The sequence below is a fragment of the Dreissena polymorpha genome, chromosome 5, assembly GCF_020536995.1.
Source record: "Dreissena polymorpha isolate Duluth1 chromosome 5, UMN_Dpol_1.0, whole genome shotgun sequence".
Taxonomy (NCBI): Eukaryota; Metazoa; Mollusca; class Bivalvia; order Myida; family Dreissenidae; genus Dreissena; species Dreissena polymorpha.
In genome coordinates this window covers 80,490,284-80,562,372 of record NC_068359.1, presented here as the reverse complement: position 1 = coordinate 80,562,372, position 72,089 = coordinate 80,490,284, and the positions used below count along the sequence as shown (strand labels likewise).

Here is a 72,089-nt window from a genome sequence, read left to right as displayed (position 1 = left end):
GTACATTTCTACTAAGTTTAATTTAATGATAACCCATTTGCTTACTCGGATCGAATACAGAGTGCAACTGTTGCGCTAAGAACGGCGAAAAACTGTTCACCATCGAGGCCATTTCCGTTTTGTAGATCCTTCGGTTAATAATCGTGTGCCTAGGTTCGTACAAACTTAATTAAACACTTGATCTGGGAAATATTTAGTACGTAATAAAATGCGACACAATTTTGATTAGTTTAAGAAAAAAAAAATCATTATTTTGCTATCCACACTTCATCCGAAACAATTAAACATTTTTGTTTGTGACCAATCATTTTCCTTTATATTTTACTGTTGTTTATTGGAAAATATAATTGATTTAAAATGGGTACGTCACAGTGTCAATCACACAGTACATCGTTGTGAAAGTAAATTGACATTTTGTTAGTTGGTTATATAAGCAAATCAATAGACGTTATTAAAATATGTTTCGTTTTCTATTCTAACTGTAATTGGCAGATACTAGGTAATAACTTATTAACCACCTCGAACAACCTAGAATTTGGCTCGTCTCTGCTTTGCTTTTACACCTGAGAACTAAACTTCATTTACTACTTGCGTATTTGATACCACTTCTGTATTCCAGAAACACACATTCGGATGGTCGATACCTAAGCCAGCTATAAATAAAGAGTCTAAATGGTTACGGTCATTGATATGGACTTTGTCCCTTATTCATGTTAAGAAATAACTGATTAAGAGTTGTTTATTTAATCTCTGAAGTTGACGGAAGAACTAACGTGAAAAAAAGAGAATCATACTAAAAAGGTGAAAGCAAATAAAATGATTCCAAAACAGATTTGGTATATGTTTACTGTTAAAGTAAGCATACCCCGATCGGTTTGAATATGCATGTGATTAATTATTATAATGCCGCGAAAAAGTAAACTAAACAATACTGAATATTACTAGGTAGAAATATATAAGAAATATTTTCTATGCACATGTCTACATGTTTGTCATATTTATAATTCACAGTTGGAAGGCGAACAACCCCGTTGTAAGTTTGAAATTGTCGTTCCTTTTTCCATTGACTTATTTCACAACGGATGAAGAACACGCAATATTTAAGACTTAAATAATACACATGTACGTTAGAATAAATAATTTTGAAACAAATAACTTTAAACATTTTTTTTTCTTTAATGGTTCATCTTATTTCATTTCATATGATACGATGAAACATGTGTCTATAGAGAATTTCCGCGCCTCTCGGTTGTTTGGCCACAGGTTGCAGTAAATATTTCGGATTATGCAGCCATGATCTTTTTGTTAAGCACTACACATATAAAATCCGGGACTGATAAAAAAGTAAGCATTTATTGACTGGTCAAAACAGACCTATCACAGATTGAGCTGTGCTTCGTAAAATAACAACAACAACAACACTAAGAACGCTAGCCCATTTTATTCACCAATGGACTTAGTTTCTTCACATAATAAAGGTCGATATGGTATGTAATTTTGAAAGAATTATAAATCAGCCAGCTTTTGTACCAGTAGATTTGTGTGTTTTTGTTCCGCAAAAGCTAGCTTATTTCAGGATACGTAAATTGACAGGTGCAAGAAATAATAACAACGCAGACATATAGAAAATAAGTGTAATGTTGTTATATATATGCAACGCTAATAATATATATAAATATATTTATATATATACATGAGGCATACCTTCAAACATACCCGTATGTGTTTTTCAAAATTAAATATTAAACCCGACAGTGCTGTAAGGTTTGAAAATTTGATAAATACTATTACCTTACGCAGTTCAGCAATAACTTTAACCAAAAGCATACATTGTTAAGAAATTAAGCAACATCGGTAAAATGTCGAATCATACAGCTTTATAAAGATTGAACACTTAAAAATGGTTTGGAGATTTATACACTTCAAAGAAAAAAACACTATTCGGCAATCATATAAACCATATTTGATAATTACTATAGTGAAACCAATAACACACAACAGAAATTGTCAAAATCTAAAGCGAAAATTACAGCAACAAGAGCTCCATGATCGGAGACTTTTGCCCCCAACAGGGTCTTGACACAGGGTTTTCTGCAACAAAACTGACCATAAATGTTAATCTTATCATATTAGTTTGACTAAGCCACTTTAATAAAACCTTATGTCACAGTGACCTTGACCTTTAAACTAGTGACCCAATTTCAATCGAAGCCATCTACTGTCCAACGCCAATGCACAAGGGAAGTATCACGACAATTGGTCAATTCGTTGACGAGATATTGATCGGAAACAATTTTCAAACTTAGAATGACTGAACTTAACCTTTAACCTTATAACCCCAATATCAATCAGGGCCATCTACTGTCCAACGCCAATGCACAACGGAAGTATCAAGACAATCGGTCAATTTGTTGACGAGTTTTTGATCGGAAACAATTTTCAAACTTAGTGTGACTGACCTTGACCTTTGACCTTGTAACCTAATTATCAATATGGGTCATCTTCTGTCCAAGACTAAAGTACATGTGAAGTATCAAGCCAATGGGTCAAACCGTACACAAGTTATTGATCGCAAACAAACTGGTCTACCGACTGACATTTAGCAAAACAATATAACCCCTCTTCTTCAAAGGGGGGCATAATAAAACTAAACAAGAAATGTCGCAGTTGCCCTCGAAGTTTCCTTTTCTCGTTAGAGTAACTTGAATTTTTCTACAACACATTCATTACAATATATATATATATTTGTGTAAAATATACAGTTACATAAACTGGCAAGTGCTTTCATTTATAGAAAATAAAGGGTTGCTGTGTTTAATGTTAAATAGAAAACCACAAAGCCATTTTTGGCCATCATTCGTTAGTTTGTATAAAGATGGGCAAGTATAAAATGCAACTAATTGGCAGTACACACATTCAAACTCTTTGTTGTTTCTTTATGTACCACAAATATGGGGAATAAATGGTTAAATTTTGACTGAAATACCAAACATTTCTGAGTAGTTCCAAACTTGAAAGACTGAAAACTGTGCAGCCAAAGTGAACATCTGGCGAGAGTAGTGTAAATTATATTGAGAGGTTTGTGTAAGATAAGTACATTGTAATGACAGTTTAGACAGAAGTTTGTCATAACAGTTTAAACAGAAATTATGCATCATACATACTCAAAAAATCAAAACATTACCATATATACAACATTATAATTAAAGGCATTCAAACCATGACAACAATTTACAAACAAACAAATATACTTTATAAAGCATTTGTAAGTAATTACAAATAGGAAGATCATTACCAACATGGTGTAAGTTATCATATAAAATGGTAGTAAAGTTTTCGAAACATTTAATCACAAAAAGGCTAAAAGGCTCTTATCTGTGAACCAAATAAATAAAACATTGCTTAGCTGGAAATCTACAGAAGCTTTCACTATAGCCTTATTAACATAACTGAACTGCCCCTGGCTGCCATGTTTTTCATATTACCCAAACTGTTTTGGAACTCGACCAAGATATCATTAGAACAAATATTCCTAATTTAATGATGATCCGGCTAGATTGTGATTTCTATAGTTTTCACATGGTTTAACTATAGTCATATAAGCTAATTTTCCCCGCCTCCTGAATGCTATTTTATTAACAAACCGGCACCATTTGTTAAATTAGTCAAGATATTGCTAAAACAAAACAATTGTATAACATGAAGACACTTTAATTAGTAAAACAATAACAATCCTGTTAAAGTACGGGGAATACCTTTATAACTTGATATATGATGATATTATTTTAACAATTAACATCATTTTAAGTCATTTTATTGTGAAATTCACCTGTGACAAATGATAACATGTAGTTAAATATGATTACAGTATAAGAAAGTCAAAGTCGTGTTGACAACTCTTCACAATTTAACATCATGGCAATATGTGCTTGTTCCTTGAATCAAGCATTGAGTCCTACTTTGGCTTTTACTTTCGCAGACAATATGCAATTAATAAGAATATACTTAACACAGAAATATCGAGTCTGTATACAAAAAGGAGCATCTACAAGCAATCATGTCTTTTAATAACAAAACATGTGTACACAGTACAAACATTAAGTGTTACAGATCTGAAGCTGGAATGACTTATCATGATTATTTAAGCTCAAATGTACATGTTTAAATGTAGTATTAACAAGAGATGTGTTTGTCAGAAACACAATGCCCCCTATTTGAACTTTGACCTTGAAGGATGACCTTGACCTCGACCTTTCACCACTCAAAATGTGCAGCGCCATGAGATACACATGCATGCCAAATATCAAGTTGCTATGATCAATATTGCAAAAGTTGGTAGATATCGACTAAGGCTACCTGAATATACCAGATATCCTGAACTAGACATCAGTAATATTGTCATGTACATGTATATTGTATTATGGTAGAAAAATGGACACTTTGACCCCCCTTAGCCCACCCCCACACCAATATGTAGGTTAAAGTATTTTTTTCGCTTCGGCATACAAATAAAAATAATTTTGCTAAGTTTGAAGCAGCCATGGCCGAGTTTGGTAACTTTAAAAATTAAAAAAAACATACCTGCCTAAAAAAATCTCATTTTTGACGAGGGTTCCCTACTTTGACACACCCTATTTCGACCCCGGGGCACAACTAAACCCCAATGCGCACATCAATGTGTTCGTGGTACTTTGAACTAACGGAAAAGAAAGACATGCGACACCTATGGCTAGGGTGTTATAATATTTCAATACCAAACAGGCCAGCAAACAGTATAATGTTAGTGCAAATTCGGTATTTCGGACCCCTATCAAACATCTTTCTACTTTTCCCGATTATGTTTTCGATTTTACTTTAAATTCACCAACGTTTACTCAAATAATACTAAATAAAAATATATTTCGATAAAAAAAAGCACACAATTTTATCAAAATGTCCTATTAAGGCCCAAAAAACACCTTAAGAACGCACGTGGCGCGCTTAATTTCCCACCCTTTCCCCCGGGCCGACCCGTGAGCTTACTCCCGGGCCGACCCCTTCCAAAATATACCAAATATTATGGCTATAGACATCAGAAATATAGTACAGTATATTGTATAATGGTAGAACAAATGGTAGAGTAAGACAATTCCATTGCCTTATTATCGTCTTCATAAAACTTGTTACAGCGTGTATCGTGAAAAAGAATATACAATAGAAATGTGACTGAATACATCCACATAACATAATCAAGCTTAAATAATACACGTAACATCTAAAAAATAAAATATCCGAAAGTGATCGTCTGAAATACAGGCTTCTGAATCAGGAACTAACTTATTACTCAATTCCTTATTCAGAGGCTATAACTTCGGATATTTAAATTCGGATCATTCTCGCATTGCGCAGCTTTATATTCGTTATTATTAGCTATGTCTAATGTAAGTTTTTTATTTATATTTCTGATACAGTTTTTGAAGTTTTATCTGACCCTTACCTTTGGCCAAGACTAAACGATACCTCATAACTAAGCATGGTTTAGATATCTCACTCCGTTCTCATACGTGAACAGTTACGAAGGGATATGATTAAGGATGTAAAGAGATTTCAACATGTCAGCATAAACGCAAGACTGCATCGGACGCAGCGATGCAAGTGCCTCTAGTCGACTTGAAACTTTCATAGAGATGCCTCAACATTTTATTTTATTTAACATTCAAACACCTGCGCGAATACCAGCTGCAATAGTGTTTTTTTCCGTAGATTTGTTTAAGTACGAATACGCGTTTTCCCGCTCATGCAGACCAACGGTACATACGGCGACCTTCTACCTCGGCACACGATCATTGACCGTGGTACCTAAAAAACGGCGATGGTCTCAATAGTTAACAGTCCTTCGCCGTTTTAAGCGTAACGTAGCGTATTCGAACAGAGTGCCAATATTTCGAACAGCGTTGTCGTCAGTGCGACGTCACTGCCTTCAACATAAAAGCGAGACTGCACCGGAAGCAGCGACCCAGGTGCCTCTAGTAGTCTGGAAAGTTTCGATGAGATGCCTCCGTATTTTGTTTTTTCAATTTAAACACAAATGCGTACTCAAACTGTAATTGAGTGTTTCCATTTAAATAGATTTTCTATCACCGAAAACGCGATTTCTGATCTTGGGTGCCAACGGTATATCCGGCGACCTTAAACATTGGCGCACGATAAAAGGTCGAGGGCAACAAAGAAATGGCGCTGGTCTATTTGATAACCAGTTTTATTTTTCCGAAGTTAGTGCAACTGGCTTCTTTTTCCTTATTCAGAAAAAAAGGAACTGGGTTATCATTTTACAAAAACATAAGTAGGAATATACTGCAATACATATTTTGATACGCGACCTATATTTACAATGATTTTCATTGAATAATTGGTCTCTTTGGTTATTTTTCAATTATTTTTTTAGCAAGACAATGCCAGTTCCTTATTCGATTTGAATAAGGAATAAGGAACCAGTTCCTTATTCCCTATTCAAACCGAATAAGGAACAGAATATCATTATATAAAAATTAGAACAGGTGTACTGCAATTAAAGTTTTTGATATACAACCTACGTTTAAAATGCTTTTCATTGATTTATTGGTTTCTTTGGTTCATTTTGATTAAGGTTTTTAATCAGAAAATACCAGTTCCTTATTCGTTTTGTATACGGAACAAGGAACCAGTTCCTTATTCCTTATTCAAACCGAATAAGGAACTAGATTCTCATTAAATAAAATTTAGCAGCAATGTATTGCAATATTATTTTTTTTACATCTACCATCATTTCATTGATATTTAGTATTATTTGGTTAATTTTAATTTATGTTTGAGTAAGACAATTTCATTTCCTAATTATCTTCTTCATAATACTTGTTTTCAGCGTGTATCGTCAAATAGAATATACAATAGAAATGTGACAGAATACATTCATACAACATAATCAAGCTGAAGTAACACACACAACATCTGAAAAATAAAATATCCGAAAGTGATCGTCCGAAATACAGGCTTCTGAATAAGGAACTTACTTATTACCCAATTCCTTATTCAGAGACTATAACTTCGGATACTTAAATTCGGATCATTCTCGCAAAGCGCAACTTTATGTTCGTTACTATTGGCTCTGTTTAATGTAAGATTTTTTATTTATATCTCTGATACAGTTCTTTAAGTTTTATCTGACCCTTACCTTGGGCCAAGACTATACGATATCTCATTACTAAGCATGTTTTAGATATCTCATTCCGTTCTTAACGTAAACAGTTACGAAGAGATATGATTAAGATGCAAAGAGTTTTTAATACGTCACAAAACAGCAAGACTGCACCGGAAGCAGCGGTCCAGGTGCCTCAAGAAGACTGGACAGTTTCCATGAGATGCCTCAATATTTAATTTTATTTAAAATTCAAACACCTGCGCGCATACTAGCTGTAATAGTGTTTTTTTCTTCATAGATTTGTTTAAATGCGAATACGCGTTTTCTCGCTCATGCAGACCAACGGTAAATACGGCGACCTTCAACCTCGGCACACGATTATTGACCGTGGTATCTAAAGAACGGCGATAGTCTCAATGGTTGAGAGTCCTTCGCCGTTTTTAGCTTAACAGTTGAGCTCTGTATTCGAACAGAATGCCAAAACAGCGTTGTCGTCAGTGCGACGTCACTGACGTCACCATAAAAAATGTCTGCACCGGAAGGAGCGGCCTAGATGCCTCTAGTAGTCTGGAAAGTTTCGTAGAGATTCCCCCGTTTTTTGTGTTTTTTTTTTCAATTTAAAGACAAATGCGTTCTCAAGCTCTTATTGAGTGTTTCTAATTAAATAGGTTTTCTTTCACTGAAAACGCGTTTTTTCGATCTTGGCGCACGATAAAAGGTCGCGGGAACTAAAGAAATGGCGCTGGTCTTTTTGATTACCAGTCCTATTTTTCCGAAGTAAGTGCAACTGGCTGCTAATTTTTCCTTATTCAGAAGAAAAAAAGGAACTGGGTTATCATTTAACAAAAACCTAAGTAGGAATGTTCTGCAGTACATATTTTTATACGCGACCTATATTTACAATGATTTTCATTGATTAATTGGTCTCTTTGGTCCATTTTAATTTATTTGTTTAGCATGGAAATGCCAGTTCCTTATTCGATTTGAATAAGGAATAAGGAACCAGCTCCTTATTCCCGATTCAAACCGAATAAGGAACTGGACTATCGTTATATAAAACTAAGTACAGGTGTACTGCAATTAAAGTTTTTAATACCCAACCTACGTTTAAAATGCTTTCAATTGATTATTTTGTTTCTTTGGTTCATTTTAATTCAGTTTTTTAATAAGAAAATACCAGTTCCTTATTCGATTTGAATAAGGAATAAGGAACCAGTTCCTTATTCCTTTTTCAAACCGAATAAGGAACTGGGTTATCATTACATACAACTCAGCAGCAATGTATTGCAATATATTTTTTTTACATGTACCATTATTTCATTGACATTTAGTATTCTTTGGTTAATTTTTTATTCATATCTCTAATACAGTTCTTTAAGTTTTATCTGACCCTTACCTTTGGCCAATAATAAACGATATCTCATTACTAAGCATGTTTTAGATATCTCATTCCGTTTTCATACGTAAGCGGTTACGAAGGGATATGATTAAGGATGTAAAGAGATTTCAACACGTCACCATAAAATCAAGACTGCACCGGAAGCAGCGTTGAAGGTGCCTCTAGTCGACTGGAAACTTTCATCGAGATGCATCAACATTTTATTTTATTTAACATTCAAACACCTGCGCGAATACTAGCTGAAATAGTGTTTTTTTTTCGTAGATTTGTTTTAGTGCGAATACACGTTTTGTCTTCATGCAGACCAACGGTACATCCGGCGACCTTCAACCTCGTCACACGATTATTGGCTGTGGGATCTACAAAACGGCGATGGCCTCGATGGTAAACAGTCCCTCGCTGATCTTAGCGTAACAGTTGCGCTCTGTTTTCTTACCGAATGCCAATATTTCGGACAGCGTTGTCGTCAGTTCGACGTCACAGACGTCAATATAAAGGCGATAATGCACCGGAAGCAGCGGCCAGGTGCCTTTATTAGTCTGGAAAGTTTCATCGAGATGCCTACGTATTTTGTTTTTCCATTAAAAAACAAATGCGTATACAAGCTCTTATTGAGTGTTTATATATTAAAATTCATTTTCTATCTCCGAAAACGCGTCTTCCCGATCTTGGATGCCAGCGGTACATCCGGCGACCTTCAATAATGGCACACAATAAAAGATCGTGGGACGCGACAAAATGGCGCTGGTATCGGTGGTTACCAGTCCTATTTTTCCGAGTCAGTGCAGCTGGTTACTTTGTCATTGTTCACCCGCGAAAAAAGAACTGGTCATCATTACACATAAAAACTAGGTAGAAATGTTGTACAATACATATGTGCGATACCCAACCTATATTTACAATGATTTTAATTGATTTATTTGTCTCTTTTTTTTCCTTTTTATTCAGAAAATGGCAGTTCCTTATTCAATTTGAATAAGGAATAAGGAACTAGATCCTTATTCCTTATTGAAATCGAATAAGGAACTGGGTTATAATTAAATAAAACTAAGAAGAAATGTACAGCAGTTAAAGTTTTGGATACACAACGTGAAAAACAATGATTCCCATTGATATATTGGTCTCTTTGGTTCATTTTCATTTATTATTTTTTAGTAAGAAATCGCCAGTTCATTATTCGATTTAAATAAGGAATAAGGAGCCAGTTCCTTATTCATTATTCAAACCGAATAAGGAACTGGATTCTCATGAAATAAAACTTAGCAGCAATGTATTGCAATAATTTTTTTTTACGTGTACCATCATTTTATTGACATGTAGTATTGTTTGGTTAATTTTAATTTATGTTTGAGTAAGACAATGCCATTTCCTTATTATCGTCTTAATAATATTTGTTGTCAGCGTATTTCGTAAAATAAAATAAACAAAGAAATGTGACAGAATATATCTATATAACATAATCAAGCTTAAATAACACACACATCTAAAAAATAAAATATCCGAAAGTGATTGTCCGAAATACAGGCTCCGGAATAAGGAACTAACTTATTTCTAATTCCTTATTCAGAGGCCATAATTTCGGATACTTTAATCGCATCATTCTATCATCTGGACCTTACCTTTGGCCAAGACTATCCGATAGATGAGTATCAGACATGTTTTCATCATGTTGAAATCGAATAAGGAACTGGGTAATAATTAAATAAAACTTAGTAGAAATGTACTTCAATAACTATTTTGCTATACCCAACCTACATTAACAGTGGTTTTCATGATTTATTGATCTCAGTGATTCATTTTCACTTATTTTTTATTAAGAAATCGCCAGTTCCTTATTCGATTTGAATACGGAATAAGGAATCAGTTCCTTATTCCTTATTCAAACCGAATAAGGAACAAGGATAAAATTAAATAAAAATAGTAGACATGTACTACAATACATATTTTTGATGCCCAATCTACATTTATAATGATTTTCATTGATGTACTGGTCTCTTTGGTTCACTTTAATTTATCTTTTTGGCAAGAAAATGGCAGTTCCTTATTCGATTTGAATAAGGAATAAGGAACTGGTTCCCGTTTCCTTATTCGGCCGCGAAAAAGGAAATTGAGTTTAAATGAAAACAAAAATTAGGAAATGTACTAGATTGCATTTTTATATCACATATTTTTAAATAAGTATACAGGCTTAAGGTTTGGTTGATTTGAAGTTAGAATTCGAAGTAGATAATGCCGGCTCGGGTTATTCAAAAAATCCTATTAAAACGCTGAGAAGAAACATGAATATGTATCGTTATACACAAATTAAATGTATTCTTGTTATTTAGCTTTGATATAATTGAGAATTGTTTGCATTATTTTTCTTAAAAAGCTTAGTCAAATATGTTAAGCGTGAATAAGGAATAAGGAACCGTTATTTATTCCTTATTCGAATAAGGAATCGTGAATAAGGAATAAGGAACTGTTCCTTATTCCTTATTCGAATAAGGAATAAGGAACTAGGAAAAAGGAACCAACTTACTCTCCATGGTAACATATACCACCTATTAAATTTGGTGCGTTCGAATTTGATCATCCGCATATCGTGTACTTAAGAAAGAGAACAGAAATCTTCCTTTTGTTATTTAAGACTTAATCTAAGTATTTCATCTTTAGACAATACGCCGCTCTTTTGACATAAACAAAAGATACAAAATCTTTTTTTTTAAGGAAATCAAACATTGATCTAACTGTTTCGTTACTGCGTGCGTATTATGTTTTAAATGACTCGTTCACGTATGTTTTTTTTTATTAAGTACATTTGAAAAATGTAAATAAGCGTCTAAACATTAAAAACAAAAACAACAAAACAAAGTTTTTAACTAGTAATACACAAATACTAATAACTACTATGTTCAAGAACGCATGCAAATGAATACAACGCATTTAAAATATAAATACAATTTTAGTAATAACCAAATAAAAAATTTCTTCACTTGGGACACAGCCTTAAAGCACTCGATTGCTGAAAGTCTTTATTGGCGTCGCCCTGAAGTGCGGCGACTAGTATGTAATACCTTTTTTTCGCTTATGGGAGGAGAAGTTATTTAACGGATCAATGTATAGATTTTTGTTTATAGAATATCTTGCATAGTTGTGATTTTTTGTGTAAAGTAGTGTAAATAAGTACTGCATTTGTGCCAGTTACATTTACTACAACATTTATTGCCAATAATGCAAAGCTAATTCTTTTAATTAATAACTGATAACAGGGACTGGGCAATAATAAAAGATCACAGGGACTGGGCAAATACGCGAACCGGTGAAACTTTCTGGTTTTGTATAAAAACAAAACATAATCAAAATATATTTATTTTGTGGTTTTTCTAACAATAGCGCAGACTTTTGCTGTTCGAGTTTTGGTTAACGCGTATTCTCTTCAATTTTACAAGACGACAGCGATTACACGGTTTATTGCTTTATTGATAACCGTTACACTACAGTCACTTATTAAGGCAGTAGGTGCCTAATGAGATCGGGAATAGTCGATCGATATCGCCGTATTCGGAAAGCGTTTCGGCTATAAGCGAAATCTACGGTAAAGTCCGGAAATTATACTTAATACACGAAATATTTTTTTATATTTAAGAGTTAAATTTGCTTTAAGATTTAATAACTATACAATACAAATATAAGTTAAATTAATTCGTTTCATAAAATATTTGTGTTCATGACGTCACGGTTGTTGACATTTTCTTAGCAAAATGAAAGTGCGAAATAAAAGCGAGCGATTTGCAAAATCGAAAATAAAGCAAACACCGATCGACAAAGTTGTGTTCGATAACAATTATTCATTTACCGAGCTCTGCGATGGCGATTTGTGTGAAAATGACTCACGTAAAAGCTATTCGCATTTGCTAAATGGCGTGAAAAGAGTAAGCAGAAGTGGGTGGGGGGGGGGGGGGGGTTGGAAGAAGATTGATTGACTTGTTGAGATGGAGGTTTTGCTAAACAAATTACAGTATGGTCAGTTTTGTTATCTGTGTCCCATTCCTTTGACAATATATAACATTGTTGGCGAACTACAAAATGGCCTCAGTGGTTATTTGTACGTTGTTTGTGAAAACCCTGACAGTAGAGAAGTCAACCGTGTTGCTTATGGAAAACACCATCTCAAGATCAGGGGAATGCCATGCTTTGACGTAAATACCAAGCTTGGAACAGGTATGCATGTCTTCATTTTTCAACCTGCCATTTCTATCAATGTTTAATCATTGTACAATTGCCATTGATCTTTGGACTTTTTACACATTTTCAGACCCCTTAAAATTCCAAGTGTCATTCCCAGTGAATATTTGTTTATCGTGTAATATATAAGGAAACATTCCGGTGTCCATCATATTCAGTTTTCAAATTTAGTTTCGCATTTGTGTTGTTAAATCCAATTGATTGCTCATTCATGTGATTTAATAATCATGTAACAAGATAAGTATTGATGCAAAGCATCAAAGGGCGTCGGGAATTTCAGTGTAAAAGGCACTCAATGAAGTTACATGGAACGTTTTTTTTTCTACTGTAAATATTAATATATTGGCCGATTATTTTAAACAAAATAGAAAAAGATACTGGTTTAACCATTATCTATAATTTTGTATTATAAACCCCAAATAACCATTATTTATGATGTTGTGTTATAACTCCCAAATAACCATTATCTATGATTTTGTGTTGTAACCCCCAAATATTTCATAGTTCATTTTATTTACATTGGTTTCCTTTTTGTACTGGCATCCGTGTGCAGTTTTCATTAATGGAACAGAACTGTGTAGGTTTTAAAAAATCTGCTTCATCTTGTAAGCGTAATTTCATATTTTTCTCAACTTCAAGGGGAGATGATTCTGAACTTATTCTTACGTTGCTCATTAACGATAGGGATTGAGTACTCATTGATATGAAAATCTGTAAAAGTTAAAAAAAATTGAATGAAAACTGTAAATTGCATAAAGAAGCTGCATTTCACAATACTTTGAAATTCAGTAAAAGATCATAATAGATTTATTGCTCCGATATTCATCATTTTTAATAGGGTTCGAGTAATACTGATATAAAAACACTGTGTGAAATCTTTTAAACAAGTGAAAATTGTTTATTTTGTCAAATTTTATAGAAAAAAAGTGGACTTATTGTCCCAATGTTTCTCATTTTAAATGAGGTAAAAATGCTCACCTGTGCAAGTTTGGGAACAATCGGATAAAAATTTTGGACTTCAAACAACAATTTCAAAATTTCTCAAATTCTAACTATGGACGTAATGGTCGGATAATGTTAAAGGGCCTATACCACCTGGTTAGTAATACGTGTCGCGGTTTGCGCTCTATATGTGGTTCTTAAAAAAAACTCCGAGGAGTGCTTGACTCTAGGGAAACGGGTTGCTGGGACACAGCTCCTCCTTGATAAGCGGCTGATTCCTTTATCGCAACCCATTGTTACAATCAATAATACGTGTCGCGCTTCGCGCTCTATATGTGGTAGGGATAGTACTTAGGGCCTGTGATAGACAACCATAAAAATACATGGATAATAGATGTGTTGTTTGCATTTATTTGTTAATACAAAAAACACGTGTATTTTTTAAAAGATATTTAAGTGATGTTAAAAATTTTAATTAACGTTGTCATCACGCGGCATCCATTAATTTTAATAAAAATGTCCAATTGTAGTAAAATGGATTTTAAAATGTCTACATAAAATAAAGCTTTATTATATTTATTAACCTGACAGAAAAAAATTGTCAGCCGCCGAACTGTTCCGTTCGTGCCGAAAACCGGGATTGAACCGGGGGCCTTTAGAAGATTGTTGCGTAAACAACTTCAGTCTAACGCTCTCCCAACTGAGCTATTCCGGCTGACATCATTAATGTACTGCTATTTGGTGAAGTTGTGTATAGCGATCGTTATTATATGTCTATTAATAAACTAATACATTGTGCGTTTTCGTACCACTACGCCTTCCACTAAACTTGCTTGCGCGATAGGTCATCAAATATCGTACTACATTGATTCTCCACCAAATAAGCAATTTAGAAAAAACACAAAATTAATATATTTTGATCATGTTTTGTTTTTATACAAAACCAGAAAGTTTCGCGTATTTGCCCAATCCCTGTGATCTTTCCGCTGTGATCAGTTGTGGATCAGTTATTAATTAAAACAATTAGCTTTGCATTATTGGCAATAAATGTTGTAATAGATGTAATAGGCACAAATGTAGTACTTATTTACACTAATTAACACAAAAAATCACCACTATGCAAGATATTCTTAAAACAAAAATATATACATTGATCCGTAAAATAACTTCTCCTCCCATAAGCGAAACAAAAATGTATTACATACTAGTCGCCGCTCACCAGAGCGACGCCAATGATGATACGAATGGATTCTATGAAAATACATTGTGACGTCATTATTAAGTAACTACGGCCTTATTTCGTTTTCATGTTCTTATCATTTTCAATTCTCTTTTCAGCAATGAAAGTCAGTTTGGGCAGGCCGGTGAAGGTAAATAACGTTCTTACCACTCTAAACATAACGCTTATTGCAAATAGAAATCTTAAGAAGATGGAGGCTCGTGCTGGGGAGGCCATCAAGGTTACAATACACTAAATACTTTTGGTGTTCAATGCTATACCCTCTAAAAACAAAATCTTCATTTATTTGAAGACACAATTCTCTGTACGGGCACTTGCCATGACTTTATTTTTGAATATTTCTGTGTTCATGTGGTAGGTAAAACATTGTTGTATACTACAAATTCCCTGTATTGCTTTTAGGTTGGAGACTACATAAGACTTTGACAGTTGGCGGGAAACCATCATCAACTGGAGAGATGCCGGTAAAAAGATGGCCATAAAACAGTGACCGCTGATTCGCATTGAGTTCTTTCTTACATATTGGATGACCTATGTTTTTTATTGTTTAAATCATTGCGGCTTGGAATGCTCTTTAAGAAAAGGTATGGTTATGGGGGTGTCTACGCGCAAAAGTTTGACTTTATTTTTTGTTAAAGTTATTGCTTTTACATTGAATTTGTGCAGGAAATGTTTTGGTATGTTGTGACCTAAACAAACTTATGATAAAAATGAAATATCATCTGCAAGTGCAAAATATGACTGGGAAAGCAGATTTTTGGTCATTTCTTAGCAAAAGAGAAGAAAATAAGTGCATTAAATGCATGAATTCAGATTATTTGACCTGGAATAGTTGTTTTTCAAGTTGACCCCCCCACCCTTATATAGTGGAATAAGGGCTAAATTGCTTTCCGACTTAAATTCAACCGCATATTGGTTGACCGTGTCGCGTTAATGTGTTACATGAAGTTAGAATTCAACGCCAGGGACTCCGTGATCGATTAACGCAACTAAAGCTTTTGCGAAAAGCATGAACATTCAAACAGAGCCCCATTTCACCGACATGGAATGGCAGGCATTTTTACAGTATAGACAGTGCAGCAGATGCTTATCTGAGCCAGCCTTCATATTTAGTACAATCATGAATTTAGCAAGCTTTATCACTTCATATTATTCATAAAAGTACACTTAAAATACATAAATGCATGTTTTTGTTTCATTTTTTTTTCTTTTTCTTTGGGTATTTTGACTTTTTCAGGTAGAGGAATGTCTGCGACTAAGTCAAGGGCCACTGGATAAGGGTTGTTGATGGCAAAACAGGTAATAATATCATTTTGTTATCATGTACACAAGAAAATAAGCATATGTATGATGCCTTAGGTGTGAAAGACTGTCATAATCAGGTTTGTGGTCACTCACACCCTTGCCGTCATGTAATTCTCCTCGCAGTTTGTATTGATAGTTCCGCGTCCTGACATGTAAAGCTCGTGCTTTGTTGGCAGTTGAAGTTGGCACTTAACAGGTTTATCCTTGTTCCTGAGCATGTATGCAGTACAGCTGAGTTGATTTGCTACTTGTAACCCTACAATTAGCTTGTTTTGGTATTGTTTTCTCACAATATGCTTATATTCATGGTTCCGGCTTAAAAGGGTGTCGCGCTTTACTTAAACATAGGATTGTTATAGCAAGTGTCCCCTTCATCATTTACCTTAGAGGGATCTTTTTGACAAAATTTGGCACTTTCAGCAACTTGTTTTGTTTTTTATTTGGTACATGCTTCTCTCATTCAGTGATTTAATGACAGTATTGTCCTTATTTGTTTTTCTTTGCATAGAAAGGTGACATGAATCATTGATATTTGTTGTGTTGAGAATTCTGCAGGAAGCTGTGTCCCCAAAAGAAGTACTTGAAACCCCTTTCAGGACACTGCTTTGATCTGAACTGCCTTTCTACCCCTGTTACTACATGGAACATCATTGCTAAGCTTATAATGCTTGCCTACATATGTGTATTTTGTTCAATTTAACTTTTCCTTCCAGCTTAAACCCCCCACCCCCCACCCCCCCCCCCCCCCACACACACACAAATGAGCATTGTATTCTTTCGCTTGGTTACAAACACCCATTTGGACCAGATTGCCACCATAAAAATAGCCTAAAGTACTTATTTTGTGTCCAAAATATGAAAATTTGTATTGTCTTGAACCTCAAAATGAGAGCTCCATGGCAATGCATATTGACCATCTGCTGCAGTTAAAAGGCACCCATGACATTATATGCTAGAATATTTCATTGGCGGCTGGTAAATAAATGGGCACCGATCGACAAGGCGCTTTCAAGATTTTACACTTTTATTGGTGTGAAATAACAAGTTATTGGAAGCTTATTGATTTCTACACTTCAAAGTATCTTTGATCTCTCATTTTGACTAATTAGTTTATTGTCTTGAATGAAATTGGATTGTTTTTGCTTTGAAATTGGCATTTTTGGGATGATTAAAAAAACACACAAAAAAGACATTATCAAAATTGCTTAGAGTGAAAATATCTAACAAATTCATTCTTTCCCCACCACACATTAGCCCCACTTGCATGTCTATTTGGTTTGTTTTGGTATTTTATTGCAGATATTGAACACAACAGCTTTAAATCTTAAAGGGGCAGTTAAGCTTTAACAGGCCTAATATCGCCTTCTTCGGACTGAAAACACTCGCGTGTGAAAATATGATACAGAATGGCCAAATGGACAGCTAATCCAGCCAAACTTAATATATTGGTGCAATATGGATGGGAAGATAATAATATGAAAGAAAAACACATTTCAGTCAAAATAAATTTCTCTTATAAACAAACTTATGATAAAATTGAAATATCATCTGCAAGTGCAAAATATGACTGGGAAAGCAGATTTTTGGTCATTTCTTAGCAAAAGAGAAGAAAATAAGTGCATTAAATGCATGAATTCAGATTATTTGACCTGGAATAGTTGTTTTTCAAGTTGACCCCCCACCCTTATATAGTGGAATAAGGGCTAAATTGCTTTCCGACTTAAATTCAACCGCATATTGGTTGACCGTGTCGCGTTAATGTGTTACATGAAGTTAGAATTCAACGCCAGGGACTCCGTGATCGATTAACGCAACTAAAGCTTTTGCGAAAAGCATGAACATTCAAACAGAGCCCCATTTCACCGACATGGAATGGCAGGCATTTTTACAGTATAGACAGTGCAGCAGATGCTTATCTGAGCCAGCCTTCATATTTAGTACAATCATGAATTTAGCAAGCTTTATCACTTCATATTATTCATAAAAGTACACTTAAAATACATAAATGCATGTTTTTGTTTCATTTTTTTTCTTTTTCTTTTGGGTATTTTGACTTTTTCAGGTAGAGGAATGTCTGCGACTAAGTCAAGGGCCACTGGATAAGGGTTGTTGATGGCAAAACAGGTAATAATATCATTTTGTTATCATGTACACAAGAAAATAAGCATATGTATGATGCCTTAGGTGTGAAAGACTGTCATAATCAGGTTTGTGGTCACTCACACCCTTGCCGTCATGTAATTCTCCTCGCAGTTTGTATTGATAGTTCCGCGTCCTGACATGTAAAGCTCGTGCTTTGTTGGCAGTTGAAGTTGGCACTTAACAGGTTTATCCTTGTTCCTGAGCATGTATGCAGTACAGCTGAGTTGATTTGCTACTTGTAACCCTACAATTAGCTTGTTTTTGGTATTGTTTTCTCACAATATGCTTATATTCATGGTTCCGGCTTAAAAGGGTGTCGCGCTTTACTTAAACATAGGATTGTTATAGCAAGTGTCCCCTTCATCATTTACCTTAGAGGGATCTTTTTGACGAAATTTGGCACTTTCAGCAACTTGTTTTGTTTTTTATTTGGTACATGCTTCTCTCATTCAGTGATTTAATGACAGTATTGTCCTTATTCGTTTTTCTTTGCATAGAAAGGTGACATGAAACATTGCTATTTGTTGTGTTGAGAATTCTGCAGGAAGCTGTGTCCCCAAAAGAAGTACTAGAAACCCCTTTCAGGATCTGAACTGCCTTTCTACCCCTGTTACTACATGGAACATCATTGCTAAGCTTATAATGCTTGCCTACATATGTGTATTTTGTTCAATTTAACTTTTCCTTCCAGCTTAACCCCCCCCCCCACCCCCACCCACAAATGAGCATTGTATTCATTCGCTTGGTTACAAACTCCCATTTGGACCAGATTGCCACCATAAAAATAGCCTAAAGTACTTATTTTGTGTCCAAAATATGAAAATTTGTATTGTCTTGAACCTCTAAATGAGAGCTCATGGCAATGCATATTGACCATCTGCTGCAGTTAAAAGGCACCCATGACATTATATGCTAGAATATTTCATTGGCGGCTGGTAAATAAATGGGCACCGATCGACAAGGCGCTTTCAAGATTTTACACTTTTATTGGTGTGAAATAACAAGTTATTGGAAGCTTATTGATTTCTACACTTCAAAGTATCTTTGATCTCTCATTTTGACTAATTAGGTTATTGTCTTGAATGAAATTGGATTGTTTTTGCTTTGAAATTGGCATTTTTGGGATGATTAAAAAAAAACACACAAAAAAGACATTATCAAAATTGCATAGAGTGAAAATATCTAACAAATTCATTCTTTCCCCACCACACATTAGCCCCACTTGCATGTCTATTTGGTTTGTTTTGGTATTTTATTGCAGATATTGAACCCAACAGCTTTGAATCTTAAAGGGGCAGTTAAGCTTTAACAGGCCTAATATCGCCTTGTTCGGACTGAAAACACCCGCGTGTGAAAATATGATACCGAATGGCCAAATGGACAGCTAATCTAGCCAAACTTAATATATTGGTGCAATATGGATGGGAAGATAATAATATGAAAGAAAAACACATTTCAGTCAAAATAAATTTCTCTTATAAACTAACTTATGATAAAAATGAAATATCATCTGCAAGTGCAAAATATGACTGGGAAAGCAGATTTTTGGTCATTTCTTAGCAAAAGGGAAGAAAATAAGTGCATTAAATGCATGAATTCAGATTATTTGACCTGGAATAGTTGTTTTTCAAGTTGACCCCCCCACCTTTATATAGTGGAATAAGGGCTAAATTGCTTTCCGACTTAAATTCAACCGCATATTGGTTGACCGTGTCGCGTTAATGTGTTACATGAAGTTAGAATTCAACGCCAGGGACTCCGTGATCGAGTAACGCAACTAAAGCTTTTGCGAAAAGCATGAACATTCAAACAGAGCCCCATTTCACCGACATGGAATGGCAGGCATTTTTACAGTATGGACAGTGCAGCAGATGCTTAACTGAGCCAGCCTTCATATTTAGTACAATCATGAATTTAGCAAGCTTTATCACTTTATATTATTCATAAAAGTACACTTAAAATACATAAATGCATGTTTTTGTTTCATTTTTTTATCTTTTTCTATTGGGTATTTTGACTTTTTCAGGAAGAGGAATGTCTGCGACTAAGTCAAGGGCCACTGGATAAGGGTTGTTGATGGCAAAACAGGTAATAATATCATTTTGTTATCATGTACACAAGCAAATAAGCATATGCATGATGCTTTAGGTGTGAAAGACTGTCATAATCCGGTTTGTGGTCACTCACACCCTTGCCGTCATGTAATTCTCCTCGAGTTTGTATTGATAGTTCCGCGTCCTGACATGTAAAGCTCGTGCTTTGTTGGCAGCTGAAGTTGGCACTTCACAGGTTTATCCTTGTTCCTGAGCATGTATGCAGTACAGCTGAGTTGATTTGCTACTTGTAACCCTACAATTAGCTTGTTTTTGGTATTGTTTTCTCACAATATGCTTATATTCATGGTTCTGGCTTAAAAGGGTGTCGCGCCTTACTTAAACATAGGATTGTTATAGCAAGTGTCCCCTTCATCATTTACCTTAGAGGGATCTTTTTGACGAAATTTGGCACTTTCAGCAACTTGTTTTGTTTTTTATTTGGTACATGCTTCTCTCATTCAGTGATTTAATGACAGTATTGTCCTTATTCGTTTTTCTTTGCATAGAAAGGTGACATGAAACATTGCTATTTGTTGTGTTGAGAATTCTGCAGGAAGCTGTGTCCCCAAAAGAAGTACTAGAAACCCCTTTCAGGATCTGAACTGCCTTTCTACCCCTGTTACTACATGGAACATCATTGCTAAGCTTATAATGCTTGCCTACATATGTGTATTTTGTTCAATTTAACTTTTCCTTCCAGCTTAACCCCCCCCCCCCCACCCCCACCCACAAATGAGCATTGTATTCATTCGCTTGGTTACAAACTCCCATTTGGACCAGATTGCCACCATAAAAATAGCCTAAAGTACTTATTTTGTGTCCAAAATATGAAAATTTGTATTGTCTTGAACCTCTAAATGAGAGCTGGCAATGCTATTGACCATCTGCTGCAGTTAAAAGGCACCCATGACATTATATGCTAGAATATTTCATTGGCGGCTGGTAAATAAATGGGCACCGATCGACAAGGCGCTTTCAAGATTTTACACTTTTATTGGTGTGAAATAACAAGTTATTGGAAGCTTATTGATTTCTACACTTCAAAGTATCTTTGATCTCTCATTTTGACTAATTAGGTTATTGTCTTGAATGAAATTGGATTGTTTTTGCTTTGAAATTGGCATTTTTGGGATGATTAAAAAAAAAAACACAAAAAAGACATTATCAAAATTGCATAGAGTGAAAATATCTAACAAATTCATTCTTTCCCCACCACACATTAGCCCCACTTGCATGTCTATTTGGTTTGTTTTGGTATTTTATTGCAGATATTGAACCCAACAGCTTTGAATCTTAAAGGGGCAGTTAAGCTTTAACAGGCCTAATATCGCCTTGTTCGGACTGAAAACACCCGCGTGTGAAAATATGATACCGAATGGCCAAATGGACAGCTAATCTAGCCAAACTTAATATATTGGTGCAATATGGATGGGAAGATAATAATATGAAAGAAAAACACATTTCAGTCAAAATAAATTTCTCTTATAAACTAACTTATGATAAAAATGAAATATCATCTGCAAGTGCAAAATATGACTGGGAAAGCAGATTTTTGGTCATTTCTTAGCAAAAGGGAAGAAAATAAGTGCATTAAATGCATGAATTCAGATTATTTGACCTGGAATAGTTGTTTTTCAAGTTGACCCCCCACCTTTATATAGTGGAATAAGGGCTAAATTGCTTTCCGACTTAAATTCAACCGCATATTGGTTGACCGTGTCGCGTTAATGTGTTACATGAAGTTAGAATTCAACGCCAGGGACTCCGTGATCGAGTAACGCAACTAAAGCTTTTGCGAAAAGCATGAACATTCAAACAGAGCCCCATTTCACCGACATGGAATGGCAGGCATTTTTACAGTATGGACAGTGCAGCAGATGCTTAACTGAGCCAGCCTTCATATTTAGTACAATCATGAATTTAGCAAGCTTTATCACTTTATATTATTCATAAAAGTACACTTAAAATACATAAATGCATGTTTTTGTTTCATTTTTTTATCTTTTTCTATTGGGTATTTTGACTTTTTCAGGAAGAGGAATGTCTGCGACTAAGTCAAGGGCCACTGGATAAGGGTTGTTGATGGCAAAACAGGTAATAATATCATTTTGTTATCATGTACACAAGCAAATAAGCATATGCATGATGCTTTAGGTGTGAAAGACTGTCATAATCCGGTTTGTGGTCACTCACACCCTTGCCGTCATGTAATTCTCCTCGAGTTTGTATTGATAGTTCCGCGCCCTGACATGTAAAGCTCGTGCTTTGTTGGCAGCTGAAGTTGGCACTTCACAGGTTTATCCTTGTTCCTGAGCATGTATGCAGTACAGCTGAGTTGATTTGCTACTTGTAACCCTACAATTAGCTTGTTTTTGGTATTGTTTTCTCACAATATGCTTATATTCATGGTTCTGGCTTAAAAGGGTGTCGCGCCTTACTTAAACATAGGATTGTTATAGCAAGTGTCCCCTTCATCATTTACCTTAGAGGGATCTTTTTGACGAAATTTGGCACTTTCAGCAACTTGTTTTGTTTTTTATTTGGTACATGCTTCTCTCATTCAGTGATTTAATGACAGTATTGTCCTTATTCGTTTTTCTTTGCATAGAAAGGTGACATGAAACATTGCTATTTGTTGTGTTGAGAATTCTGCAGGAAGCTGTGTCCCCAAAAGAAGTACTAGAAACCCCTTTCAGGATCTGAACTGCCTTTCTACCCCTGTTACTACATGGAACATCATTGCTAAGCTTATAATGCTTGCCTACATATGTGTATTTTGTTCAATTTAACTTTTCCTTCCAGCTTAACCCCCCCCCCCCCCACCCCCACCCACAAATGAGCATTGTATTCATTCGCTTGGTTACAAACTCCCATTTGGACCAGATTGCCACCATAAAAATAGCCTAAAGTACTTATTTTGTGTCCAAAATATGAAAATTTGTATTGTCTTGAACCTCTAAATGAGAGCTGGCAATGCTATTGACCATCTGCTGCAGTTAAAAGGCACCCATGACATTATATGCTAGAATATTTCATTGGCGGCTGGTAAATAAATGGGCACCGATCGACAAGGCGCTTTCAAGATTTTACACTTTTATTGGTGTGAAATAACAAGTTATTGGAAGCTTATTGATTTCTACACTTCAAAGTATCTTTGATCTCTCATTTTGACTAATTAGGTTATTGTCTTGAATGAAATTGGATTGTTTTTGCTTTGAAATTGGCATTTTTGGGATGATTAAAAAAAAAAACACAAAAAAGACATTATCAAAATTGCATAGAGTGAAAATATCTAACAAATTCATTCTTTCCCCACCACACATTAGCCCCACTTGCATGTCTATTTGGTTTGTTTTGGTATTTTATTGCAGATATTGAACCCAACAGCTTTGAATCTTAAAGGGGCAGTTAAGCTTTAACAGGCCTAATATCGCCTTGTTCGGACTGAAAACACCCGCGTGTGAAAATATGATACCGAATGGCCAAATGGACAGCTAATCTAGCCAAACTTAATATATTGGTGCAATATGGATGGGAAGATAATAATATGAAAGAAAAACACATTTCAGTCAAAATAAATTTCTCTTATAAACTAACTTATGATAAAAATGAAATATCATCTGCAAGTGCAAAATATGACTGGGAAAGCAGATTTTTGGTCATTTCTTAGCAAAAGGGAAGAAAATAAGTGCATTAAATGCATGAATTCAGATTATTTGACCTGGAATAGTTGTTTTTCAAGTTGACCCCCCACCTTTATATAGTGGAATAAGGGCTAAATTGCTTTCCGACTTAAATTCAACCGCATATTGGTTGACCGTGTCGCGTTAATGTGTTACATGAAGTTAGAATTCAACGCCAGGGACTCCGTGATCGAGTAACGCAACTAAAGCTTTTGCGAAAAGCATGAACATTCAAACAGAGCCCCATTTCACCGACATGGAATGGCAGGCATTTTTACAGTATGGACAGTGCAGCAGATGCTTAACTGAGCCAGCCTTCATATTTAGTACAATCATGAATTTAGCAAGCTTTATCACTTTATATTATTCATAAAAGTACACTTAAAATACATAAATGCATGTTTTTGTTTCATTTTTTTATCTTTTTCTATTGGGTATTTTGACTTTTTCAGGAAGAGGAATGTCTGCGACTAAGTCAAGGGCCACTGGATAAGGGTTGTTGATGGCAAAACAGGTAATAATATCATTTTGTTATCATGTACACAAGCAAATAAGCATATGCATGATGCTTTAGGTGTGAAAGACTGTCATAATCCGGTTTGTGGTCACTCACACCCTTGCCGTCATGTAATTCTCCTCGAGTTTGTATTGATAGTTCCGCGTCCCTGACATGTAAAGCTCGTGCTTTGTTGGCAGCTGAAGTTGGCACTTCACAGGTTTATCCTTGTTCCTGAGCATGTATGCAGTACAGCTGAGTTGATTTGCTACTTGTAACCCTACAATTAGCTTGTTTTTGGTATTGTTTTCTCACAATATGCTTATATTCATGGTTCTGGCTTAAAAGGGTGTCGCGCCTTACTTAAACATAGGATTGTTATAGCAAGTGTCCCCTTCATCATTTACCTTAGAGGGATCTTTTTGACGAAATTTGGCACTTTCAGCAACTTGTTTTGTTTTTTATTTGGTACATGCTTCTCTCATTCAGTGATTTAATGACAGTATTGTCCTTATTCGTTTTTCTTTGCATAGAAAGGTGACATGAAACATTGCTATTTGTTGTGTTGAGAATTCTGCAGGAAGCTGTGTCCCCAAAAGAAGTACTAGAAACCCCTTTCAGGATCTGAACTGCCTTTCTACCCCTGTTACTACATGGAACATCATTGCTAAGCTTATAATGCTTGCCTACATATGTGTATTTTGTTCAATTTAACTTTTCCTTCCAGCTTAACCCCCCCCCCCCACCCCCACCCACAAATGAGCATTGTATTCATTCGCTTGGTTACAAACTCCCATTTGGACCAGATTGCCACCATAAAAATAGCCTAAAGTACTTATTTTGTGTCCAAAATATGAAAATTTGTATTGTCTTGAACCTCTAAATGAGAGCTGGCAATGCTATTGACCATCTGCTGCAGTTAAAAGGCACCCATGACATTATATGCTAGAATATTTCATTGGCGGCTGGTAAATAAATGGGCACCGATCGACAAGGCGCTTTCAAGATTTTACACTTTTATTGGTGTGAAATAACAAGTTATTGGAAGCTTATTGATTTCTACACTTCAAAGTATCTTTGATCTCTCATTTTGACTAATTAGGTTATTGTCTTGAATGAAATTGGATTGTTTTTGCTTTGAAATTGGCATTTTTGGGATGATTAAAAAAAAAACACAAAAAAGACATTATCAAAATTGCATAGAGTGAAAATATCTAACAAATTCATTCTTTCCCCACCACACATTAGCCCCACTTGCATGTCTATTTGGTTTGTTTTGGTATTTTATTGCAGATATTGAACCCAACAGCTTTGAATCTTAAAGGGGCAGTTAAGCTTTAACAGGCCTAATATCGCCTTGTTCGGACTGAAAACACCCGCGTGTGAAAATATGATACCGAATGGCCAAATGGACAGCTAATCTAGCCAAACTTAATATATTGGTGCAATATGGATGGGAAGATAATAATATGAAAGAAAAACACATTTCAGTCAAAATAAATTTCTCTTATAAACTAACTTATGATAAAAATGAAATATCATCTGCAAGTGCAAAATATGACTGGGAAAGCAGATTTTTGGTCATTTCTTAGCAAAAGGGAAGAAAATAAGTGCATTAAATGCATGAATTCAGATTATTTGACCTGGAATAGTTGTTTTTCAAGTTGACCCCCCCACCTTTATATAGTGGAATAAGGGCTAAATTGCTTTCCGACTTAAATTCAACCGCATATTGGTTGACCGTGTCGCGTTAATGTGTTACATGAAGTTAGAATTCAACGCCAGGGACTCCGTGATCGAGTAACGCAACTAAAGCTTTTGCGAAAAGCATGAACATTCAAACAGAGCCCCATTTCACCGACATGGAATGGCAGGCATTTTTACAGTATGGACAGTGCAGCAGATGCTTAACTGAGCCAGCCTTCATATTTAGTACAATCATGAATTTAGCAAGCTTTATCACTTTATATTATTCATAAAAGTACACTTAAAATACATAAATGCATGTTTTTGTTTCATTTTTTTATCTTTTTCTATTGGGTATTTTGACTTTTTCAGGAAGAGGAATGTCTGCGACTAAGTCAAGGGCCACTGGATAAGGGTTGTTGATGGCAAAACAGGTAATAATATCATTTTGTTATCATGTACACAAGCAAATAAGCATATGCATGATGCTTTAGGTGTGAAAGACTGTCATAATCCGGTTTGTGGTCACTCACACCCTTGCCGTCATGTAATTCTCCTCGAGTTTGTATTGATAGTTCCGCGTCCTGACATGTAAAGCTCGTGCTTTGTTGGCAGCTGAAGTTGGCACTTCACAGGTTTATCCTTGTTCCTGAGCATGTATGCAGTACAGCTGAGTTGATTTGCTACTTGTAACCCTACAATTAGCTTGTTTTTGGTATTGTTTTCTCACAATATGCTTATATTCATGGTTCTGGCTTAAAAGGGTGTCGCGCCTTACTTAAACATAGGATTGTTATAGCAAGTGTCCCCTTCATCATTTACCTTAGAGGGATCTTTTTGACGAAATTTGGCACTTTCAGCAACTTGTTTTGTTTTTTATTTGGTACATGCTTCTCTCATTCAGTGATTTAATGACAGTATTGTCCTTATTCGTTTTTCTTTGCATAGAAAGGTGACATGAAACATTGCTATTTGTTGTGTTGAGAATTCTGCAGGAAGCTGTGTCCCCAAAAGAAGTACTAGAAACCCCTTTCAGGATCTGAACTGCCTTTCTACCCCTGTTACTACATGGAACATCATTGCTAAGCTTATAATGCTTGCCTACATATGTGTATTTTTTTCAATTTAACTTTTCCTTCCAGCTTAACCCCCCCCCCCCCCACCCCCACCCACAAATGAGCATTGTATTCATTCGCTTGGTTACAAACTCCCATTTGGACCAGATTGCCACCATAAAAATAGCCTAAAGTACTTATTTTGTGTCCAAAATATGAAAATTTGTATTGTCTTGAACCTCTAAATGAGAGCTGGCAATGCTATTGACCATCTGCTGCAGTTAAAAGGCACCCATGACATTATATGCTAGAATATTTCATTGGCGGCTGGTAAATAAATGGGCACCGATCGACAAGGCGCTTTCAAGATTTTACACTTTTATTGGTGTGAAATAACAAGTTATTGGAAGCTTATTGATTTCTACACTTCAAAGTATCTTTGATCTCTCATTTTGACTAATTAGGTTATTGTCTTGAATGAAATTGGATTGTTTTTGCTTTGAAATTGGCATTTTTGGGATGATTAAAAAAAAAACACAAAAAAGACATTATCAAAATTGCATAGAGTGAAAATATCTAACAAATTCATTCTTTCCCCACCACACATTAGCCCCACTTGCATGTCTATTTGGTTTGTTTTGGTATTTTATTGCAGATATTGAACCCAACAGCTTTGAATCTTAAAGGGGCAGTTAAGCTTTAACAGGCCTAATATCGCCTTGTTCGGACTGAAAACACCCGCGTGTGAAAATATGATACCGAATGGCCAAATGGACAGCTAATCTAGCCAAACTTAATATATTGGTGCAATATGGATGGGAAGATAATAATATGAAAGAAAAACACATTTCAGTCAAAATAAATTTCTCTTATAAAAAAACTAACTTATGATAAAAATGAAATATCATCTGCAAGTGAAAAATATGACTGGGAAAGCAGATTTTTGGTCATTTCTTAGCAAAAGGGAAGAAAATAAGTGCATTAAATGCATGAATTCAGATTATTTGACCTGGAATAGTTGTTTTTCAAGTTGACCCCCCACCTTTATATAGTGGAATAAGGGCTAAATTGCTTTCCGACTTAAATTCAACCGCATATTGGTTGACCGTGTCGCGTTAATGTGTTACATGAAGTTAGAATTCAACGCCAGGGACTCCGTGATCGAGTAACGCAACTAAAGCTTTTGCGAAAAGCATGAACATTCAAACAGAGCCCCATTTCACCGACATGGAATGGCAGGCATTTTTACAGTATGGACAGTGCAGCAGATGCTTAACTGAGCCAGCCTTCATATTTAGTACAATCATGAATTTAGCAAGCTTTATCACTTTATATTATTCATAAAAGTACACTTAAAATACATAAATGCATGTTTTTGTTTCATTTTTTTATCTTTTTCTATTGGGTATTTTGACTTTTTCAGGAAGAGGAATGTCTGCGACTAAGTCAAGGGCCACTGGATAAGGGTTGTTGATGGCAAAACAGGTAATAATATCATTTTGTTATCATGTACACAAGCAAATAAGCATATGCATGATGCTTTAGGTGTGAAAGACTGTCATAATCCGGTTTGTGGTCACTCACACCCTTGCCGTCATGTAATTCTCCTCGAGTTTGTATTGATAGTTCCGCGTCCTGACATGTAAAGCTCGTGCTTTGTTGGCAGCTGAAGTTGGCACTTCACAGGTTTATCCTTGTTCCTGAGCATGTATGCAGTACAGCTGAGTTGATTTGCTACTTGTAACCCTACAATTAGCTTGTTTTTGGTATTGTTTTCTCACAATATGCTTATATTCATGGTTCTGGCTTAAAAGGGTGTCGCGCCTTACTTAAACATAGGATTGTTATAGCAAGTGTCCCCTTCATCATTTACCTTAGAGGGATCTTTTTGACGAAATTTGGCACTTTCAGCAACTTGTTTTGTTTTTTATTTGGTACATGCTTCTCTCATTCAGTGATTTAATGACAGTATTGTCCTTATTCGTTTTTCTTTGCATAGAAAGGTGACATGAAACATTGCTATTTGTTGTGTTGAGAATTCTGCAGGAAGCTGTGTCCCCAAAAGAAGTACTAGAAACCCCTTTCAGGACACTGCCTTGATCTGAACTGCCTTTCTACCCCTGTTACTACATGGAACATCATTGCTAAGCTTATAATGCTTGCCTACATATGTGTTTTTTGTTCAATTTAACTTTTCCTTCCAGCTTAACCCCCCCCCCCCCCCAACAAATGAGCATTGTATTCTTTCGCTTGGTTACAAACTCCCATTTGGACCAGATTGCCACCATAAAAATAGCCTAAAGTACTTATTTTGTGTCCAAAATATGAAAATTTGTATTGTCTTGAACCTCTAAATGAGAGCTGGCAATGCATTTTGACCATCTGCTGCAGTTAAAAGGCACCCATGACATTACATGCTAGAATATTTCATTGGCGGCTGGTAAATAAATGGGCACCGATCGACAAGGCGCTTTCAAGATTTTACACTTTTATTGGTGTGAAATAACAAGTTATTGGAAGCTTATTGATTTCTACACTTCAAAGTATCTTTGATCTCTCATTTTGACTAATTAGTTTATTGTCTTGGATGAAATTGGATTGTTTTTGCTTTGAAATTGGCATTTTTGGGATGATTAAAAAAAAACACACAAAAAAGACATTATCAAAATTGCTTAGAGTGAAAATATCTAACAAATTCATTCTTTCCCCACCACACATCAGCCCCACTTGCATGTCTTTTTGGTTTGTTTTGGTATTTTATTGCAGATATTGAACACAACAGCTTTAAATCTTAAAGGGGCAGTTAAGCTTTAACAGGCCTAATATCGCCTTCTTCGGACTGAAAACACCCGCGTGTGAAAATATGATACAGAATGGCCAAATGGACAGCTAATCCAGCCAAACTTAATATATTGGTGCAATATGGATGGGATGATAATAATATGAAAGAAAAACACATTTCAGTAAAAATAAATTTCTCTTATAGGTTACAATACACTAAATACTTTTGGTGTTCAATGCTATACCCTCTAAAAACAAAATCTTCATTTATTTGAAGACACAATTCTCTGTACGGGCACTTGCCATGACTTTATTTTTGAATATTTCTGTGTTCATGTGGTAGGGAAAACATTGTTGTATACTACAAATTCCCTGTTTTGCTTTTAGGTTGGAGACTACATAAGACTTTGACAGTTGGCGGGAAACCATCATCAACTGGAGAGATGCCGGTAAAAAGATGGCCATAAAACAGTGACCGCTGATTCGCATTGAGTTCTTTCTTACATATTGGATGACCTATGTTTTTTATTGTTTAAATCATTGCGGCTTGGAATGCTCTTTAAGAAAAGGTATGGTTATGGGGGTGTCTACGCGCAAAAGTTTGACTTTATTTTTTGTTAAAGTTATTGATTTTACATTGAATTTGTGCAGGAAATCTTTTGGTATGTTGTGACCTCAAAGCAGTTACTTCCCTTGGGCATTCGCCCGGTCATCTAGTATAAGGGAGACCACTGCGTAGGAGATTGCTCATTTTTATCAACTAAAAGGATCGAAGCAGTAAACCAAAAGTACAATAAAAAACAACAACTACAGCTGGTATTCTTCTTTTCTCATGTAAACATTTTCAGTGACATGAATGAATTGAGATAAAATAAACGACGTTCCAAGGGTCCCTACAACCGAAAGAGGGTGTTTACGTCACAATATAGTTACGTTTGCAAATCCTATTAAATTTATTGTTTAACCTTTAACTGAAGTAAAAAATAAAATAAGCATTTTGTATGTAGGGACCCCCATAATCATAATTTTATATAAATATTAAGTTTAATACATATAGAAACAAAAAGTATGTAAAATGACATATATTGAAGAGCTTGGCAAATATCAAAATACTGTTTTTCAATGTGTTGTTCGGCTACATTTTAGTTGATTGTAACCTGTTATCACCCAGTTTCCCTGTGTTTAAACATTCTGGGTTGATTTTGCTCATTAAAGTCCCTGGAAGATCTCTTAAAAGGCAAACTTTAATATCTTTTTTTTTTGTTTCAAACATAATTGTTTGGTTAGTAAAGGCATTCAATGCATTTTTTCAAAATACCAAAAACATGTGAAAAAATGGACAGCAAATCGCTATAAAATCTGTGTAATTATCCACAAAGACTTCCTAAATCATTTTTTTATAAATGCTATACATGAATCGACCTGCCATGTTCCTAACTTGCATATATATCACGAGCTTTGTCGAAAACATGTCATGCCCGCTTGGCATTTGTGCATAAAAACTGCTTTAACATATGCAAGGATACCTTACCGTATCAGCGCTTTGCGTTTTGCTTCTGCCGATTCCGTATTAGATTCTGTTGATGCAGCGTTGTTACGAGCGTTCGTCACCAGTAACACGTATTTAAATAAGTCAATGTTATCACCACGTATAATTGGATAAGATTTTTCAAAATCGAGAAAACTTTGACTGTTGCGATCGCGGAAAACAACTTTTAATGAAAAGGAGACCAGATATCCAAGCGAATTTACAAAAAATAACATTTTGCGTTTGTTTAGAGGTAGTCGTAGTGTTGGTCGTTTTCAAAGGATGATCGAATGACTGAATTAATTAATTCATTCATTCATGAATGAGTGAGTGAGTGAATGAGTACATGAGTGAATGAGTGAGTACAGGAGTGAATGAGCGAGTGAGTGAAGGATTGAGTTTACGAGTGAGTTTAGGATTGAGTGAAAGGGCGAGTGAAGGAACGAACGAATATATGATTTGGACGGAAAATGACAGTACCGATACACGGATATATCTTTTGTTTGGTCACAAATTTGGAAAATAAGGCTTGTTACATGATGCGACATATGCCCCAACTGCAAACAATAATGGTTGCGAGGGATGACAATACATAAATAACTTTAAGGCCATAACATAAATTGATATGCTCAGAACGATAGAATAGAGTTTAAATCGTCAAAATGATGTAAACCAAGATTTTTTGAAATACACAGACTTTATCATGTGAGTGAACTCACGCAATATCACTGTGCTGTAAATCTTAGTTATTACTATTGGTAAATAACAAACAGGAAATAGCAATGTGGTGAAGGTGATAAGACGTGAAACAATGGTATTTACGGTCTGTCTCACGACCGACATCTTTCGTAAGTTCGTTTAAGCTCTATTTTAATTAGGCGGTATGTTTAACCAGGCCCTTAACTTAACTTTGAAAAGTAAAGCCTTCCTGTGCTTAAACCAGTACATGTCATCCCCGGTTCAATCAAATAACAGCAAGTGGAATGGCCATACAAATCTTTTTATGACAAATTTTCACTTTAGAAATGTTACCGAATCTTGTGTTGTTTTTACGAGTACAGAGAACTGTTATATTTAAACGTCGTCATAACAAATTCGACCGTGCCTAAAGAAATTGATACAGAGCGTACAGTGATATAATGTAGGGCTCACATGTACGCCTTGGACATATATATGTATCTAATTAGGCAATTATTTTTGCAGGAATGCACTGTCCGTTTTCTTTGCCTCGAACTTCCCCCATCTGAAATGGGCTTTGAGACACGTTATAAAAAATACAATTATTTCTATTGGGTGTCATATAAATGAAGAGATATGTTTAACGCTACAAAGACTTTATTCAAACCTGAACACTGCGTGGCATGTAACCTATGAAAGAATTATTATCCAGTTCAACATCTAGAACGTGATAAAGTGTATTTGTTGCCTTTACACTATTTCTTTATAATTTTCGTAAGATTTCTATTGATAAGTTATTAATTTGAAGTGTGAAAACTATTTACTTTCTATTTCGGCTTCACATACACAAATATTTGCGTAACAAAACTAAACGTGTGAATGGATTTCGTCGGGTTAAGTGTGCGATTGACCGATGAAGACGTAGCTGTGGTTACCATGTGTAATGGTGACAATACGTTTACTCTGGATTACGTTCGAACTTGGAATCAAGCACTCGATTTCATTGACACGTGGGTAGTTGTGAGCTTAACTTTTAATCAAACGCCTGCAACTTTTGTGAACTTTCACTTTCGTTTTGACAATTATAAGGGAGCTAATTCTAGCTGTACTTTAAAACTACATGTTTATTTCCCTTTCGTTTTGCCAATTGTAAGACAGGTAATTCTGGCTGTACTTTCAAACTTAATCATCATTTCACTTTCGTTTTGTCAATTGTAAGGGAGGTAATTCTGGCTGTACTTTCAAACTAATTGTTCAGTGATGTTCCCTACTTTGCCGCTTTTATTCGCTTTGAGAACAAAAACATTTCCATTTGTATAATTGAACAATCTTTAAGTGTTTAATTGTTACAATGATGAAACCATAAAATATTAACAATTTCATTTCTCGACACACGTCTTGAGTGGTATTCTTTCTCGTCTCCTGCAAATATAGCACAGATAAACACAGCGGCTGACTTTCAGCGACATACATTGGAACGCACCCATCTAATCGCACTGAGTTGTCAAGTAAACAGTTTGTCTCGACGCATGACAGTTTGCCTAGCTGTTACTTAAACGAATTGGTAGATTGGTAGCTGGGTATTCCCATGTTTATACCACGCTGTCATGGGACCAGCAATAAGAAAGTGAAACACAAGTTTTGAAATTGTTGTTTTTATTTCTAAATTTGACTTAAATCATGAGTTCCTCTACCTGTTACTGACAAACTATTATCTGAATGCATGCAAATTGTTTGAGTGATGATTTATATCTGTATTTCAGTCATCCTAAAATAGTCGGCATTATTACAACAGGAGAAGGCCGCTCGTTCAGCACTGGCCTCGATGTGGATTGGCTGAAGGCTCAGACTGCGCAAGCTCTAGATGAATATCACGAAGCACTACACAAACTGTACAAACGGATTCTCGCCATTGGAATAACGACTGTAGCGGCAGTTAACGGTTAGCTCCCTTGCAATAATTGTAGAATTCCATAAAATTGTAATTGTATAATTCAATTTAAGAAATTATAAACACCATGGTGGCTGAGTGACCATTTATGACTGATGGGCATCAGACAGTTTTCTCTATAGAGCTTTCAGAATTTGTTAAATCCTCTATATTTGTTTTTTTGTTACTTTTTATTGACTTAACAAGAGGTGTGTTTGTAAAACACAATGCCTCCCCCCCCCCCACTGCGCCGCTTGAAGCCATATATTTGACATTTGACCTTGATGGATGACTTTGACTTTTCACCACTCAAAATGTGCAGCACCATGAGATACACGTGCATGTCAAATATCAAGTTCAATATTGCAAAAGTTATGACCAAGGTTAAAGTTTTGATACATAATACAGACACACACATACAATGACAGACAGACAGGCCAAAAACAATATACCCCCGATCATTCGATCCGGGGGCATAAAAAGGACGTCAATAGTTAATTAGTCTAGCGCTACTAGTTCAGAACCTCGGCAAGATATCTATTTACACTAGATGCAATTTACGAACTTATTGCACCGGTGTTTGAACAGTGTCATCACGGTATGGTCATCTGATAATAACTAACTTACTTCCAACCCTGCGCGAACTGTTTAACGAAAGCATGTGTAGAAGTTTTGTTTAAGGTTTATATGAGAGGAAGCGAGAATTCAATACTAGTTGACGTGTTTCAATGTATAAACTGCCGTTTTAAAATCTGCGCTTAAGAAACGAGATGCACGACCCCAATGCTATGGACTGATCATTCCAACGGATTATGCAATGAATCCGGTTCAGTTGAGCCTCGCTCTGGGAAAATGGGTCCACATGTATGTGCGTTAAATGTCGTCACAAATTAACCTGTGCAATCGGGGCAGGATAATAAGGGACAACATTTTCCGCTTTAATTGTATTTTTTTGTTTAAAGGAAGTCTCTCCTCTGCTCAGCGAACTGCACAAGCTTATCTGGAATGATACTGCATTTTCGTTTAAAAGAGACTTTTTTATCCGAGAAATAGCATTAAAGCGGACAGTGTCTTTACGCACATGCATCAAGCCTGGTTTTTACCATGATTTGTATTTGTTTCTCAGCAAACTGTGAATATAATTATAGTATTTTGTAATATTTGCACCTCCTTTTACCAGTAGCATAATGTTCGGAAATGATTTATACGAACAAGTTTTTAAAATGTTCATCCCGGGGAGTAAATAATGTGTTATATTATTTAAATGTGGATTAAATTTGAAAACATATTTTAGCGAATACTTATTTAAGATTTTACCAAAACCTGTTCAAAATATTTTTTGTAGGAGAAACCGGTTTTTTCAATTCCTAAAAACTGTAACTCTACCTATTATCTGTTAAATATTTGCCTCGCTCTGTGAAGTCGTCTAAGAATAGCCTGTACAGTCCGCACAGGCTTATCAAGGTCGTCACTTTCCGCCTCAGATGGATTTTCTTTACGAAGCTATTTCCTTTAAAAACAATCCATGAAAATATAATGTACAGCCTTATCTGGGACGACACTTTTCGCACATGCACGAAGCCACGTTTTTCTAGAACGAGACTTATATTTAATGACACATTACTTATTATTGCATAAAATCTATCTATAATGCCCTCTGGCGGGGTGCAGAAACTTGGCAAAAGGAGGGCTTGAACGGGAGAAATCGTGTATTAACAATGCGATTCATGTGCCGTTCAAGCCCTGTTATGTGTTTTTCATATCCATAATCTGGTCCACGCGCAGTTACTTCCCTTCTCCAGCTATCGACGACTTTCCAAGCATAAATGGGGAACTGAATAAGCACCAGTTTCCTCATGCATGCAGGGATAATGACTATTTCAATCCATTTTTCAAGTTATACCATCTGCACTCTCTTGACAACAGCTTTATTGTATTGGCAACGTCAATGAAGTTAAGGTTATTTACTCAACAGTCACCACTTTCAAAAGAATATGCTGTAAATGTAAGTGTTTATGTACCTTCAACGTTCCTGCTGTAAATTCCATAATAGTTCCTCATTTCTAACTTTTCGCGGCTGTATTTAAACTTTGCATTAATCCACTGTTTAAACACATTTTAAATCGAAAACTGCCTATCCAAAGGTAAAGCTCGTCATTTCGGATGATGACCGAGTGAGGCATATGTTAAACACAACCTTATACTGTATTGAAATAATCGAATTATTTTGTCGATGTCGAATGAACAAAACATATTGATTTCACTGCTTGTTAAAATTATTTTGGTATGTGTGATTTGTTTATGCAAAAATAGCGAAACTACACATTTTCTCGGATATGATCATCTGCGGGCGCTCTCAAAATCCGTTCCTGCCCGAGTGCCCGCAGATGATCATGCCCTCGAAAACGTGTAGTATCCCTATATTGTCACATCCACGTCACATTTCTTCACGTTTACTCAAGGTCACGCCATAGCGGAAGGGGCGTTCATAGCGCTCGTTCATGACTTCCGATTGATGCGCGAGGACCGCGGGTGGGTCCAATGGCCAGAAGTTCACATGAAACTTCCCTTCACGAAGACTATGGTTGATATTTTTAAGTATGTTACTCATTATGATCCTCTAACGCATTCCGGTCATATTTTTGTAACATTAATTCTATGTTTTGTTACAAAGTTCCACTGTTATGTTAAGCGCTATACTGAACATTTTGAACAATTGAAGTAAGGATACATCATAATAAATTCATATGTAATGACAACTAATTCCATAAAATGTAAGGGTTATTATATGTATATACCCGATTTCTTAAAAACACGGTTGTAATAAAGGACCCGTATGTTTTGTTTGGCGGCGGGGTCAATAGTTTGCAGCAGTGCGCTTTAATTAAGAGCGTGATTCTCGCGATCTACCGGTACTTTGTTTCTCCGATTCGACAAAACACCATTTCTTAACACGTATCAATTAATAGCCGGTTTTTGAATGTTTAAATTTGATTTTAAGAATATCAAATTCATTGAAAATGTATGTTTTTCTTACAAGCAGTTTGCTCTGATTGTTGTTTGTTTTCTTTTCTAGATAGTACGCTTTAATTTGTATACGCCTACAATGTTTTACTTATCAATGTTCGTAAGTAAACAATTGGTTTTGCAACTAGCTTCCATCTTTTAATATGTTATTCTGCCGAAAAATGCTGGTCGTTATAAATTGTTAGAACATTTTATTTTTTATCTTCTACGCTTGACTTCAGATTAAAGGTGCCTTGTGTGATCTCACACAGAGAAGCGCTTGTTTTCGGCAAGCGGCTTGATGCCAAAAGAGGCGTGGCTCTGGGAATCATTGACAGGGCGGTACCAGCCCCCTCCCTGATGTCAGAAGCCCTGGTTACTTTGCAGAAAGCCCGGGGGAACATGAAACTAGACCGGCACTTTTTCGGAGTGATGAAGGAAGACTTATATACTAATTATATTCGTAGAGAGAGTTCGGCTGCTAAGTTATAGGCATACACACAGCCCTCGTGCTTGTACACTTTTGTCACGATTAATGTACGTTTTAACGTTAAACGTTAAATATTTAAAGACGCCATTTCACCGCCGTAATGCGAATGAAATAGAGTGTGAAAATATTTCTTAAATACACGAAATGCAAATATCACCATGTCAATGATATTTTCTTCATCTAGATTTACACCTTACTGACGTAATAATATGACGTCAAATATTAAATAATTTGCATCTATAAATACTTCATTCTGATTTGTTACTTGTTCCATAGTTACGGTTAATCTGAAAATCTAAGTTTGATAAGAACAATACAACGAGATATTATTTCAAGCAGTTATTAACATTTAATGACAATCTGTCTTATCATCGTCCATGAAGTGCTGGGATTTCACTCCGAAGGATTCAAGCGTCTGGTAGAGCTTGTCGCGCACTGACTGGTCAATCGATGACTTCCGGGCAAGAATCCAAGCAAATTCAAGATGGCTGACACCCACAATGTCAACGCAGGAGAAGACCAGTGTGTATGTCTCGTAATCGGTGTCCACAACCCAATAGTCCGCGTATGGGGCCGCTGTATAGGAAATACGTGCGATTAAACTTTTTCAGCGTAGCTGTCTAACCCCGATTTTGACATTTATTGACAAATTATCTACAGCCAATAAAATACGAAAAAACGAAATATCCCGCTAGTGGATCCGAATGAATAAGCACGAGGAATAGATTCGCAAATCTGAGAGAATTTCTCAAAATCGTGGACTTTACGTATCTCTGATGATTCGAGTTCAATGAAAAAGCAGTAGTTTATCAGAACTATCTCTTAAATGGCTTGCATTTCTTTAATGTTTTAAGGTTCGAGCTTAACACGAGAAGGCTCTTTGTTCATTCGATAAATATATTTTCATACAATGAAGTTATTTTCCATTTTCCATTTCTATCTTTTCTGAAGCGAGGCATTTTTGTATTCGATTTGCAATTCTTCATGAGAATTTATTGGTTGTTACTGTTGATATTTTGTGATATAATACAAGTATGATATGGCTTAGCAAGCCTTAGGCAAAGGCGAGACGTGCCGAGCCGTTTTACACGCCAAACCGGATGAGTCTAATAGCACATGACCTCAAAAGTCAAACAGTCACCATTCATATATTATCTATAGAAACTGCCTATTGTATAAGAAAATGCATAGTTTTTATAAACATACCAAACAAGTTACCGGCCACATATTCTATTTTATCCCACTTTTACAGCGAATTCGGTTGAATAAAGCCCCGTTGATTAAATATCATTTATAATCAACGGCAGGAAATGACGTCAATATTTCGACGAAATGACGTCATAAATCCAGCGACATTATCCAGTCAAACAAATTTTGTTTAAACAAAAAGGTTTACATAATAAAAAGTGGGATAAATAGAATAATAGATTAGTGTTGATTATAGTTGAGTTTTATCATGCTCGGCACGAAAACGAAAAAGCACTCGCCAAGGCTCGTGCTTTTTGGTTTCTAAGCCTCGCATGATAAACCCGATCTATAATCAACACTAACCTATTATTCTCTATTATCATGGCACGTCTTTCAAAAATATTGTCTGAGAAATAGTATTTTAAAAAAACAACGCAACATGCAGATACTAATTCACTATTTGCAAATCACGTCTATATTGATCAATGTGTATTGAACAGTACACGTACGAAATAGTTATAGATCAATTCATAGATATTAAGATTGAAGCACATTTCATGTCGATAAACCATATAATGAAACGGAAAGTTTTACTTTTCGTGAAATTAAGCAAAATCAAACTTTAATGACATCATTTCGTTTGTTAAAACACGAACACAGGGTGCAGGATCACGTGACTATGTGGGGTTCCCAAGTAAACGTTAATGGATTTAAATACACCGGCAAGTGGTGCTTTTTTTCAAATAACTTTTTTAAACAACTATTCTTAAAATTTCAAATAGTGCATAAAATATAGATTTTTATGCTGCTTATGGCAATATGAAATACATCATAATTACATTATTTAATCAGCATGTGTTCTTGTTAAAAAAGTATATGTGCACTGCATTCATCTATACGGTTATATGCTTCACGCAACGTGAAATTTTGTCACCGATTTCTTGTTAAAAAATTATATGTGCACTGCATTCATCTATACGGTTATATGATTCACTCAACGTGTTATTTTGTCACCGATTTCATACGTATTCAAGGATTTATTCTTTTGCCTTAAGATATCGGCACAAACTGCAAGAAAATCTGTATTGTATGCACTAAACATTTTTGCAGATGAATTTCAATAGCTTGAGATATTTGCAAAAATAAAATTCTGAACGGTGTGATTACATCCTGTCCAGCCCGTGTGTAAACCCCTGAAAACCACGTTGATTCTGCGACCTGGTACAGCTAAGAAGATTTCAGTCTCCATGAGCAGTTGAGGAAAAATAGGTGATATGTAAACACTCATCCGAAAACTCAAAATATTCATTCATTCAATATAAAAATTATCACAATACTTTCTTAACAAGTGAGTCTTTCATCGACTTTTTACGCAATGAAACTATGAATGAAATATTGAAATGCTGACGAACAACTGTGGAGAAAGTTGGGATGATAAACTGGGTGGGAAAAGCAAACATTCAGGGCATGAATTTTCGGAGACAAACACGGATTTAAATTAGTCTTATTGCTTCACCTAAAACCAGAATCGCTGAATTGTGTAGCAAGGACACAAGATGGATGAGGTATTCTCATGCTAGGGCGTAGATTTCTTGCGAAAGTTGTGAGAAATTAATGGCAAGCACATGGTAAACACAATTGCGCATCGTTCTGGGATATCTTGGCTTATTGTACGACAAGTTCCACCCAGATTAGTCTGTTCAGTCCACAAAAGCTTAGCAGTGACTTAATTTTCCGACTTAACTGGATTTTAGTTAGGGAGATACTTTTATTTAACACAAATCCATAAAAGCGGAAAATATACTCCTTGAGCGGAAAGTGTAGTCCTTGAGCGGAAAGTGTAGTCCTTGAGCGGAAAGTGTAGTCCTTGAGCGGAAAGTGTAGTCCTTGAGCGGAAAGTGTAGTCCTTGAGCGGAAAGTGTAGTCCTTGAGCGGAAAGTGTAGTCCTTGATTAGCTTTTGCGGACTGAAGAGACTAAACTACGACGACGCTTTACACAAATTCATTAAAGCGAGATTATACGATTTTGTCAAATATAAATGAATTTATAGAAAATTTGTAAAAAAACTTATTATACATATATTTCCATATAAATTAAAATAAAAGTTAAGAAGAACATGTGTCGAAAAATGCAAAATAAGCCAGATATGTATTCCTTTAATCGAATATGTATGAACAGTCGAATTCGTCAGCATGTATATCATGCATGTAAGATGTGAATCTAAATTTGGTTTTACGGATCATTTTAATTTCCTGCAACGAAATCTATTCATACGACACACGAACACTAACCCCGATCCTAATAAAAAGACGAATGCTTCTGTTATTGTTGGAAAATATTTACGAAATATCTTCGTCACAATCGGCTCGGGGCGCTAATTTTCTTTGCTGCGTTTTATGAAATTCGTCTTCAATGTTTGATTTGTCTTGCCTATTTTGTGACATTGTTACAAATCTTTATCAATATATAACAATTTAACACATGTAAAAATCGTATAATCTCGCTTTAACAGGCTGCAGGATCACGTGACTTTGTAGGGATCCCTTGTTTAACTTTCTTAGCGGTAAACACGACGGTAAGTGGTGCTTAATTTTAAATAACTTTAACACAATTTTTCTTACGAATTTCAACTAGTGCATAAAGACAGATTTTTATGTTGCTTATGGCAATGTAAAGTACATCAGAATTTCTTTATTTAATAAGCTTGTGTTCTTGTTTAAAATTCGATTTGTGCTTCACGGTTATGCTTCACACAACGTGAAATTTTATCACCGATTTCAGACGTATTCAATGATTTATTCTTATACCTTAAGATTTATGCACAAACTGCAATAACAACTGTCTTTTATGCACTAAAGATTTTTTCAACTGTATATCAATAACGTAAGATATTTGCAAAAATAAAGTTCTTAACGGTTAAAATTAAGTTATCGAACCATGAATTAATATTACAGAAAGTGCGTGGAGTTACTTTGTGTTACCAGCTTTTGGCAAAATAGCAATATAATTATTGGGTCATCGCCTCCAATATTAGTGCACTGCACTTGGAGACTTTTCTAACGCAACACTTTTCAAACTTGAATACCAAAGAAATGAGTTAAGATTTTTATTAAAAATTTCACAGGTGATCATTTGACTATATTATGTAAGATTACGATAAAAACATTCATCGGTGACAATTAGGCGCTTTTGTACGCGGGGTAGGTATGGTTTCATCTTTGTGCACGTGATGAAAATAGTGATACGCGACATGAATCTAACTTTATTTCAATTTCTTTATTTGAGGTGGGTTGATTCACAAGGAAAATATAAATTAATTAAAAAAAGTCAATGTCTTTCCAAAACATTTCAGGAGTTCAATCGGCATGTTGCAGGCTACCTTCCCCACTTGCTGAAGAATCCGATCTTCACGGATGAATGATCTCATCGTTTGCTTGTAAATGCTGTAGTCAAATGATCACATGTACACTTTTAAATAAAAAGATTGACTCATAACTGAGATATTTAAGTTTGAAAAATTCTGCGTTCGAAAAGTCATCAAGTGTAGTACCGCGCGCTTTATAATTCCAATGTAAGTCAATGTCATCATTCTAGGTGCGATTTTACACCAGGAAAACATAATATGAATTAGAAAAACAATATGGCTCGTATGAGCGCAATGTTACAAGCCGGGCGGTCATTAAGACGTGTAACTTTTCACATTATTATTTTACGATGTACGATTTTGAGAATTAAACTTTTTCAATGATTTTTTTATTTGTTATGTTTGATATTTTAATGTTGATCAATTGCAATTAAGTGTACATGAAGTACTAGCTATTTGTTGAATTATTCTAAGTCCAAAGTTCAACAAAATCCGTTCGAAAATAGGGGGGTTATATTGATTTGAATACGTGTTGCGTTAGAAAAGTCTCCAAGTGTAGTAGCAATATAAAATTACTATTATTTAAAAGCCTATGTCAGAGATATGTTATGGTGTTCGATCAGTAATAGTTGTCTGATACAATTCTCCCAGAGACCATATTGAAAACTCTGGCTTAGGGCAAGTATAAAATCTATTTTCAAACTAACGAATGTTTACAAATGGGGGTTGCTAAACGCGAAACTATCGTCGACTCGACATATGCACATCTTTATCATATCATTGCGATTCAATCTACCAAATATGTCAAATATTTCGAGGATCTTTACTTTTATTTAGTAAATTTTACTATTGCTTGATATTTGTACATATTGTTTGAAGCATGTATATTTGAACTTAATTTGTATGATCATAACAATTATAATACACGCCAAATATCGATTTTAACTGTATTTCTTATTGATAAATGCTAGTCGATCAATAAACACAGATTGGAGTCGCCCTCTGTGGAAACTGCGCTAAGTGTAATATGAGCATAAAGTATCGTTCTACTTTAGCCTTTGTAGTCCGCACAGGCTTACCAGGAACGACGCGTTCCACATGTATACGCTTCTTTGTTTGAAGAAAGTCTTTTCTTAACGAAAATCACATCTAGGCGAAAACGGACCCAATGCATGTGCCTAAAGTGGCGCCCCATATAGGTCTTTAAACTGCACAGATAAATTAGGGAGCACACTTTATGCACATGCATTCTGCCCGTTTTTCCCATAAGGCGGCTAATTAAAAAAAAATTAAGCATTATAATTGAATCACGAATGTTTAAGCCCTATCGATTTAGTAACAACATTTGCACTAAATCTAAATGAGTCGTGTTCTGAGAAAACTGGGCATACTGCATGTGCGTAAAGTGTCGTCCTAGATTAGCCGTTGCAGTCCGCATAGGCTAACCAGGGCCGACACTTTCCGCTTTTATGGTATTTTTAGTTTCAAGGAAGTCAAACCTGACCGAAAATCAAGTTAAGGCGGAATTTGTCGTCCCTGATTAGCCTGTGCGGACTGCACATACTAATCTGGGACGACACTTTACGCACATGCATTATGCCCAGTTTTCTCAGGACAAGACACAAATGGATCGAACTAAACCTACCTTCGTTGAACTTAACCTTGATCTTAGCCTTCACCTTGGTGTCGGGAATGTAGGCGTCACCCGTCGCATTCTGCTCGTGGTCTCTTAATGGAACGTTGTTATGTTGAGTTGTTCAAGTGATGGAACGTTATTATGTTGAGTTGTTAAAGTGAAATCACCGCACCGCAAAGTAACATAAATGATTATAAGTTTGGTAGCTAAAGGTGCTGGTGTAAGCCTCTTGTTAAAATTACCTGGCCCTTCCTATTTGATCCACGTCATGCGAAAATGGGTATCGTGACATGAGTGACCAGCCTATCTCCAGACCCGCAAAGTTTCTATCCTGTCCGCATATGAGACCACGAAAGATGTGACTAAATGGCGGACTACGTAGCTGACGAGACCGAACGGATGCGCAGGCTGCTCGGTATTTACGCATGTCGCGAATGGCATGATACTCATTTCCGCATAAAGCGGCTCATTTGTAAAGTTTGCCCTTAACTAGTTAGTATTTCAGCAAGAGTTTGCTACACTCAAAGTAGTTTGAAGGTATATGTTTTTGAACATCTTGATAAAAATTGAAACAAAATATTCATAAATCGTAAAATAATAAAACGAAAAACTTTATTGACTGACCTACCTAGTGATTCTTTTGGAAATGATTACGCTAATACTTACTCCATATCAAGTGCCTGGTTGAACACCTGGAAGTGGCCCGACGGAAGTGACGTGTAGGTGGCGGAGTGGCACTTCTGGTTCGCTTCGAAACTCGTGTAGAACCGCGCTATCTCGTACCAGAAGCCGAAATACTTGGAAATATAACGCATACAAATAATTAAGTTTCGTTGTGCATGTGCGTTTAGTGTCATCTCAGATTAGCCGAAGCAGTCCGCACAGGCTAATCAGGGACACCGCTTTCCGCTTTTATTGAATTTTGGTTAGAATGAAGTCTCATCTAGAAAATTCAGTTTAAGCGGAAACTTTCGTCTGTGATAAGACTATGTGGACTGCACATGCTAATCAGGGGCGACACAGTACACAAATGTATTAAGTCCGGTTCTCCCAGAGCTTGGTTCCGTGATTGAAACCACTGAGTGATCGCCAAGAAAGACCTGCCTATAGATATCAGCTTGTGTTTTATTTGCGGCAAGTGGCCAATCTCAATAACCACGTGTGTCGAAATAATTGCCAATGTATGGGGAAATACGATTTCAATATCGCACCGTCTGACAAAGGACAAGACACGAATAGTTCGCGTGAACTTGTTTAAAACAATCAGCGAACATTTATTAAGTTTTATTTGCAGATCGGCGCCTTTTCACATCAAGCAGAATCGTAAAAACTGTGTATTAAATGTCGGAATTCTTGCCCCTTTTTATAAGTTTTCATATTGAATACCCCGCCCCAATAAAAAAAAGATAAGCGGTCTCGGAAAAAAACTGACTTAAAGCATATGCCTGAAGTTTCGTCCCAGATTATCCTGCCCAGTCCGCATAAGCTAATCAGGGACGACATTTTCCGCTGTTACGGATTTTTCGTGGAAAGAAAGTTTCTTCTTAAGTAAATTCCAGTGTGGACTGCACATGCAAGTCTTGGACGATACTGTACGCACGTGCATTAAGTCAGATTTGCCCAGAACTTGGCATAAAACTATTTTCTAGCATATGTTGAAAAACATATTGCCTCACACAATGGCAGTGCATTCAAATGTGGCCAAATGCAACTCAAAATGATCAAATAACTTTTTTTAAATGACAAAAAATAGAGAACTTCACGTATTGTTAAAAACATATAAAAATATGAGCATGGACATTCGCGAAAGGAAACAGTCAATACCTTGCTAGGTTCAAAGTCCATTTTCACGGTTACATTTGGACATTTCCCTAACACTGGCACCTGGCCGTATACTATGGACGCACAGAAAAACAACAGCAGAAACGGAAGCATGGTTGTTTATTGACACACTAGAACCTTGGTGAAGGACTGCTCTATTTCTATATGGAATCTAGGTTTGTATCGAGAACAGTAGATAAGGCAATCGTAATGTTACGAAACATGTTAATATATACAGTTTGCCGTAGTGACGTAAACCGTGAGGAATCTAGGCGTGACAATCGTGATTCGGGGCGAGACTCATCGTTATCGTCCGAACACCAATGCTCGTCGTGAGCACGATAGGCGTGATAACGGTGACAGACGTGATACGAAGTATGACTCTCGCCAGTCAGACTAGCACGGGGACTACCACGGGGTCTATCACGGGGATCGTGATGGTTCAATGGGCTGCTCTTATCGTGGATGGTCTGATGGGCACAACCGTGATCGCAGATAGATAAGAGCCGGGTTTTGGAATGTGAGAGGTTGGAGAACAGACTGTTTTTCTGATTACTATGTTTTAAGATCGTCATGTGTTTTTAATTGTAATATAGATATTTTAGGAATAGCCGAAAGGCTAACTGGAAGCGAGGTTTTACATCTTGAGGGTTTTACTTGGTTCGGGCATAACCGGAAAGAGAGATGCACAAAAACGCCAATGCCGGTCCGGGAGGAGTTGGTTTTTTCGTGTCGAACCTTTTAGTAGACGATTTTAATATAACAGTGTTGTGATAATTCCTGTGAAGGTATCTTATTGTTGAAATTAGAACACAAGTTTAACAATTATTCAATCATCCCATGCGTGTGTTACCTGCCACCTGTTTTATGATACTTTGGTGTCTTTGATTTACCAGTATAAAAATGAGGGTATTTTGTATCTATGTGGTGATTTTAAAGGGGCCTTTTCACAGATTTTGGCATTTTTTAACTTATTCATTAAATGCTTTATATTGATAAATGTAAACATTGGATCGTAAAAGCTCCAGTAAAAAATCAAGAATAAAATTAAAAAAAGGAAAAGAACATTGCCCGGACCAGGTTTCGAACCAGTGACCCCTGGAGTCCTGCCAGAGTTCTGAAGTAAAAACGCTATAGCCTACTGAGCTATTCCGCCGAGTACATATACTTAAAGTATTTTATACCTTATATAAGCAATCTTCGTAGTTTCAGAAAATTTAACGACAAAAACAGAACTCTCCAAATTATTCAATCGTTTCGCGTTGCAACGCTTTATAATTTTTAGGTTTTAAAATCGTCAAAAGATGCATATAATGGCTATATTAGACCATGGTAAATGTTCAGTATTACTGTTTCCTCACAAATATCATAACTAAAACGAAAATTTGCGAATCTGAAACAACTTTTTTCAATTTTGTCAATTTACCAAAGCGTGAAAAGATCCCTTTAATAGCAGATGTGGCGATAATGATGTCTTTATTAGAGGTATAGACGATGATATTGAACGTGAAGTGATTGATTTTAATATGAATAGATATGGAGATTTATTGATAGAGTTTCTAATAAATGGTAACATGTGCATGTTAAATGGTCGCAATAATACATGTAATGACTTTACATCCATATCATCAAAAGGTAAATCTGTTGTTGACTATTGTATTGTTAGCAATGATAAATTATCGTCATTTGAACAGTTCACTGGACTGTAAGAGAGTGTCTGACTTAATTAATAATGCTGAAATAATATCCAGTGAAGCGTCTAGTTCTTTCCCTGATCACTAATTACTGCTCTGGAATATTATTTTAGATAATTGTATTGAATCAGTTACTGTGAAGGCTCATCCTGTGTCAAGTTTTAAAAAGTTTGATGTAACTTATGTGCCAAATGATTTTATGCTAGATAATGAAACTTTGCAGAATATAAATATTACTATTAGTATATCTAAACTCGAGTGTAGTTTTAGAACACAGTCTGATGTTAATGATAACTATACTTATTGGTGTAATATCATCCAACAGAGTATGTCAAATAGATTACCTTGTAAAATCGTACAATATGGTTGTAAAAATAAAAAAAGGCGTCCAGGAAAAGGTCGGATAAATTGACTACTTTATGGAACAATGTTTGTTTAGCAGAAAAGGAAAGGCTTAAATGTGATATAACTACAGAGAATAAAAATGAAACTAGTCATCAAAATCTGCATGATATTAATTTTAATAGTCACATTAGTATAGTTGATGTTAAAAATTTATTGTTATCTGTTAATAAGGGCAAAGCTAATGGTATCGACAATATTCCAGTCGAAATACTTAACAATGATACTTGTGTTTCATTTCTTAATGTTCTGTTTAATATATGTTTTGATAACGGTATTATTCCCTCTTTATGGGGTAAATGTATTATCAAACCTATTCATAAATTCTCGTCATTAGATAAAAGAGACCCTTTGTCATATAAAGGAATCTCACTATCATCGTCAATGTATAAGGTTTATGGTAATGTTTTAAATAACATGCTTAGTAAATGGTCTGAGGATAATATAAAAATTTGTAATGAACAAAATGGATTTAGAAAAGACAGAAGCACGACAGACCATATTTTATCTTTAACAAACATTATTAAAAGTCTTAAGAAGAAACGAAAAGATACTTTTTGCGCTTTTATTGATTAAAAAAATCATATGATACTATTTATAGGGATGTAACATAACAACATATAATGTTACAAAAAATGTTATTAGTTCTTGATTAACAATTTGGCTCGTAGGTCAACATTACTTCAAACCAATACACAACAGACATAACAAGTCCCAATTCAGATATGATATAAAATGAAATTTAAATAATTGACTATATAAGTGTAATTCCAATTTCCCAAGGTACATAACGGATACAAGTTCGGATTGAATGTGTATCGGGGTTTGCATAATTGATTATAGAAGTGTTAGGTTTCATATTACCAATGTGGTTGGTCCATAGAGAACATCTGTTTATATGGTCGAGTATGCTTAATGAAATGAGGTCTCCTGTTCCCAAAGGTTATTATCTGCACATGTTCATCACGAACATATTGGTCAAACGTGATAACTGTGTATTGCACTTTTCTGCTGTGACGTGTGATAGATGCATGAGCATCCATCCAATCAACAAGAGTTATTCAAGGGTGGGGTTAAGTGGATCAAGGGAAAAGTACAGACAACCAATCAAGAATGAGATAGGAAATATCTAAATTTTATGTTTATGTACCTTGGAATAAAATGCTGTGCTTTGTTGTAAGAAAAAAAATTTAGAGTCCTTGTTTGACAATCGAGTAGAGTCACGCTTTCTTGACGTGGCGGCCGCGCTGTAAAATTGTATTTCACGAACATTAGCAAGCGTTGTATTAGAAAATATTCAACAGAAATAAATCGCGATGAAAACAGAAATATACCTTGTTTGTTACTGTGTGTTCTGCACGAACAATGTGTAATTACGTCACACAGTATACGTCACAGGGATGTTTTGTGGCATCGTCTTGAAAATATTGGTATTACGCATTGTGTCACACCGGTCTTACTGACCTGTGTGAATGCGCGCTAAGCATTGTGGGAAACGGACTTTTTTCCATCATGGCGTTGGTAAACATAATAAACACGGCAGTGAAAAATGGTAATTAATTATTATCAAAAACAGGCCCCATCAAACCGGGCCAGCTGTAATATATACATGGATGCAGTTTATGCTTCAAAAGGAGCCACTTTTCATGTCAGTCTATTGTTTGTAAGAATCACTAAACACGTAACTTAGACTAACTAAACACGTTGCAAGACTGTATCTTCGAAATAGTAAATAAATCAAAATCATTAATAAATATTTATAATTAAATACCTGCTGAAATTTGAGAACGTAAACGATTTAAAATAAACGCTGTGAACATTACAAGGAATCTTACATGTAGGCCTCATGTGTGAGAGGATTAATCAGGGATAAAATAAATGGAGTTCAAAGGATCTAACATTTTGAGGAGGACGTCATAGTATCTTGGACATTTGGCACTTTCATATATTTATTTAGTAGATACTGAAAATGCTGAATGTGCTAATTGCAACATCAAAGACGAGCAGGTGAGATTTTTACAGCTTTATTCTTTTTGACATAATGTTGTATGTTTTCCATTTAATTTATATGGCGCTCTAGTCTTATTTATAAGACGCGCAAAGAATTTAGAGATACTTTTTATACGGGCTAAATTCTTTGCTCCAAATATTACCCATATAAAAAGTAGCTTAATATTTAAGAGCGTAAAAAATTTGGACTAATGGCGCTCAATTTTAGCTCGGCTGTTTTCGGGGAAAACCCTAGGTATTGTCATAGCTCGTCGTCAGATGTCCGCGTCGTGCTAAAATCTTTACATCGGCTCTTAAATCAAAGTGCTTCCACCTATAACATTGAAACCTCACATGTATATGCACCGTGATGATTTCTACACACCACACCCATTTTGGGGTCACTCGGTCAAAGGTAAAGGTCACTAACCTCTAAAAATTCTTTTAATAAATTCATTTATTCAAAACTGCACCGCAGCCTAGCTTGGCACCCATAATGTGGTGCTCTTGTTTATATATAATTTTAAAAATGTATTAATAACCAGAATAGTTTATGCATGTATAAATAAAAAGATACAGCCATGAACAGTGTGTTTTAATTTTTAATAAATATGCTTTGATTGCGTATATGCAAAACAATGAAGTCCATATATTGTTAACTGATTTTTAAAATGTTGAATGTCACACATTACGTACCAGTCCGTTTATGTACCGACACTTTATGTACCACTATCTGACACTTTATGTACCATATTTATAATATAAAGAGATAACTAATTTAATATGAATGTGTGTTATTGATGAAATGTATTTTGTGTGATAGTATTTATGAATTAAGACTTATATATTGGCCATAGATTTTATATTTTGTCAGATTGTCTAAGTGTCACTTAGTGTCTAAGTTTAATTTATTAGCCCAAGTACATGTAGTACTTAATAAATGATTTATTAGTCTTACCTGAAATTGAAGTAAATTATAAAAATTCATTTGTCTCTTATCTTATCCTGACTAAGGATTATAAAGTCTAAAATGTTTGTATTATATTGTATAATTGAAATGTGATACTTTGAAGAGTAGAGAGAATGACCATAATGTTCAAACTGTAAAAAAATCAAATTATTTCCTTCTTTAGACTTTAATCATGTTTAGAGAATGACCTTAATTCATTAGGACTGCTATGAATAAATGGACAATAACACCTATATTTTATGTAGGTGGTACATAAAGTTTCAAAGTACCGGTAGTACATAAAAGGTCTGGTATATGTACATAAGGTGTTACACCCTAAAATGTTCATGGTATCAGTGTTTCAATAATGTAGTGTTTCTTATTATGTATTGCTTAGGTTGTTTTGTTTCAAATTTCAAATTTGCATTTATTTTAAAGCATTTTAAGTCATTTTGTGAATTCCATGTTTTTTGTAATAAGGTGAATTATGTTGTACATGGCGTCAAATATTAATTCATGGTCGCTATGGTGTAGAGAATGATGTCCGCTGGGCGTGGGTTCTGGAAGTTCTCATTATCGTCTCCATGGACAACACGTTCTGGTGTACCAAGTAGTAGTAGTAGTAGTAGTAGTAGTAGTGGTGGTGGTTGTGGTGGTGGTGGTGGTAGTAGTAGTAGTAGTAGCAGTAGAAGTAGTAGCAGTTGTAGTAGTAGTAGTAGTAGTAGTAGACTAGTGGTAGTAGAAGTAAGATCAGTAGTAGTAGTTGCTGTTCTTGTTGTAGTAGTAGATAATTAATTAATTAGTAGCAGTAGTAGTAAGAGTTGTTATGGCTGTGTTTGTATTTGTATTTAATTCTGATAATACAACACAATGATGCTGCTGCTAACGATGATGATGATGATATGATAATGCTGCTGCTGATTGTGATGATGATTATATGATGGGACTTTGGTATTATAAAATTTGTGAGGTTCAAACACAAAACCTGTTGGATAATAAAACTTCTCATTTTATGACAAAAGAGCTAGATTGTAGAGTAAAAAATAAGTATAAAATTCCCTAATAAGAAAGCTACCATTAAAGGACCATGACTTGTGGGCTTCACCAAAAGCAATGCATGAAACAGTTATATCTCTTTCAAATGCACTCAATATTGCTGTTCCAATTGATATGCTCAGAAATGCTTCTGGATGGGCATACACCAATGAGTACTTTCCTTCAGTTATTTCTTCTAAAGACACATTAACAACACTGTCGCCCTTAGCAGGAATTCCGGACGCCCCCCCTAAGATGTTCCCTCCCCAGACATTTCCCCCATTTTAGTTTTAGTGCTTACATTACCCCCCCCCCCCCCCACCCCCATCCCACAATAAATTTATAATGGTTTGGTTGCAGTATAATCTTGATTTATTATAAAATGATTATTTTGCTTATGTAATATTTTTATATGAAGCAGCTTGTTTGTTGTTTTCTTTGGATTAATCATTCATTATTTTTGTTAAACTGTTTAAGGAGTGCATGTAAATCATTAGTAAGACCTGCATGTTGGTGTACTAGAGGAATACTAGGGGAATACATGGGATATTCTCAAAATCTTACACATGTTGTTTTTTATATAATTAAATAGGATCAATTGATGAATTAATTCCGCTTGAGTCAACATGGGCTGGGTTGTGGAACTATAGTTATTTGTTGTTTTTAATCCAATTACATAGGGTACTATGTAACTGTCAAAGAAAATATGCATTCATACGCATATAAGCCAAGTGTTGGATGTCACTGATATTTTCAATTTTACTAGTACCTAATTAAGACTAATTAAAACAGAATTGGACTTTCCTTGCAAAGTATTTATTATTAATAATAAAATAAGCTAATGTAATCAAAACATATTGATATTTTAATAATTTAATTCAATGATATTAATAATATTTAAATTTGCCCCAAAAAACTAGGGCAGGTAGATAGGAAGGATTTTTTTTGGAAAACCAACAGTGTTGTCAGTGTAAAATATTTGTAAAGCTTCTTCAATTTCAGTTTTACATTTTATGACCTGCAACATATTCTATGCTACTTTATTTTAATATGGTAAGTCATTAAAGTGTTATTTATTTTTCAACTATATAATGTGCTAATCTCATATAATGAATAACTACCCCATTTAAAGATGACACCTAATCTAAATTCATTAATACAATAGTTATAATTGTTTTATTGTAACATACTATTCCACTAAAAAATGACCATCATAGAACATCAATGCTGTGCTTTTACTAAAATTTTCATTGATCTCGTTTATTTAAAGAAAAAAATATCTCAGGCACTTTTAAAAAAATATATAATTAGGGTGTCAAAATTTCGAGGGGTGAACGGAAGACTGTTGTAACTCATATTAAATAAAGACGGAGATACTGCAGTTTTCCGTTAAGCCCTCGATTCAACAAACTGAACAAGTCAATTTGAACTTCTCTTGCAATGCAAATGGAGCCACTTGAAATACCAAATTGTTCCCATACTAGTCGGCAATATAGCTATGACATTGTGTCTATTCATAAAACGCATCAGATACACCTTCTGAAACTTTTTAAGCGGTTTTGAAAACGCTATTTCATTGCAAACTTTCGTCAATAAAGGACACATGTTGTTATACAACCGAAAGTGAAAGTACAGTTTATAAAAATGAATAAAGAGCGAAATTGTTGAAAACTTACGAAAATTTTAATTGCTTCTAACATAAGACCGTAAGACTGAACAAAATTATACTTAACTTTTAAATCATAACATGAAAGTTTACTTATAAAGCAAATTCTTCATTCATCCGCGGACTTCTTTGTGTCGTAGTCATAAATGCCTCCAAATGGAGGTGCGTGATGCGTCTAAGTATAGAGGTGACAAAAACGTAGTGACGTCACCATTTATGTATAGAATGGGTATTACGGGTAAAATGTTAAAAGCTATAAAGTCAATGTATTCGAATGTAAAATCATGTGTTCGATTAAATTCTTTTGAAACTGATTGGTTTGATGTAAACTGTGGACTTCTGTATTCTGTCTCCTTTGATGTTTAATTTGTTCACAGATGATCTGACATTGTATCTTAAGTCTTTAGACATTGCTATAACTTTAGACAATGAAAAGATATGTATCATGTTGAATGCCGATGATATTGTACTATTATCAGAAACTGCTGAAAATTTGCAAATATTAATCAATGGTTTAAATGATTGGTGTAAAACTATTCATATGGTGGTAAATTGTAATAAAAGCAATATTGTTCACTTTAGACCAAATTCTACACCATGTACATCGTATAAGTTTATGTGTGGTATAAATCAACTTACTGTAGTGGACAGATATACTTATATGGGTGTTGTTTTACATGAAAATCTTGATATGAATATTACTGTTAAAGCTGTTGCCCAGAGTGCCAGTCGAGCCTTAGGCCTGTTTATTGCCAAATGCAAGTCCGTTGGTGGTCTTCCATATCATGTATTCTCCAAACTGTATGATTCAGTTGTATGGCCAGGCATTAGCTACAGTGCACCTTTATGGGATTATCGGTCGTACTCTTGCATAGATGCTGTTCAACACCGGGCTATTCGTTTCTTCCTCGGGGTCGGTAAATATTCACCAAATGATGGAATTTCCGATGAAATGGCTTGGAAGCCACCAATAGTCCGACAATGGAAAAGTGTCTCATTGTTTTGGTCGATATTGGCGTGTATGCAAGGGTCGCGGTTCAACAAAAGAGTTGCTCTCTGGGCACATGATCAATCAAGTCGTTCATGTAAAAATTGGATATACAATGTTACTTCTTATTTTATAGAAAATGATATGAATATGTACTGTAATTTAGAAATTCCTATACCAAGATCATTTGCTGTTAATATAGATATCAATTACACATGAATGTTACATCAATAGCTGGCTTCGACGAATTAATAACGATATAGGTCCATCTGGCCGAGGACGCAATAAACTTAGATTGTATAAACTGTTAAAGTCAAGTTATAATGTAGAAGATTATTGCACTCTTACTTTACCATTATCTCATCGATCTGCGTTTAGTAAATTTAGACTTGGTGTTGCAACAATTCGTATTGAAACTGGACGTTATGAAAGGCTTATAGAAGAAAATAGAACATGCCCATTTTGTTAATGTAAAAATGTAGAAAATGAACTTCATGTTATACTTGAATATAGTGATAATACACGTTTTCGAGGGCATGATCATCAACTGCGGGCGCTCGAAAAATCCGTTCCTGCCCGAGTGCACGCACAAGGGCAGTAACGGATTTTGAGAGCGCCCGCAGATGATCATGTCCGAGAAAATGTGTATTTTCGCTATTATTGCATAAACAAATCACACATACCAAAATAAATTAAAATAACATTGAAAACAATATATCTTGTTCATTCGACATCGACAAAATAATTCGATTATTTCAATACAGTTCAAGGTTGTGTTTTACATATGCCTCACTCGGTCATCATCCGAAATGACGAGGCTTTACCTTCGGATAGGCAGTTTTCGATTTAAAATGTGTTCAAACAGTGGATTAATGCAAAGTTTAAATGCAGCCGCGCAAAGTAAGAAATTAAGAATTATTTTGGAATTTAAAACAGGAACGTTGAAGGTACATAAACACTTACATTTACAGCATAGTCTTTGAAAATGTTGAGTAAATAACCTTAACTTTGTTGACGTTGTCAATAAAATAAAGCTGTTGTCAAGAGAGTGCAGATGGTATAATTTGAAAAGTGGATTGAAATAGTCATTGCCATTATCCCTGCATGCATGAGGAAACTGGTGCTTATTCAGTTCCCCAATAAAAAAATATGATTTATGCTTGCAAAGTCTTCGAAGGCTGAAGAAGGGAAGTAACTGCGCGTGGACCAGATTATGGATATGAAAAACACATAACAGGGCTTGCACGGCGCGTGAATCGCCTTGCTAATATACGATTTCTCTCGTTCAAGCCCTGCTTTTGCCAAGTTTCTGCACCTCGCCAGAGGGCATTATAAATAGAGTTCATGCAATAATGTAAAATATATAATGACTTTAGAGATAGTTTACTCTCGAAGGCAATTGTATGCAATTCTGAGTTTCCAAACTTATCAAAAATAGATCAATTTATTATGCTGTTCTCAAATAGAGACTTGATTAGACAATGTGCCAAAACCTTTCATGCAATTTTAAAAAGACGACAATTTTTACTTTGTAAATAATGTCATGTATGTTTTAGTGTAATATAATATGTAATTTTATGTTAATGCAGCAAGTCAGTGCTATTCAGTTCATCTATGATCTGATCAGGAATGATATTCGATTTTTTTAAATGTATTTTATTGGCGCGATAGTGCTCCAATTTACAGCAATCAGTGTCTTAACCTTGATTATTTGTATCGCTGTTTTTTAAAGAAAGAGTAGCACTTATTTTCTATCTCTTAGTATTGTAAATAGTGATAATAGAATGATATCAAATATAATGCTATGCAAACTTTTGCAATATCTCATATAGCTCAACACCATTAGCGGTTATATACATAATGTTTTAATATGAATATTTGTTACTGTTATAAATATGTCATGTATGTATATAAATGAGAATAAAGAATGAAACTATCTGGTGATACGAATTTGTAAGCCAACGACCTTTAATAGTGGCTTGTTGTTGTTGTTGTTTTTTTATTTAGCTGATTACTTAGGATGATTACGGGCCTTTAAGGAATATTGACCACGTTGACTCATATTGTTTCTGCAAACGGGATAAGTATTTTGTACAGGAAGACACCCGTATTGAGCGATTGCCTAATCATAATTTAGTTGCTCACATATTTGCCAATTAAATTTGTAGAAATCTGTATAGGCTCGACGACGTTCATTTCAAACTAGTGATATGTTCTAGATACATATACAATTAGTTAAAGTAATTTACAATACTACCATCTTGAATCATCGAGGGGGGGGGGGGGCATGCGTATACCGACTTACTTCCAAGATAGCGTCGTTTTCGTGATTTGTGTTGAGGATTAGCGGATCTTTTACCCGGTAAATCACTTATATTTATTTTAATCGGTTACGCCCCTTCGGCTATATGGTGTTTGTGCTTCCCGCAGTTTTTTGTTTCAACATCGCAGACGTCTGGATAAAACATTTTGAAGGAAAACCATACACAAATCTGATGTCTATTTACATGACGTTTGAGAAATCTGGTGTACAAATATCTTTTTACAGTATTAACAAACGTCTACAGTAAGATAGAACTAAAATCATGATTATCGTATTTGCCCGACGCCGTTACATCTATGATAACTAATGTATTGCCCAAGAAAATTGGTTTAACCCCTCTTTTTGGAACTGACTTCCATTGAGCAAATTGAGGAACCTGAGTCCTCGTTTCCAAGTGACGGACGTTCCGTTCCGTTTGTCATGATGCTAGCTTCTCAAGTTTTTTATTTACATCAACCATTATATGAGTTACGTTATTTCCTCCGACGATGTCACTGCATACATTTCCAGGTGTATTCTACACGTACATACACGATACAAAATCATGTGGGTCTTAAATGTCAACGCTAGATGTGGTCTAGTCACTCTAATGGCTAACCGGAAGAAGATGTCCACTACTCCTCCACGAAAAACACGAAAACGAGGCCATCTTGGAGTATATTCCAACTTCCAAGTATCCTCACTTAAATCCGGTAAGCTCCCGAATTTACTATATGTCAGAAAAAAAAGAAACACTCAAATTATTCAATAATTTCGCGTTTGTAATCTACTAACAAGTCCCTTAAAATACAATAATATTCATTATCACTGAAGTGTTGTCCTCTTATTGTCTTGTTTCTGGTTCATTTTGTTCGTTCACAAACAATCTTGAGGTCTGTTGTATGTTTTTTTAACTCATCCGTCTATGCGATGCAAGAGCTGAATATGCGCTTATTGCGATTTCAACGTAAGATAGCCATTCTTCTATGTCTGATACCACTAACCGTTGTACTGTAAGAAATACATCACATGTATCTTAAAACGCGTGTTTTGAACTGCCAAACGTAGCAGAAATCCGATCTCTAATCACGTTATGCTTTTTGCGTTGTTTTTAAAGTCTGTATTCTGGGAAATTCTCTTCGATAAGAACTGCGCTGTAAGACAGCCAGGCTACATAATATGTGCGTAAAGTGTCGTCCCAGATCAGCCGCACAGGCTTATCAGTGACGGCAATTTCCGCCTAAAATGGATTTCCGCTAGGAAGAGACTTCATTTAATCAATAAATACAATGAAAGCGAAAAGTGGCGTCCATGATTAGCCTGTCTGGGACGACACTTTACGCACACACATGTAGAATTGGATTTCGTAGCTATAGCTGTTTATTAAATTGATCGTTACCACAAACTTCAGCAAATTAGTTGAATGCATATTTACAAAATTTATCTAACATTTTTTGGGCAGGACTTATTATGTGACTTTAAGTTTTTGAATTTTAATTATATAATATATTTCAAAAGTCAAATACATCACCATTGAAATGCTCTACACATCCTAATAATCGGCCCTGAAAATGACTTGTTCAGCGTGCGATCAAAAGAGGTGATTTTTATGTCCCCAACTCACTATAGTGGGGGACATATTGTTTTTGCCTTGTCTGTTGGTGTGTTTGTTTGCCCCAACGTTAACATTTTGCTATAACTTTTGCAATATTGAAGATAGCAACTTCATATTTGGCATGCATCTGTATCTCATGGGGCTGCACATTTTGAGTGGTGAAAGGTCATAGTCAAGGTCATCATTCAAGGTCAAAGGTCAAATATATAGCTTCAATGTGGCGCAGAAGGGGACATAGTGTTTCTGACAAACACAGGACTTTTTTTTTTCATAAAAATGCAGTTTGTTAAAACCCTCATAGTTAATAAACCCCACAGTTTATAAAAAGTTTTACTCTAAGAACAATGTTTATATGTTTTATACTGATTACAAAATCAGAGACTTATTCGCAGGGCATAAATGAATATTTAAAGTTAATATTATTATTATTATTATTAAAACAGACATGTAATTGTCTGTTTTGAATTGTTTATTCTAAATTTGACAATTACTAATTGTAACACAATATAACAAATCATGTGTGTAGGATATTTTAACTATAATTTCTATCATGTCCTGTATGTGATCTACGGGTATTTCGAGTTCCTTAAGCTATTAAAAAGGTAATACACTTCGTGTTATTTCGCCTCATTTCGTAAATATTGTCCCACCTAACTTTTACGGATATGTGGATATAACTAGTCAAAACAAAGCATGATTCTGCTCTCAAACCCTCCTGTAAAAATAGAAAGCCTCCGTGGTTCGGAGATTGAGCGTTGGATAGTCCGACCCAATTCTACCGGGATAAAAATCTGCAACATGCGAACGTTCAATTATCAACTGTTTACTTGAAAATATGATAATAATTTCAGGCTTTTCCAACAGCACAGTGTTGTTTATTAATATTATTATAAATAACATTAAAAAACAGACGAATAATCTTCGTCTTTTTCATCATCATCATCATCATCATCATCATCATCATCATCATCATCATCATCATCATCATCATCATCATCATCATCATCATCATCATTATCATCATCATCATCATCATCTTCATCATCATCTTCTTCTTCTTCTTCTTCTTCTTCTTCTTCTTCTTCTTCTTCTTCTTATTATTATTATTATTATTATTATTATTATTATTATTATTATCATAAGTTCATAACCGTCATTATTATTTTTATTATTATTATTTGTTTTATTAGAGCTATTTATTTTATTATTATTGTTAGCAGTTTAGGACAGTTGTAGATGGAATAATATATGCTAAATATTGCAAAAAATCTTTCTGATATTATTCTCAACTTCATCATGATTATGGCAATTTTTTTGCAAACTTATCTGCTAATAAAATATTTGTTTCTATTATTCAATCAAGGATACATCATAGAATAAGTCAATATTCAAAGTGTGTATTTTCTGCAGTGGATTGTTTTATTATTCTTTAAAAAACGAACTATAACTAAATTTGTGCATGTTTTTCCGGTGTTCCGATGGAATATAACAAGACCTACGTGTAAATAGTTCCATTTGTTCTACTTGTCACATTTACTACCATAAAAAAGCTTACTTAATTTAAATACTATTTTAAAACATTGTATAAATGTAATGTACAAACCTCACCGACTAATATAATAAATACTGAAACACAATGTTTGCATGACATTTTGTTTAGTTGAACCTTACCGTGAGCTCTATCGCAAACGGCTGGTGGGGAAAGACTGTTAATATGCGAAATGACTGTACGTTTACTTCTTCTCTCTGGAAAACAAAATGCAATTCAAACAGTTGTTTGATTTACTTTGGTATTCATTACATTTCTTCAGTCGACTACTGTAGACAAAACATCTATAAATGCCGCTAGAACAATAATTGATAAACACTTAGTATAAAATATTGGAGCTGTAAGAGACCTCGGTCATTGTGCATGGAATTTAGATGAGTCGTGCTCTGAGAAAACTGGGCATAATGCATTTGCGTAAAGTGTCGTCCCAGATTAGTCTATGCAGTCTGCAATGGCTAATCAGTGACGACACTTTCCACTTTTATGGTATTTTTAGTTTCAAGGAAGTCTCTCCTTACCGAAAATCAAGTTAAGGCGGAAAGTGTCGTCCCTGATTAGCCTGTGCGGACTGCGGCGTCTTATCTGGGTCTACGTTGTTTGCAAAGGCCTTTTTTCTAGACGCTAGGCAGTATCCATAACGGAAATATTATCCATATTAATTAAAAGGTATATTTCTAATTTGTATCAAAAATTTATATGGGAGGTAAAATCAAGTACAAGTAACTTTTATTATAAAGTCGATGCAACATGTTACAGGAAACCGACTTATCATATGACATACTTAATATGCATGGCCGCACAAACTTAATTATATTAAAATATATAAATGAGTAAAATGAGCTGTATTTTTTACGACGTATAAATAACGACTTGAAGTGTATCCGACCCCTATTTTAATACAATCTTAAATGCAGTCTATATGCTTATAAGGAAAAAATCAAAGGCAAAATTAAAACGTATTTTTACGTTTTCCCAACATTTATTTCCTGCTATGTGTACGAACGTGATTTCACATGCCCATGTGCATGAACATATAATTTTTCTCTTTTGATTATTGTTTTTTTCCCTAATTCAATAAGCTTAGACATGTTTGTTCGTTAATTACGGCAATACTTTCATGATGATTCCCGAAAGTAGGTATGAGCACATAGATTCTCGATCCAATATAACAAGAAATATACTATACATGTCAAGCTTTGAATTTATATGCTGAAACGTAATGTTATAACCCACAAACGTTTTACTGTAACAGAACGTTTTTTTAGAAAATACACGTCGAACATCTTTTTAAATATATTTCTTGTTATATTTGATCGAGAATGTAACCCGTCTCTCAGTTTCGCTGAATGGATCAAGTTCCCCGTACTACTTCCCCGTACCCCCATTTTTTTTCGTACCCTACATTTTTCGTACCCAATTTTTTTGTACACAATTTTTTTTCGTACCCAAATTTTTGCTCGTACCCAATTTTTTTTCGTACCCAATTTTTTTTCCCTGCCCAAATGTTTCATGTAACCAAATCTTTTTTCGTACCCAATTTTTTGGCATAATTTTTGTACCCAAAATTTTCTTTACAATTTTTTTTTCCTACCCGAAATTGTTGTACCCACATACACAATTGTGGTGATGTAGATAAACGTAAATAGATGCTTTTATATCAATCCTATTCAAAAGCATCGTCACACCAGTACTGTCAGTACTTTGATTCTACTTGTAACACCTTATTTACTACCATGAAAAGCTTACTTAATTTAAATACTATTTTAAAACATTGTATGAATGTAATGAATAAACCTTACCGACTAATATAATAACTATTGGTACACAACGTTTGCACGACATTTTGTTTCGTTGCACGTTGCCGTGAGCTCAATCGCAAAGTGGAAAAGACTGTGTAAACTACTGTAGACAAAACATCTATAAATGCCGCAAGAACAATAATTGATAAACACTTAGTATAAAATATTGGAGCTGTAAGAGACCTCGGTCATTGTGCATGGAATATAGATGAGTCGTGTTCTGAGAAAACTGGGCATATTGCATTTGCGTTAAGTGTCGTCCCAGATTAGCCTGTGCAGTCCGAACAGGCAAATCAGTGACAACACTTTCCGCTTTTTTGGTATTTTTAGTTTCAAAGAAGTCTCTCCTTACCAAAAATTAAGTTTAGGCGGAAAGTGTCGTCCCTGATTAGCCTGTGCGGACTGCACAGCCAATCTGGGATGACACATTACGCACATGCATTATGCCCAGTTTTCTCAGAACGCGACCTATATTTAAAGTAAAAATGTGACTGAGTAGGCAAGTGGTATTATTTGCATTACATTTCACATGGGCTGTACCTCAAAATTACCACTGACAACGCAAGAAGCACTAAAATTTATAATGTCACTCTTCAGCTAAATAGAAATGCATTCACGAAACATGTATACTAAGTTCGTCCACCTTTTTGATTGCTAGTTACATTGATTATACATGCTTGTATAATATATCAAAATGTGCGATGTTATGTACCACTAAGTGTTATACATAAAATACGTTTAACCTTACACATTTGACCCTTATTGCCGAGAGAAAGGCATTATAGGTCCCTAATTCATATATGTGTTTTACGGTGACCAATTATTGCTGCTTACACTAATTTGGCTCCCGATGATTACACGGCATCTCACATGCAACGGAAATGAAAGTCATGAACTGCTTGTAAGCAGAATCCATGACGGATATATACTCCATATTAATTAAATGTATATTACTCATTTGTATCAATAATTTATATGGAAAGTTAAATCAAGTACATGTAACTTTTATTATAAAGTCGGTGCAAAATGTAACAGGAAAGCGACTTATCATATGACATACTTAATATGCATGACCGCACAAACTAAATTATATTACAATATATAAATGAGTAAAATGAGTTGTATTTTTAAGATATGTAAATAACAAATGGAAGTGTACCCGACCCCTATTTTAATACAATCTTAAATGCAGTCTATATGCTTATAAGGAATGAATCAAATGCATAATTAAAACGTATTTTTAAGAACGTTTTCCCAACATTTATTTCCTGAAAAATGTCCAGTGCTTATTAGACAAACTCCTACCTTACGTAAGGTTAAAAATAATCTCAAAGTGGTCAGTTCCTTATTGCAACAAGATATGTCAGCGTTTTTGACGATGCGAACAGCATCGTCCAAGGTTTGATAACCATCCTAAAAAATTTCACAATGGCGGCCTATGTAAAAGACCGAGCCAGTCCGATTGAGATAACTCGATTTTTCAGTTACTTCCCCTTTGCATACGCCACTGCGTAGGAGCATTGGTAACATTCTCCTAGCAGAGTTGTCGTTCGTGTTTCAACATTCAACAATGGCCGCCTTAACGAGTCTCGATTCAAAACTTTATTACTGCATACATTGGCTTGTTTCGCTATTTAGAAGCTGTCATTTAGGATATATGAATTATTTATTCACTAAATCTCCGCTTATGACAACAAAAGTTGAAATTCAAAGTATATATACTCGATGTGAATGAAGGACTTTCTGGATCGTAACAGCTTGACACGGCAAAACTGGCATACTGATTACTGGTATTTTTAGTTATCAATATAAGTCACATTGTGCTTTATAAATTGTATTCGAGCATTTTGCGACTTATTGAATGACTATGATACCCAATATCAACATTCCATCGGGGATTTGCAGATCACCAAGCTGTCCTGAGATTCAACATTGATTTCAAACTCTTTACTGGTTAGTACTCTTTCTTAGTGTTAGTACTTTTTATCATTTTAAAGTTAAATGAACTGTGTCACAGTAAAAGAAGTCATTAAGGCGATTGTGGCCAGTTTGGATCTATATCAGCCAGCAGTCGCTTGAAAGCTGTTTGCTTAAAAGCGTTTTTCTGGCAATAACAAATAATTTAATTGGATACTGATTTGACTGCGCTTTTCCTGTGACATGGCTAAAATAACAGAATTTTCATTAATCAAATTATTTATTTCGAACATTTATTTCGAACATTAATCAAATGTTTTTCTTGTCCCTCGGGATCAATGACTCCAGCACTTTCCTGTTGAGAATTGAATACTGCTAAAGGCGATACTAGGGGGCGTGAGAGATGTTGCACCTTCCAGTATCGCTCGATTGTTCATTGTCGGCTCGGGTACTACGTACATGTACCCCGGGTACTCTTAAGTATACTTACATGTATCCCGGGTACGGTAAATATACTAAAATGTACCCGGGAAATTTAACCCTAAATCAGTCGTTGTCGACTATTTTTTGTAATCATTATATATACACATTTATGTCAATTTTCTGTAGAATGGCCTCGATATTATCGGAACACATACTCAAAAAGCATATTGATGCAGTGTTTTTTGAAGAGAAGTGTGTTTAAGATAATCGGTTGCGCGTTTTACGACATCGGATTTTGGGCGCGAATACAACTCGGGTACAGTCTAATATGGACCGAGTACAATTACGTTTATTTACCGTACCTGGGGTACATGTAAGTATACTTAGAGTACCCAGTGTACATGTAAGTATACTTAAGAGTACCCGGGGTACATGTAAGTAGTACCAGAGCCGACAATGACCAATCAAGCTCCATTATCCCTCATGAACCGACTCAAAAAACCGAGTCGGCAATATTTGACTTAATTTTTGGTTTGGTTGCTCTCGAGGGATCGAAAATTTCAGAATCTTCCTAAAAGCCCTACGGGTTTGATCCCCAGAAGCGACATTGAAAACTAGCATACTTTGTTATCTAAAAGGTTGCTAAACCTGATATACAATGATAATGTGAATTTTCTCTCACATGATGTTCATCAGTCATATTATATAAAAACTTACAACAGTAGTAAACAACTGGACAATAATTAATTAACGCATCATTCATTTGTCTTTGACACTTTGATTTTGACATGGCCTAGATTTAAATATGTGACTGGACTTGACCAGCACTCTTGTAACAGAGCTAAAGTTTAAATGTACCATTGAAGAACGCCTAAATCCAGATTTGCTATTATAGACGTGTGGAAAGTTTTAAGGGTGTGACAAGTAAGCAAAAATTGGTCATTACCCAGAGGCCACAACTGATCTATTTATTAGAACAAGAAAAATCAGTGCCTGATTTAGATTTCCGTAGATAGTTCAATAAAAACTAATTTCATAAGCCTGGTAACAGTTTAACGGTAATGCTGCCAATGTGTCACACCAGGGCCTTGAATTTGAAATCTAGGACAATCACATGCATGGTCATTTCTTCATGAAATCAGGACACAAAATTGTATTTTAAGTCCTTAATTGACCTCGCTATAGTTCTCAGATTATTATAAGCTCAATCAGTATATTTATAGCATTATTTATGCTTTTTGTATTGTAAACATATACACAATCATGCAGTTACATGATAGCAATAAATAATATCAAAGCTACCCATACTATAAAGGTCATTGACAAAGCCTATGGTCAAAATGTGAACACATTGAGTGTAATCGCCCTCTCGTGCCAGCAAAAACAACACGTTGACAGGTTGTCATTTTTGACAGTTCTACTTTCACTTTCATTTTGTGATATCAAACTATTAACAATTATGTGGCTGAGAAAAATATCGCCATTGCTTTTTATGCTCCCGGCAGGGTGGTCTATATCAGTTGAACTGTCAGTCAGTCAGTCAGTGTGTCAGTCTGTCCGTCCATCCGAAAACTTTAATGGCCATAACTTTTTTAATATTGAACATAGCAACTTGATATTTGGCATACATGTGCATCTCATGGAGCTGCACATTTTCAGTTGTGAAAGGTGAAGGTGAAGGTCATCCTTCAAGGTCAAATGTCAAATATAAAGCGTCTGTCTGTCTGTCCGAAAACTTTAACATTGGCCATAACTTTTTCAATATTGGCGTGCATGCGTATCTCATAGAGCTGCACATATTGATTGGTGAAAGGTCAAGGTCATCCTTCAAGGTCAAAGGTCAAATTTTGCAATATTGAAGATAGCAACTCCATATTCGGCATGCATGTGTATGTCATGGAGCTGCACATTTTGAGTGGTGAAAGGTCAAGGGCATCCTTCAAGGTCACAGGTAAAATATATGGGTTCAAAGCTGCGCAGCTCAGACACACAAACACAGCTCTTGTTTAATATATTTTCTGCACATTTCTTCCAAAAACTTACATCAATACACGATTTTCTTCGTTAATTCAATCATTCCTGACAGACTTGTGTTCATATTTCGCTTACATTTTGACGCGCGTAGGTAGGACCGCATTACCGCTTCCGAAATGTGTATTCATACTATTGCCTTCGAGGAACTTATCTGATGTTTGACGGAAAGGGCCGAAAATGTGCGAGTGTGGGTCAAGTTCCCCACAGGTACTACTTTCCCGTTCCCCCAAATTTTTTTCGTACCTAAAATTTTTCGTACCCAATTTTTTTTCGTACCCAATTTTTTTTCATCCCCAATTTTTTGTTCGTACCCAAATTTTTTCGGTCCCAATTTTTTTGTTCCCAAATATTTTTTCCTACCCAAATTTGTTTTCATACCCAAATTTTTTTCGCAAAATTTTTGTACCAAATTTTTGTTTTCGTACCAACATACACAGTTGTGGTGATTGTGGTGATGTAGATAAATTTAACTTGATGCTTTTATATCCATCCTCTCAAAAGCATCGTCACACCAGTACTGTCAGTGCTTTGATTCACGTAAGTTGTCATGTTTGAAGAGTGTCACGCTGCCGTTACTAGACTCGTTTTACTGTCACCAGAGCACGTTTCGATATAAAGCCTATCTCCCGTATCAAACAAGTTCAGAAAGGTCGACTCCGTATCGAGTGCAAAAAGGTTTGTTTGTCTGTGAAGTTTGACCACTATAAAAAGGTTGTTATTACGCGAATGACCTGTTGGTTGTTGATCATTTACGCGCAACTGTTGTGTCTGTAAATGGCCATGTTCAATGTGGCTAACATTTGTGATTGCATGATGGATACAATCAATGGTCGTTGCCTGTGAGTATATTTTTGGCGTAATTTACATACGAATGTGCACATCTTTTTGAATGTATTATTTGTTTCAATTAACCCATTTATACCTAGTGGACTCTCCCATCCTTCTAAATTGGATCAATTTATTTCCAAAATTAGGGATGTCTAGTATATTTATTTCTATATTTAGAATATTTCTTACATAACTCCTTTAAGCAAACAGCGCATACCCTGATGAGACGCTGCGGCGTCTCATCTGGGTCTACGCTGTATGCCAAGGCCTTTTTTCTAGACGCTAGGCATAAATGGATTAAAACAGGTTCAAAAAGAACTTAACTCCAGAATTGTATTGTGTCAGAAGATTAAAACAACTGTTAAAAAATAATTATTTTACAATATTGTATAGAATACATTGAGCAATAAGAAACGTATTTGATATTTGTTTGAAAACACTTTTCATGTAGTTACCTCAAATTTATAGCATCCAAAAGAAGACAACAGCTGTACGAATGTTTTTCAAGTTAAAGGGGCCTTTTCACAGATTTTGGCATGTACTAAAGTTTGTAATTAAATGCTTTATATTGATAAATGTAAACATTGGATCTAAAAAGCACCAGTAAAAAGCAAGAATAAAATTGAAGAAAAAAAAGTAACTCTCATCTGGTCTCGAACCACTGACACCGGGAGTTCTGGAGTAAAAGTCTATGGCTTTTACCACTCGGCCATTCGTTCTCACGTGTGATCACAGTTTATTTACAGTTCCTACATGCCTCTTCACGAGGTCTTTGCGGCCCGACCTGTAATATTATGGAGATGCCGGGCATTGAACCCGGGCCTATCACAAAGCGAGCGCTCTACCACTGAGCTACATTCCCACATTTAATTTTATACTTTATGTTATCAATCCTCCTAGATTCATAAAATATAACGACAACAACAGAACTCTCCAACTTATTCAATCGTTTAAAGTTTCAACGCTTTATAATTTTCAAGGTATTAAAATCCGCCAAAAGATGCATATAATGGATATTTTATAGCATGGTAAATATTCAGTATTACTATTCCTCACAAACATCATAATTGCAACGAACACTTGCGATTCTTATTTTCCATTGTGTCAATGTGTCAAAACGTGGAAAGGCCCCTTAAATATAAAATATGTGTCAAACTGTTAAACCGTTCAAAATGATAATTTTAATAATAATGTATTTGTGTCCATTTTGTACTTTTCTGACATGTGAATTATGGATTAAAGAAAAGTTAACGGTATTTCAGAAGACATCAGAGAGCCGGGCGGTGGGTTAGATTGACATTCCAAAGATTGTAACATAATATAAAACAACCAACATGGTGTTTCCTATACATATACAACAATACTCAGTACATATCTTCATACTCTATTTTAAAACCCCTAACGATCAGTTACAGATTGCACAAAAAAGCGAGCAAGTGGATGCATTAATATTACAAACATACTGCTGAATGTGTGCAATAACAAAAGCAACAGCAATACGCATTGTTTCAAGTCAATTGGATACGCTTTTACTAATGCATCGGTAACGACAACGAAAAACATGAACTTGCATGATTTAAAGCTCTCACTAAATGGAGTTTGCGTATATCTACGTAGTGGAACAAATCCCAACACTAGGGTCAATTTATCTGTGCAACTGTTAGTTTTCAGCGATGGTAAAACATGCGCTGATCACACTGGGGGTCACTGTAATTGTTCAACTGTTAGTTTTCAGCGATGGTAAAATATGCGCTGAACACACTGGGGGTCAATGTAATTGTTCAACTGTTAGTTTTCAGCGATGGTAAAACATGCGCTGATCACACTGGGGGTGAATGTATCGGTTCAACTGTTATTTTTCAGCGATGGTAAAATATGTGCTGATCACACTGGGGGTAAATGTATCTGTTCAACTGTTAGTTTTCAGCGATGGTAAAATATGCGCTGATCACACTGGGGGTAAATGTCTCGGCAACTGTTAGTTTTCAGCGATGGTAAAATATGCGCTGATCACACTGGGGGTAAATGTATCGGCAACTGTTAGTTTTCAGCGATGGTAAAATATGCGCTGATCACACTGGGGGTCAATGTATCGGTTCAACTGTTAGTTTTCAGCGATGGTAAAACATGCACTGATCACACTGGGGTGAATGAATCGGTTCAACTGTTAGTTTTCAGCGATGGTAAAACATTCGCTGATCACACTGGGGGTGAATGTATCGGTTCAAATGCTAGTTTTCAGCGATGGCTTTAAACGTGTAAGCTCCGCCCATAGTTAATATTGTCGGTTAACCCATGGTTGATTTCTTTTTTTTGTATATGTAAGTGTGCATGTGCCGTTATGAAATCCCACAGACGATGTTCTAAGTAAAAGCTTGTTATTAAATTGCTTTGACGATCCACAAGGCAAATGTTCATGAAGACTATCCCAACTTTATGTATTTTATATAAAGGTCTATATCTTCATTGAACTATTATATTTGGTTTTTGTTTTAAATTTAAGATATCAACATAATGACTGTAAATAGAGAATTAATTATGTGAATGATTCTTTCAGGAGCATTCGTCTACCCAGATGCAACCTGTACTCATTGTTTGTATGGACGTCAACCGTTGGAGTGTTGCTTGTGACAGCAATCGAATCTCATCCATGCAAGAGCAAACTTTCGTCACAAATAATTTCTTACAAGAACTGTGTTCCTAAAAGGATTCTCACACGACAGTGCGTTGGGATGTGCTCAACATTTACCCGCGTAGATCCGAACAATCCAAGTGCCTTTGAACGTTCGTGCGTCCAATGTAGAGAAATGAATATCAGATACAGGAAGGTAAAAATAACCTGTCCAAACGCTGATGGCTCAAGAGCATTTGTCAAGGAGACTCTTGAAATACCCGTACCAACGAATTGCTCGTGTAAAGCGTGGAGTGAAGAAATTTATCATCAGGATGGATAAGGGAATTAATTGAAATTCCCAAAAATAATCATTGTCAAGGACATCCCAGCTACTGACAGATAACTTGGAATCAATGGCCGACATTGATGTGCACACAGAACACACGACGACGTAGGGAATTTGTCAGACTAGAAATGAAAGGAGCCCCTTTCTCTGCCATTCTTCTTTATCGAAATCCCTAAGATGTGTCTCGAATGAATTGCATAATGCGACGTTGAAACATAGCAGACAGTATTGTGAACCAGGATTCGAAGAGTTACATACTATAGTCTCTTATTGCTCAAAGCTATATGTTAGTGGCATTACACTGAATAAGAAGCTTTGTGAACTGGTGTTTTATATGTGCGAGCTTTTTAATATATTAAAAATACCATTGTTTGTTTAAAATGATGTAATTATTATGATGAAACAATACAGTTACTGAAAATGAACAAGTTTATTTTGATAACGCATAAAAAAATACTCAAACATAAGAGACTTCATGCACTATCAGATGATTAAAAATGGAATACATTATAATGCCTAAATGCTACAAAACAATCGTAATGCTACATAGAAAACAAAATAAACATGTACAAAGGAGGACGATAATGTATAATAAAATAATAATACAATAACTTCAACGACAGAGCCAAGTGATGTGTTTTGGTGCCTTTGTAATCCCTTATTGTGTACTTGACCTTTGACATAAGGTCAAATCTGATTGGGCATTATTATGGCGTATTAAGGCGCAATAGTTTGTGTTTTTTTACCATTCCTACATGTACTTGTGAAATGAAAATACATTTGTTGTAAAGATTTAAATAATGTATACAATCTTCACGTATTTAAATATATGTTCTATATATTATATATTGAAACGAATGCATTGTCTTTATTTGTTGCTGTTTTCCACGTTTATCATATACCAGATAACGCCCCAAACCTTTCGAAATAGATCGTTTCGTCGGGACCATACTGTATTGGCGGATACGAGAAATGTTTGGGACATTTGGAGAAACCAGGACATCTGTTTCGTTTAAATTTGTACGTTAGGACAAGCAACTGGAGTGAACTTCGTTTTATCGAGGCAGATCTGAATCTCGGTCAGGATATAACGTTTTTCTGGGTGCATGCGTCTCTGAAAATACAACACAACACAAGTTAGAACTAAAAAAATGGTAACATGTGGATTTTCGATTTCATTATAAAGAATGATAACGCACCTATGATAACATACATACACATGTAGGATAACACAAGTATGATATAAGACATATGTAAACACAACTATGAGAACACACCTGTGATAACACACTTATTATAAGACAACTATGATGAGACAACTATGATAAAACAACTATGATTACACACCTATGATTACACAGCTATGATTACGCAGCTATGAGTACGCACCTATGATTACGCACCAATGATAAAGAAAAGAACAGAAAGAACATATAGGATAACACAAATATGATAACACAACTATGAAAACAAACCTGTGATAACACACTTATTTTAAGACAACTATGATGAGACAACTATGATAAAACAACTATGATAAGACAACTATGGTAACGCAACTATGATTACACAACAATGAGTACGCACCTATGAGTACGCACCTAAGATTACGCACCTATGATTAAACACCTATGATTACACACATATTATTACACACTTATGATTAAAAACCTATGATTACACAATTACGATTACACACCTATGATTGCACACATATCCTAACACACATAAGATAACACAAATATGATAACAGACATATGTAAACACAACTATGAGAGCACACCTGTGATAACACAACTATTATAAGACAACTATTATAAGAAAACTATGATAAGGCAACTATGATAACGCAACTATGAGTACACACCTATGATTACACAACTATGAAGAGGCACCTTTGATTAAACACCTATGATTTCAAACCTATAATTACACAACTACGTGTTGTCTTAATATTATCTGGTTCATTTATGTAAATCATTACAACTCCAATATAAGGCTTTTGTAAATAAACTTATAATTATTTGTCGAATGTATATATTCATGTATATCATAAGATTGTTTGATCTAGTTGTCCATGTGTTGGCTT

The 72,089-nt window shown here is 35.3% G+C and overlaps 3 protein-coding genes and 1 long non-coding RNA gene across 9 annotated transcripts in view; 2 read left to right on the top strand and 2 right to left on the bottom strand.

Annotated features, from left to right (window-relative positions):
* The first annotated feature begins 15,369 nt into the window (after window positions 1-15,369).
* On the top strand, window positions 15,370-30,884 carry LOC127831676 (uncharacterized). Of its 2 annotated transcripts, none has more exons than XR_008026452.1 (3): window positions 15,370-15,428; window positions 18,332-18,393; window positions 30,596-30,884. It is a non-coding gene; the product is annotated as an uncharacterized LOC127831676 (long non-coding RNA). The 2 variants fall into 2 exon arrangements; XR_008026451.1 differs by lacking the exon at window positions 18,332-18,393 and adding an exon at window positions 16,202-16,263.
* Window positions 30,885-33,098: 2,214 nt separating this feature from the next.
* Window positions 33,099-38,751, top strand: LOC127882367 (uncharacterized). The gene is made up of 4 exons (XM_052430959.1): window positions 33,099-33,424; window positions 34,178-34,356; window positions 36,807-36,942; window positions 37,593-38,751. The coding sequence occupies exons 1-4, from the start codon at window positions 33,294-33,296 to the stop codon at window positions 37,840-37,842; spliced, it is 696 nt and encodes a 231-aa protein (XP_052286919.1). The 5' UTR covers window positions 33,099-33,293; the 3' UTR covers window positions 37,843-38,751.
* On the bottom strand, window positions 38,167-46,047 carry LOC127882368 (apolipoprotein D-like). 5 transcript variants are annotated; one of them, XM_052430961.1, is made up of 4 exons: window positions 45,854-46,047; window positions 44,696-44,826; window positions 44,039-44,121; window positions 38,167-38,416 (listed from the first exon to the last, which is right to left on the bottom strand). In XM_052430961.1, the coding sequence occupies exons 1-4, from the start codon at window positions 45,962-45,964 to the stop codon at window positions 38,190-38,192; spliced, it is 552 nt and encodes a 183-aa protein (XP_052286921.1). In that variant the 5' UTR covers window positions 45,965-46,047; the 3' UTR covers window positions 38,167-38,189. The 5 variants fall into 5 exon arrangements, with proteins under 5 accessions (XP_052286921.1, XP_052286920.1, XP_052286923.1 ...); XM_052430960.1 differs by lacking the exon at window positions 38,167-38,416 and adding an exon at window positions 38,797-40,974; XM_052430963.1 differs by lacking the exon at window positions 38,167-38,416 and adding an exon at window positions 38,797-40,954.
* Window positions 46,048-70,415: 24,368 nt separating this feature from the next.
* Window positions 70,416-72,089, bottom strand: part of LOC127880872 (ribonuclease Oy-like) — a 16,834-nt gene continuing 15,160 nt past the window's right edge. Inside the window, exon 10 of the mRNA XM_052428343.1 lies at window positions 70,416-71,114. Within this exon, the coding sequence (XP_052284303.1) occupies window positions 71,013-71,114 (102 nt within the window). The 3' untranslated portion in view covers window positions 70,416-71,012. The remainder of the gene's footprint in view (window positions 71,115-72,089) is intronic.

Bases quoted from the DNA above. Each gene is read 5' to 3' on its own strand.
- LOC127882367 (XM_052430959.1), top strand. From the start codon at position 33,294: ATGGATTTCGTCGGGTTAAGTGTGCGATTGACCGATGAAGACGTAGCT. The intron at 34,357-36,806 runs GTTAGCTCCCTT...CGTTTACTCAAG, and splicing joins GACTGTAGCGGCAGTTAACG to GTCACGCCATAGCGGAAGGG. The intron at 36,943-37,592 runs GTATGTTACTCA...GCTTGACTTCAG, and splicing joins ACTATGGTTGATATTTTTAA to ATTAAAGGTGCCTTGTGTGA.
- LOC127882368 (XM_052430960.1), bottom strand. From the start codon at position 45,964: ATGCTTCCGTTTCTGCTGTTGTTTTTCTGTGCGTCCATAGTATACGGC. The intron at 44,122-44,695 runs GTAAGTATTAGC...CGTTCCATTAAG, and splicing joins AACCAGGCACTTGATATGGA to AGACCACGAGCAGAATGCGA. The intron at 40,975-44,038 runs GTAGGTTTAGTT...AAGCTAATCAAG, and splicing joins CAAGGTTAAGTTCAACGAAG to GACTACACTTTCCGCTCAAG.